Below are 64,214 nucleotides of genomic sequence, written 5' to 3'. Positions count from 1 at the left end.
CATCCTCATATCTTGGACAAATTTTAAAATCTGTTTTTGTGTCCTCAGGAAATTGGCTACCATTAATTCATTCAGTCGTCTACATTGGACACACATTCTCTACATTTATTGCATCCTCAAATCCTGAGTTAGCTCTCTTTTCTGAAAAAGCAGTTTTCCCAGGATGTGTCTTTAAGTTCTTTGAGGAAACTGTCAAAGAAAAATTGCACCAGATGGAGTCAAACAGACAAGGAAGACTTTAAGACTATTGCAGTCAGGAAGATTAAACTCCATTCAGAATACAACAGAGGCAGCTGAGGATTTATAGCCAAAGGGGCAGAGTAAGGAGTCATTGGGTGGAAAATTACTGAAAGAAACTTGACTAAATATCAAGAGTGAAGGAAGGGGAACTTGATTGGCTATCAAGGGTGTTGGTGGGATTCTAGATAAACTGGCTTAGCGGGATTCTTGCCCAAACTGGAATCAACAGGATTCTTTACTAAAACTGGGCTGGGCAGGCCAAAGATGGTTTGTAAGAGGGCTCAGAGGAGCTTGACACAAGTTTGGTCAAGGAGGGAGTCCTTGTTAATATCCACGGGGATTCCTTCAGCTTCCTTAAAGAATGGGAGATCCACAGACCAGGTAAGGTTCCCACAGAAGAGTCCACATGCTCTCCCAGCCTCTCATGTGTCTGTTACTGGTTCTGCCTCCCTATATCAGCTGTTCCTTGGCCTTCTCTCCAGCCCTGGGTCACTTGAGTGCAGGTACCTCCTCCAGCCAGGTATGTTTCATTACTGTAATTTAGAGGCTTGGAATAATGTCTGAGTTACTGAATTTGAGCTAGGACAAATGGGTCCTTGATGCTAAATATGACCATAATGATTATGTCATTAATTCTCCTTCAGTATTTGAGATGAAGTGGTTCTCCCTTTTGTTACGTCATTTCCTAAAGTTCCAGGAGGGTGGTTGGAACTCTGGAGTCTATTTGAGGTTTTGACTTTGGGTTAGGATGTTAGTGCTGCAGATGTCTGAGAACCACAGGCTGGAGGTGGCATTGGTTGGAGGGAATGCTGTTAGAAACTCCCCACACCGGTAAGGCTATCAGGCCAGTTCAGAAGAGAGAGGATACTTTGGAGGATACTTTTGCTCATACTAGCATCAACAAGGTTGAAAGAAGACAGGACCACACCTGCTAAGGCAACACTCCAAGCAGAAAATGTTATTTCCCCCTGCAATTAGCATCATCACAGACCATCTAAGTAGAGATACAATCAAGTGCTCATAGTGGGAAACAAAAGAATCTGTTTTCATAAACTTAGTAACCTTACTTTGTTACAAAGTCTCTGTGTAACCAATGGTAATTCATACTATGAGTCAATGAAATATTTATAGGTTAATGAGTTACTGGAATTGGTGAGAGCAGGACTTGATTTACTTTTTGGTTACATATGAGAACATTAAAATGTTGAAGCAAGAAGGAACCTGAAGATAGATCACTGGATTTAAGGGTTGCCTATTATGACATACAAGAGATTAATTTGTACAGAACATAGATACCTGTCTCCTCCTAATTTAGTTCCTGTCCAGCTGAAGGAAATCTTTCCTCCCACTCGCCTACGCTTCTCATTCTAATGGCAAATGAGTAGCTATCTAGAACTAACCGGACTTTCTACGTTTGATCAGCTTTGTCTCCAACTTGATCTCTGTCTACACACAGAGTACTTTTTCAGGGGGACATTTCTTGTCCCTGAGCCTCAGCTCCAGAGAACCGTTTCCCGGGTGCTTCGGGTGCAGGTGTTTGGCACTTTCTGAGTAGATTGCTTTCAGAGGTTCGCTCCATTTCCCGCGGGCCCGAGCGGCGGGAGAGGGGAGACGCGGGGAGAGCCGTGAGTTTTTCTGCTTGGACGGCAGCAACTGCGCGCTCCGCGGCTGCAGGCTTTCGAGGAGTTTTCAAGCCGGCTTCGCATTTGGGGTGGGTGATGAGAATGAGAAGAAGGAATGAGAGAAGACAGAGGAGAGTGAACTGTCTCGGTGAAATGGGAATGGGAAGAGGAGGTGAGAAGTGACCCCGGACGGAGAAAGCGCGCTCCCGGCCGAGGCTCGGTGACTCGGCACGTGGGGTTTTAGGCTTAGGAGGGGGCACGGCGAGGAGGCCTTGGTACCTTGGAGGTTTTGAGATGCGGTCTCCATCAAGCAATTGCGCTGCTGGAGCTGTTCCGCCCGAGCCCTGAAAAGTTCATGAGGTTGCTGGGAGGCTGACCATTTCTAGTCAGCCTCCTTGCTATTGAACTTCGTGCGATTGGAAAGCTTAATTTTAAAGAATCCGTTACTTCCCAGGAGAAGTATTCTGTCCTTTTGTTTAAACAGAGTCGTAGAATCCAATACTACTGCACACGACCACAAATGTGTAAAGCAGAGGAACACTTTCTTTCCGGTTCAGATGTGATCCCAAGTACTATAAAATGTTCCTCTGAGAGAGGTCCCACCGAGATTCGAACTCGGATTGCTGGATTCAAAGTCCAGAGTGCTGACCATTACACCATGGGACCAACCGAGAAGACAAATCTCCGTCTGTAATCATAGTTAAATATTTCCTTCATAAGTTTTCAATAGCTCTAACCCAGAAGAGTTTGGTCAAGCTTCAGTGAGACCACGCTGATAATGAAATCTGACGCTTTATTGTCGCTGGGGAAGAGGCATTGGGCAAAATAGAATTCAGGGCAATCCGGGCACTCTCTCTTCTGCTTCTGTTGGGAGCATAAATTAATTTTCGGAAGACCAGCAGAGGCGGATCCAGATTTTGTGAAGTCTGAAACTTACACAAGTTTCTTAAAAAGGACACAAGGGAGTCCTTTTCAAGAAAAAGAATAGACATTCTCAACAGATACAGCTACTCTAAAGCATATGTAACGTATCTGAGGAAAAATTGGAATAAAAAGAGGCCGCAGTCTTAACTAATTTCCATTATAATATACTTTTGCAAGTTTTGCAAAAACATATGTTCATACAGGGCGACCCCTTCCAGGGCCTTGGAGAGCAGTCTTGACACACTTAGTGAAACTCATGATATATACCCCTCCGCAGAGCAGTTTGGCAATATCTATCAAAATAATCTCTACTCAGCAATTTTTCTTTAAAAAAGCCATCCTACAGAAATACAAAAAATTTAAAAATTAAAATATATGTCTAAGGATGTTCACTGTAATATTTTGCAATATCAGAAACTTGAAAATATGCCCATCCATTCAATGGAAATAATATACTAAAAAGAATGGGATAGATGTAGGTACCCACATGTTGGTTTGGCAGTTTCTGGAGAGGATTTAATCTAAGGTTAAAACAAATAAACAAAACCCAGAAAATTTGCTGAATTGTAATCTATAGCATGAACTAATTCTTGTAAGTCATAGTTTGTGAGTTTATATATACATTTTTAAATAGGTTAAGAAGCGGAATTGGGAATCAAGGAGCTTCTCACTTTTTGTCGTGTTCACTTTTGTGAGATATAGTCACTTTAGAAATTAAAAGTGAAAAATCTACAAAAAAAAAAATTAACGCCCTTCAGTAGAGGACTTAGAAGTCATGTTTACTCCATGCTGACTGCCTACTGTGCTCAGTATGGCGGTGATCACAGCATGCAGAAAATGAAAGATGTAGAAGATAGAATCCCTGACTGCAAAGGATTAACAGTTGGTTAGGGGGAAACCACAAAAGATAAGTGCAACACGTTAATAGTGGCTAGGAAAATGAATGGGGGGCTCCATCTCAGTCCCTTTGATGATCTGATGACTCGGGCACATAGACAAAAATTTTATATACAATTTCACTGGGTTTAGCGACTCACTCAAGACCATTTACAGACCTCAAGGGTAAGAATTTTTGATTTAGAGATCTCTAAAAGAGACCTTCTGATCCTTCAAAGTCTCTTGAATCAGAAATGCCAAAATGTGAGTAATTAACAGGGACCAAAGTAGAAGCAGAGAGAGAATGGGGAAAGGGAGCCATTCAGCAATTCAACAAATATTCCTCAGACATCTATTATTTATTGAGCACTCTTAACAAGGCCGTGGGGGCAGGCTGGGTGGGGAGGAGGAAGAGGAATTAAGGCTGGCACTTGCAATGATTCCTGGGCTTCTAGACCTCCAGCAGAATCCACCGGTGCCACAGCCTTTTCCTCTTGAAACAGCGTTTTCTCTTTGCTTACATGCATCCACTCTAGCACTGCCTGCTTCGTGCATCTTCGAATACCTTGCCTGGCAGAGCACACTGCCTTGAAGGAGCATGAGCCAGGTGGGAATTTCCTGGTTGTCCAACTGTAATGACTTGTTAGACTCTGAAAATACGTTCAGATTTTCCTTGTTAGGTTTCTGGGGCCAGTTTCACAGGATTGTTTACAGCATGGCTCACAGGAATAGCTACTCCTGTCGTTAGGGGGGGAAGCTCACTATATGGATCTTGATTTTTCCCATCTATAAAATGGAAAGAAGGAACTAGATCTTACATTTCTTTTTTCGAGTCTGATTTACGGTGACTGGGAAAGGAGACAGTGGCCCAGATCTAACGAGAAAAGGCCGGGTGGAGCCTACAAATTCGCTGACTTGGCATTCGCTCAGGGATGCTCTTCTATGTCTGTTTTAGGACTTGGCGGTGAGTACTGCGGGTCTGAGTTCAGCGACGGCTTATCACCGTGACAAAAAAACAAACAAACCCAGAGTAGCCTCTACACTAGTGCTACTCACACCGTGAAACTCTTTTCACCCGGGAACTGGGTAACTCGGGAGTTAAGTCTCTGTACAGTTTACAGAGCACTTGCCTCCGGGTGTTCACCAACGTTACCACGACCACCGAGATGACTGCACCACCTGGAATCCTAGAGCGGACCGGAAGTGAGCGCAGCTCTCCCGGCCTGGCGGGAACGTGGGAGCAGCTGCGTCGGCCGGGAGTGTCGCCCGCGGCCCATTTCTCTGGCGTGGCGCGAGAGAGTCCGTGCTTCTCTGAGGGGAAGCGCGGGTGGAGGGAAGGTTGTGTCTGCGCGGCGACAATCGGGCCTCCTCCGCAGACGGCTAGCCGTGTGGCAGGAGGCCTTCGCCCTCTCCACCCGGGCCTGAGCCACAGGGAGCGCCGGTTTCGGAGAGACCTGTCTGGTTTCTTTGGTGGAGCTCGTATATCTAGGCTTTATTTAGGGCCAAAGTCTCCTCAGTTTTCTGTCTCGCAAGTAACCTGCCGCTCAATCTGTGGTCCTGGAGCGTTAGTGAGTAGTTCAGTGCTCACAATTTCCCGACTTGTCAGAGAATGGCTTCACTTTCAATGGAATTGCTCGAGTAACTGCCCTGTTGTCACCTAAACAAAATTTTTTTAGCTGCTTCTGTAATTTTTCTGTGTCAGCAGGGTTTTCTTATATCGAAAACTTTCCTGACCAAGAATTGAGTGGGGCCTTCAAGGAAAATCTGCCTAGACCCTTGTTGGAGCGAGCCTTTCTCCAAGCTAAGCTAAGGATGGCGGCAGCCCCGGGGGCCCTCCCAGCCTTGGTTGGCCAGGCTTCAGAGGAACAAGGGGAGATTATCAAAGTAAAGGTTAAAGAAGAAGACCCTATTTGGGATCAGGAATCCTGCCAGCAGAAGGATTTGTCTCATACCAGGGAACTCTCTCGGCAACGCTTCCGGCAGTTCTGCTATCAGGAGACTCCCGGACCCAGGGAAGCTCTGAGCCAACTCAGGGAACTTTGCCGTCAGTGGTTGAGCCCAGAGATACACACCAAGGAGCAGATCCTGGAATTGTTGGTGCTGGAGCAGCTCCTGACCATCCTGCCTGAGGAGCTCCAGGCTTGGGTGCGGGAGCATCATCCTGAGAGTGGAGAGGAGGTGGTGACTGTGCTGGAAGATTTGGAGAGGGAGCTTGATGAACCTAGACAGCAGGTGAGAAATTGGAGGGGCCATCTTCTGTGAAGAGTTTGAATGCGTGGGTCCAAGGTGGAGTAAGTGGGGTTAACTTCACACTGACGGCTGCAGATTCTGGTTCTGGGCATTATTATTTGATCACTGGTGTAGACGAATAGATTCATGATCTGGGATAACAATTTTCATGTCAGTGATAGCTGATTCTAATAAGGAGATGGTTTAACCAAATGGGAAACCTTGGTCCATTGCTTGCAAATGGAAAATATCTCTTATTTAGTGACTGTGAGATTAAAGTAGCTATCTCTTCTTACGATCCCCGCTACTTTTACCATATATGAAAGCAAATCAGTACAGGAATATAAGGAATACCTTCTAGGAGAGACAAATAGAAAAGTAGTCTAATTTAATAGAAATATCAGGAAATGGTGAATCATAAGATCTGGGTTCTATGATAGGCTCTGTCACTAATTAGCTGTATAATCTTGGGTACACACCTTCTCTGGACTTTGATGACTTCATCTATACAGTGAAGAGATTAATTGCATCATTTTCTAGATACTTTTCAGTACTTGCAGTTGTTGGTATGTGAGCCAGTATTCTGTCTTTTCCCATCACACTAGAGGTTATTTTTAAGAGAATATACTTGCTTTCTATGACTGTAATTTTAGAACATTATGGATATTGCCAAACACTGTTACATTTCTATAATGTTACTATCTATACATTTATCTGAACTCTTTTTGAATATGAACGTTGTATGTATACAGTCTGATCTGTTAAAATATGTTTTTCTGGAATGCAAAATCTTTCATATGAGATTGGTAAATAGGGAAATAAGTCAATATAATGCTGAAATTGTGCCGGCCCATATATGAGTTTTCCCAGAAAGTTGATGTTTTGGGCCACCAAGTAAGAGCAGCTGAATGCAAAGTATATGACTATAGCTGAGTGCAGCAAGTTGTGCAGACATACAGTGCATAATGTCCATTCACCTCCACATCCTTCCTCTTGGCTCTCTTGGCCCCAGTCTCTGTTTTGGAAGCCCTTATGTGCATAGTTCCCTCCCATTTTGGTGTATTTTTTGCTAAACTTTTTTGTATTCCAGAAAATGAGCAAGGAAGGGGGTTTGCAAGTGCCATAGAAGCATGCTGGTGATAAAATTTCTGCTAGTGAGCACAAAAGAAGAAAAGATTTAACAATTGAAGAAAAGCTGGAAATTATAAAATGTTTTGAAATAAATGAAAGAACATGTGACACTGGGTGTGCAACTGGAATAAAAGAGTCAACTTTACGAACAATTAGAGAAAATGCTGGGAAAATAAAGTTAACTAGCTGGAACAACTTCCATTGCTACAAAATTTATTGGAACAAGGCATAAGGAAATGGTAGAAATGGAACATTTGTTTGTATTTTATACCAAAGAAAGAAGCAATCAGAGGTAACCTTTCTCAAAATTAAAGAGAAGACGTTAGCAATACATGAAGACCTTAAGAAGAAAGTGGAAGATCCTGCAGAAGTGCCTTCATTTAGTGCAAATAGTGGCTGGTTTAGTGGCTTCAAGAACTGCTATGATTTCCACAATATTAGGATCTCTGGTGAAGCTGTGAGTGCAGAGAAGCTGCAAAGACATTTCCCCAAGTGTTAAGAAATTTGATAAAGAAGGCTATAACCTGGAGCAGATTTTTAATTTTGATGAAACTAGTCTCTGTTGGAATGGCCTCAAGGGCCTGTATCTTGAAGGAGGAATCATAAGATCTGGTGTTTAAGGCTACAAAAGGTCAACTGACTGTGATGCTGGGTGGGAATGCCAGTGGGAATTTAAAACTAAAGCTTGTGTGATTTATGCTTTAAAAGGAATTGTAAAGACTAGCCTGGGTGACTACTATAAGTCTAGCAAGAGAGGCTGGATGACAGGGCAGGTATTTACTTATCGTCTAGGTGATGTTTTGTAGATGATTTTTTAAAATATTGCAAGAAGAACAATTTGTCTTTCAAAATTCTTATAATTCTCAGTAACACACCAAGCCATCCTCCAACAGTTGCTGAACTTTCTTCAGGTATTAAAGTTCTCTATTTATCTCCTCATACAACTACTTTACTCCCTGATCAGTGTGTGATCACAGTCTTTAAAGCTTATTATTTAAGGATAACATTCAAGGTGTTTATTGGATCAACAGGGGGTGACAATGCACACACAGTTTTTGAATTCTGGAATTGATAGAGCATTAAACCTGCAATTGATATTCTTGTAGAGGCCTGGAATGATGTCACAAAAGCCTGTTTGGATGGGGTGTGGTGTAAGATTCTCCCTGATTTAATTTATGATTCTAAAGGCTTTGAACCTTCAGAAGAGCTCCCTCAAATCAAAGCAAGCTGTATTGCTCTTGCAAAGGAGGTTGGATTTGAAGGAGTTGAGAGTGAAGATATTGAGGAACTGCTGCAATCTCATGCAGAGGCTCTCTCTACACAAGAGCTACAACAGTTAGATGCTGTGGCTCAAATGGAAGCATATAAGCGGATGATGCAGTTCAACAAGCTACTCCACAAGAGCATTTCACTTCTCAGTTATCTTCTGCTCTAAGTATGATAGAGAAGCAGTTGCAGTGGTTAGAAGATGATGCAGAACACAGCAGGATTTTACTTCATGGCATGAGGTCCTATTTGGAGCCATGTAAGCAGCTTCTTTATGAAAGAAAGAAAATATTTAAGCAGCAAAAACTACATATCTTTTTATAAGCCAATATCAAAGAAATAAAAACAAGATGATCAGCCAGAACCGTCATTGTATTTTTTGTAATATCACTACATTTCTTTGAAAGTGTGCAAATGCTTGTCCATCTGAACTTCTGATGATGATATCCTCTACCCTTGCCTCACCCTTTCCTTACACCTCTTTCTAACAAGATACCATCACCTTTCAAATTAAAATCCTATACTTAATGTAACATTTCTTTAATGTCTTTTTGACTATACTTGTATTTTTACTGGAATTTCTGTAGTTTTATTAATGCTCTCCTGACAAAGTTGTGTAGGATTTAAATAGTCTACCCTACAACTTTATTTTCTCCATAAATCCTGTTATTTTTTGTGCAGTTTTACAGAAAGCATGTTTTTTCATAAGTTCATATGTTACTGCATAGATGCCTGTACAGGCAGTCTCTTATCTGTAGCCAGCACACCTTTTCTCTTTGTTTAAAATAAACAATATTAGTTTTTTCCCTTAGGATGTACCTGTTACTTTAAAATTTTCCTCTTCTAGCTTTGTTGAAAAATGCAACCATTGGTAGGACTTGGTGTTTTGTCAATCCATGGGTAATGGGTATGCTCTGCTCATACTTGATAGTTTTTCATGTGACTCAGGGTTATAGAAATCTCCTAGTCTTATTGAATGTCAAGTTTGCATAAATGTTTCTCATTTTTCTTGTTTCTGTGTGATTTCTGAAGGGAGGGGGAAATGCCATTGTTGCAGACACTTTTAGCTGCCAACCCAGTATCTATTGTACACCCCTTCTTTCTTCCTTAAAAAATGTTGATTTTGTTCATGTTGGCTATGTACCTAACTAAATACTTTTCAGCTTTCCTTGTGCTAGAGTTAGCCATGCATCATAGTCTGGCCAGAGAGAAATAAGCATATTTTCTGGGAATTTCTGGAGAAGCTTTAATTTTCCTTATAAAATGGCACAGATGTGTTTAGTTCTGCCTTTTCCCACTTCCTGTCTTGAACGTGGATGTGATATCTGGAGCTGTGGTAGCCATCTTGTGACCATTACATGATGATAAGCATGGGGATGAATACCAATATGTTATGAATGGCAGAGTAGAAATATAAAGACAACTCAGGTCCCTTACAGAACTGTTAGGTATGTGAATCAATGCCAGCAACTGCCCTCCTCTGGATTTCTTAGCATATGACAAAAATAAACCCCTATTTGTTTAAGCCACTATAAGTTAGGTGTTATAATTAATTGGGAAATACATGCATTTCTAATGAATACATTCATATTTACTCCACTATTTTATGACCAAAATTTCTTATTAGAAATCTTAAAAAATCAAATCTGGGAATCATATAGTGAAAGACAAATGACTTTCATAACCAGTTTGAAGTAATTTCAGCTTTGTAATTTGTTTTTGCCATCCAGAGGCACCCTTTACACTTTTGTGGTAAAGGCAGAGTGGAATTCCTCCTATTCCTTCCAAGACCAGGCCCACCTACCTTGGACTAGTCCCTCTAATGGAAATGTAGAGGAATCAAGAGGCTAGACTGTGTGTGTGTGTGTGTGTGTGTGTGTGTGTGTGTGTGTGTGTGTGTGCATGCTTGTGGGGGAGGAGTCAGTGGCAAATGCATCACAATGAGCCATATCTGTATTTTGTTTCATATCTTAGTTGCTCTGGTTGTGCTTATACCAACTTTACAGAATTGATGTGATTGTTTAATTATAAACAGGTTACCCTGTCTCCCAGATGACTTATATCTTTCACTCCAGGACCTTCTTTCCCCCAGTTATGGAAAGATTTGGGCAACCTGAAATGCATGCTATTATATCATACAAAGCATCCTACATAAGATATCTTACTCTTAAGATCAGAGAAGGGAAAAACTGACCAAAGGGAAATGGCTCAACCATTTTATGAATTTTGTTTTAAAAGAAAACTGGTTTCTTATATACTTTGAGCAGTCTGAGAAGAGGGAGTAAATTTATAACATGGTGTCCAGCCTGGGCAAAAGAGCATAACACATAAATTCCTTAAATCCCACCATGACGTTATAATACCTCTTGGCTTTCATTCATATATCATTGACTATTTCCTTTTGGAATATTCTGGTTTATGTACACTTTGGGTTCAATATCCATGGACATTTTCAAGCCATCCAGCAGAATACTGACATCCACTGACACCTTTTACTTTACTTTATTTGAGTATCTTGTTCTGCTTGGTGAATATGAATTATTAGAGTTCATAGTTCTGACAGTATTTGTTCTCTATTACTGTAGAATTGATCTGTAGAATTGGGGGTAAGAAAAAGATCAACATTGTTGTCATTAAATCTAAACTAGTCATGGCTTAATGTTAAGTGGCTCAGGAAAGTTTTCTCCACATGTTTTTTATGTTTTTAATCCTGATCACTGTGCACACCAAAATCATTTCAGAAACTTCATTATTCAGCTGAGGATAATTCTGAGAGACTGGGATGACAATTCTAGAAACAAAATAATTTCCATGGATATTGCTGGTGAATATAAAATTATCTGTAATCTACTGTACATTTTAAAGCATAATATTTTCACTAGCAGACACCTGAATACTGGCATGGCCTCTGTTTTTCTTTTCTTTTTAATTTTTGAAGAGAAAAAAATCATAACAGCATTTAGCATAGGAAATGATGGGATGTCACTAATACACAAGTTAATACCTATATTAACTTTCCTAATCCAGCAAAAATTAGTTAATTCTATGTGTTATTGTCAATTATAGGTTAACCCTTGATTATTTAACCTAGTATTTCTTTTCAGTGTATGCAAATGGCGAATTAGCCAATCAGCTTAAATAAATCAGGACATGGAGATGAACAGTATATTATGGCAATTTGGGTTGTGTCACATCTTCATTCAGGACTTTTGTGATTTAGATTGATCAATGAATAACATTTCTAAGGCAGTATTTAGAATTTATATGTGCATTATAATTGACTTTTATACTCATTTCATGGCAGTGTCCTTTTTTATAGTATCATTATGGATAAAAAGCTTTTAAAAAAAACATGCTTGGTTTGGTTTAATTTGTCATAATAATTGTTTTCCATTGCTTAATTTATCACTGCTTGGCATTGAAAATAACACTAGCTCAGACATCAGTGAAAGCATCACTTTCCTAAAATCTTCCAGACTTATTTATTTTCCCCATGCTAGATCCAGACAAACTACATACAAAAAGCTCATATCCGAATGTATAAAGTACTACAAATCAATAAGAAAAAAACGAGATACCCCAACAGAAAAATTAAGAAAAGACTTGAACATGCACTTTGCAAAAAAAGGATAATCAATTAGCCAATAAAAATCAAAACAATTACTCAATCTTAGTGATCAGAAAAATGCAGATTAAAACAACACGTGGTAACTGCTTTATTAAATTAAAAGTGCTGACATGACCAAATTTGGGTAAGGATGTTGAGCTACTAGAATGCCTATGTACTACTGATAGGAGTAAATTGTTATGACCACTTTGGAAATATCTACCATGTATAACCATGCTCCATGATCCAGCAAACCTACTACAAGGTACATATCTAACAGAAACACATTCAAAGACATGTAAAATAATATTCATAGCAGCATTATTATAATTGCCAAGAACTCTAAACAAAAATGCCCATTAAAAGTGTAATGGATGAATATATATGGTATATTTGTACAATTGAATACTATACAACAATGAAAATGAATGAACAAGTACTACATTCGACAGTGTGAATGAATTTCACAAACTTAATGTTGAACAAAATAAACCAGACACAAATAAATACATATTATATGATTCTGTTTATATAAAGTTCAAAACGCAAAATGAATCTGTGGTAATAGATGTCAGAGTAGTAGTTTGGGAGAAGAGGGTGGGGCAAAAGTAGCTTTCTGAGATGCTGTTAATGTTCTGTTTTTTGACATGAGTAGTTCACTTTGGGATGTCATCGAGCTCTACACTTATCAGTTATGCACTTTTTTCTAAGTTTATAATACTTCAATAAAAATTGTTTTAAGAAAAAAATTTCTTTCTAATTTGATGTCTCTTGAATGATAGGCTAGGGTGCTTGATTACATGCACATCTTTAGATTCATATGTCATGTGAGTGAGAAATTATTTTTGTAAAGCCAAGGCCCAATGCGAGAAATTTTTCAAATTAACCAAGTTCATAAATGCCCACCAGAGGATAAGCTAAGTTTTTACTTGGATTTTGCAAGTTAGATGAAGAGATGGGCAGTTAATGCTAAGTGTATTGCCAAGCATGGGTTGATTAGGTTTCCATGCTAGGGTCTTATATATTGATCGACCAAATTGTTTTCTTTGAAACAAGAAAACAAGAATATCAGGCAAGGCAAACTACTGAAATGTTCTGTTTGAGTGCAGTATGACTTCTACCAGTCTATTTGCAAGAGAGCAGTCTTGGCAGGGATGTGAAGTGGCCAGGCCACTTCCACTGTAAGTGGCACACTTAAAGAATTGGAATCAGGTGCCATACTCAAAGCCTCCAATTGAAGAGTTATTTGTGTTCTGTTCACTTTAAGGTATACTACTGATAAGTATAAATCAGAATTCTGGTTCTCAGGAGGTAACAGCCTTTTTTTTGGTAACTTTCGTTCTTGCTCAGTTTTAGAATTAACCATGGAGATGTGATTAATCCCAGAGGCTGTTGTTCTCTTAAGACAGCTTTGGGAGGTTATTGGCTGTTGAATACTTATTTTCATTAATGAATCTATTTTCATTAGATTTCACAATGGTGGAGATGTGGAATAGAATCTACCTAACGTGTCTTATTCCCAGTTTACCTGTTGCTTAAATGACTAACAAAGATCCATGTGTAGAAGTGAGTAGAAGGTCTACAAGTCAATGAAAGCTCTCCTAAACTAGAGTAGTATAACACACTGTAACACAACTTTTATTACTTTCTTTTTTTCTTTTGGTGAATGGCACTGATGCTTTAGACTTAATCTGGAAAGTTACAGGCAGAGACACTGTTTCAGTGTAAAGGCTATAGTAAGTTGATAACACAAATACAGTGTTACAATGATTGAAATGCCAGACAGGAGCAATCTAGATTACTGCTAAGAAACTGTGCCAAGCAGTTAGCCATTAGCCACCTTCCTGGATTATTACAAGATTCCCCTATTGTTCACTGACTATCATTTATAGCCTTAGCACCATCAGATATTAGACTGTAACACAGTCCAGGAAAACATACCTATTGAATGGTGTGACAACTGAATTTACAGATTCATATTTTACAAAGATTTAGTAAATTAACTTACACAAAGACTGAAGGAAGGATAACATTAGAGCTTTAAATAGGTCCTTACTTCTGGTTTCCCAAGAAAATGAAACCTAATCAAATACCAGCATAATAAACAGTGTCACATGGATAACTTGGAGGTAAACATGCTTTTTTTCTTTTTTTCTTTTTTTTTTTGCCGTGCCGTGCAGCTTGCGGGATCTTAGTTCCCTGGCCAGGGATTGAACCCAGGCCACCGCAGTGAAAGCGCCAAGTTCTAACCACTGGACCACCAGGGATCTCCCAAACATGCTTTTATATTAAAGACAGTGTTTATTCAAAGTCAGTGGCAAAAACTTCTGAATATTCCTGCCAGATAACCTATTTGTGGTCACTGATGTCCTCTTCTATTCAGCATTTTCCTTATTTAACCATACCATTAGTAAAATATGATTCTGTCTTAGTTTGTTCAGGCTGCTATAACAAAATACCACAGACTGGATGGCTTATAAACAAGTAAAAGCAATGGTTCTGGAGGCTGGAAGTCCGAGATCAGGGAGCCAGTATGGTTGGATGAGGGCCCTCTTCTGGGTTGCACATTGGCAACCTCACATGGCAGAAGGTGGTTAAGGAGCTCTGTGCTATCTTTTTAATAAAGGACTAATCCCATTCATGGGGGCTCTACCTTCATGCTCTAATCACATCCCAAAGGCCTTACCTCTTAAAACCATTACATTGGGTATTAGTGTGCCAACGTGTGAATTTGCGGGGGGCGGGGCACAAACTTTCAGACCATAGCAGAGTCCAAGAGCCCTCACCCGCTAATGATAAGTAACATAAAGAAGTAAGCACGCAGAACCCAGGGAAGCTGAGGAACACAGCCAACCAGCCAATGTCCATAGAAGCGAATTCTAAGGGGATTACCTTAATAGGTAATAACAATGAGATATTACTATATTATAGGTTCATCTATAGCCAGGGAAGATATCTGTGTTGCTTAGAACCCAAAACTTGAAAACAATAGAAAATGAATTTCTATCTACTGTGTTAGGAGAAAACAAAACTAATTGCTTACTTTTGAAAAGGATTAAAACACTGAACTGTATTCATATGTGTAAATAAGCGTGAAAGAATCGGTAAGAAGAACTTGAAGAGTAAAGAAGAGAGGAATAGTCTCATTAGATACTAACATACCATAAAGCCTCTTTAGGTAAAATTGTGGTACTGGCACATGAATAGCTGGATCAATGAAACAACAGAAAGTATGAAAGTGGACTGGAGCACATATGAAAACTGAGTACACAATATATGTGCCATCTCAAATCACAGTGGGGAAAATGGTGTTTTAAGTAAATGGTGTTGGGACAAAAAGATAGCCATTTCAAAAAGAAACACATGAAACCCATACCTCATACCATATTCCAGAACCAGAATAAACTTTAAATGTGTCAGAGATCAATATATAAAATTTTAAACATCCAGGAACTAGGAGCAAACAAGAATGACTTCTTAAGATAATCTGAATGTATAGAATTACTCAAAATCTAGAAGTAATATCAAAAACCTTTTTTTTCTACATGAAACATTTTTTTAAATGCAGGACAAAAAAACCCCACAAGCAAATCAATATAATAAATTAGTGAAAATATTTGCAAAATATGTCATAGGTGTAAGTGAATCTCAACAGAAATGCAATAAAAATGATCATGAGAATGAGCAGTTTTTTTTTTTTACAAACAAACAAATGGCTATGAGAAGATGCTCGACTTCAATCATAAAAAGAGCAAATCAAAACTATACTGAGGTGCCATTTGTCACCTATCAGACTGGCAAAAATTCAAAAGCTTGGCAACACAATCTGTTGGCCTGACTGGGGAAACAGTTCCTCTCAAATGTTGCTGGTAGAAGTGCAAAATGGTACCATCCCTATGGAGGGGATTTTGGCACCATCTAACACATATTTACGCATTTACCATTTGACCCAGCAATACTGCTTCTGGGAATTTACTTGGAAAATACAAGTAAGAAACAACATAGACACAGTTTTCCATTGCAGCATTATTTGTAAAAGCAAAATATTGTAAACAACCTAAATGCCCATCCATATAAGGGTGATTGAATAAACTATGGTGCATCAATATAATGGTACTATGTACACAAAAAAAGCATAAGCAAGATATCTATGAACTGGTATGAAATGATTTCCAGATATTTTTATATTAAGTGAAAAAAAGGAGGTGTAAACTACTATACAGTATGAAAAAATAAGTATACACACGTTTGCATTTAATTTGTATATATATTATATATACACAAATATATACATGCAGACATGTGTGTATATACGTATGTATAATGTTTTTACTTATTTTTGCAAAAAAAAAAAAAAACAGGGTAAAGCATCAACGACAAAAAATGGTTTCTTATGGGAGTGGGGGAGAGTAGAATGCAGGCTATGTGAATATGAGCAAGACTTCTCTGAATACATATTTCGTTTTTCTTATATCACGTAAGTGTTTTCAGTATTTAAAAAACAATACTAAATTCAAAATGATGAAAACAGAAACAAATGAACTCAACAATATATCAAATTAACATAGTAATACAGAGGAAAATAATAATTCAGGTGGCTTGACCACAGTACTCTGACCATATACTTTTAGCGGGATACTGTCTATGGGCCTGTAAAGCTGCAAAGATATATTGAACTTTACTTAGTAGGTATGTTGTTGGAAGTGTTCTACAACACAAAGCATGGTGATTCTGAAACTCTTTTGTATTATTGTAGTTTAGAGCCAATGAGTAAATATATATACATTGTTATGAACTGCTTTTTTTTTAAGTGTGGGAGAAGGAAGATATTAATATGGAAGATGGAAAGGTGAGGAAAATTCTATAGGTATTGAAGTTGAGTTGAATTCATGTTATTTTATGAAATATATTTACCAGCTTTATCCTTGAAAGGGCTTAGAGGAGATGACACCTATTAAAAATGAGCCTACTACTACTCAATCTTTGCTACTAAACATTGTTGTCCTCTAAAATGAATCAAAATTTCTTGGGAAAAAAACAGTTGAACTAGATCTGGGACAGAGAGAATACAATGTGGTCCTTGTATTGTTTATTCTAGAAAGCTTGGATGTGCCAAAACCCAAACCAAAACAAAACAAAAACTAGTGGGGTCATGTCAAAAGGTTGCAGGAGCCAGATAAGGGGGGCTCCCACTGGCCAAATTTGAGACAGTTGGAGCATCAAAGTGAGTGAGGATGGAGTAGATTATAAAATAAGTCTATAGTGTTACTCAGAAAGAGAGACAGACCCCAAAGTAGGATGGACAGAAAGCTCTTTACAGAAAATTGCTAGCTATTAAATGTAGAAGGAATTATAAAAGTAGGAAGTCACCATTTTACAACCCCCAGTATAAAAATTGATTCAAGCAGAAATCAATGAATGTTAAAACCATTGGGGAATAAGATATTTGCATAGTTCCAAATTATTACCAATTATTATTTATTACAGTTGGAAAAAGTGTATTTTTGAATGGATAGATCTGGTGGTTACCACCTTAACTAAGTAATCAAATTTAGCATTATCTACAATAAAATAACTTGACAACTTAATGTAACGTGTGGTGTGACACAGTAAGTACACATTACTTACGTAGTATTCTTCCAAAAATGTTCTTTCCCTGCTGCCGCGCAGTCGCGCGGAGGCTGAGGCTCGGGTGCTTTCAAGATTCGGCTCCATCCGTAACTCACCTCCTTGGCCGAGGAAGGCATTGCTGCTGGAGGTGTAATGGACGTTAATACTGCTCTGCAAGAAAAAATGATCAAATTAAAAATACTGGGCTCTTGTTCCTCAAAAAACAAAGAAAGGAAAAAAAAAAGTTCAACTAGAATCTACTTGTGAAGAAACAATCAGGCAAGTCCCTAATGTGCGATATTCTATAAAACAAGTAGCCTTGACTTTTCCAAATTTAATGTCATAAAAAAGTCAGGAAATGATTTTAGATTAAAAGAAGCAAAATAGATATAATAACCAAAAACAATGTATAAATATTGAATGGATCATGGACTTAAAAAAAGCAAACATAAAATGCAGGTGACCCTTGAACACCTATGGGGGTGAGGGGTTAGGGGCATCGACTTTCTGCACAGTTGAAAATAGTCCTCCCTATACATGGTTCTTCCATATCCGTTTCTGCATATGCGGATTCAACCAACCAGGGATCGTGTAGTATTTACTGTAGTAGTTACTATTTAAAAAAATCCGCCTATAGATAGTCGCCCAAGGGTCAAACCAATGTTGTTCAAGGGTTAACTGTATGTATGGGGACAATTGGGTAAATTTAATTATAAACCGAGTACTAAATCATTGGTGTAAGGAAAAGATAAATGTTTTCTTTTCAGCCAACAGTTATCCACTTTGATTGGCTTTTTTTTTTTTCTCCCATCCATAACACACTGGGCTAATGTTTTCCACATTTGGTCTACAACAACTGTCAGATTTCTTCCTGGGTTTAACAGTTCAGTTAGTTCCTATTAGATAATTTGCATACCCCCCAAATATTTACTTTTAATTGCTCACACTGAAACTCATTTACAATTTTCTTCTGGTTAGGAGGAAAATTAGGAAAGGTTCCTTTAATGTGCTTCCATTGTTATTCACCAAAGCAGAAACCACAAGGATGCATATCAACTCCTGTTCAATGCAGACAGTTTCTGTTGTATGGCTCTGGCTTTATTCGTCCCAGCATTTTTTATTTCTCTCCTTATTCTATCTTGCACTCCTCTTAAGAATTCAATGAAGACTTTTTTTCCTTCTTATATCCATTCTATTTCAATAGAAGAATGTTTTGAGGTTTAGCTATGGTTTGTGCAGTGATGTGATTAATATTATATTAGTTTCCAAATGTACCTGTTTATCCCCAGGTCCCACAGGGCACATATGGGCAGGAAGTTCCTATGGAAGAAATGACTCTTCTAGATACTGCAAAGACGTCCTTAGGTACCCATCTCCAGACTATAGAGGACGGAATGGAATGTGAATCTCCAGAGCCACATGCACTTCAAGATAATGGTGAGGATAATTTAACCTTTGGAAAGAGAATGAGATTTGGGAGGAGGGAAGGGTGCATTCATGGAAAGCTTATCAAATTTTATTCCATTGCAGCTTCTACTGAATATGGCTGAAGGAAAGGTCAACGAGTGTAGTGGAATGCTATTAAAGAAGTTGAATTAAGCAGTCATGTAATAATGTAAAAAATAGTTGAACACAAGATTTTTCATTGATATTTTGCAATGGAATTAAGTACCTGTGGGTAGATAAATCAGAGATACCTCTATATAAATGCTGATCACTTGTCAATGTAGCCATGGGTCCCATTTCTATAGCCTCTGCCCCCAATTCTTGTTACATATGACTGTTTCAGACTTGGAAATACTACTTCGAAATTCTACTGAAGAAAATGGAATTTCTGAAGTCTATGTCCACTAGAGATCTAAGGACTATTAACAGTGTAATGTGTGGTGGAGGCAGCAGCACAGGCTGGCCTAGTTGTGGAGCAGCTGTCTTTTCCCAAAGGCTTAAGTATAATGGATATAATTTTCTTCTTTTCTTTTCTTATAACCCTAGCAACTCCTTATTCTCTGCTTATCCTAGACCTACTAACATTGATTGTACTAATTTCTGAAGCTCATATTCTCAGATTGTACATATTCTGAAGCTCTGGTTCTCATTTACATTGCCCTGTATTTCTTTCCTCCCCCCAGTTTATCCTTGTTTACCTTCCATTATGTTCATGGCTCCATAGCATGATGCAAAATGTATCAGTGTGGAAAGAAATACTATCTATATAATGGTCTTTTCAGTCACATTTTGAAATACCACTTATCATGAGTGTTGTCATCCTCATTATAAAGTTAACAAATTTTTATCCAACACTTTTTTTTTTTGTGGCCACACCCGAGGCTTGGCTTTGCAGTTCCCCAACCAGGGGTTGAACCTGGACCACACAGCAATGAAACCACCTGAGTTCTAATCACTGGACCACCAGGGAATTCCCTATCTGACACTTTTCTATGTAGTAATGTGTTAGATAATGGAAAAGATACTGGAGGAAAAAGTGATCCCTACTTCTTTAGAAACTTACCATGTTGTTCTACATATGAAACAGTTAAAGAAGAAAGTGCTACAGTGCTAGTTTGTGTTATGAATAAATTATGTCCTCAAGAAAGGAGAACTCACTGTAAGCTTAAATTAAATGATCAAGGAAGTCTTGTTGGAACCATTGAGACTTAAGTGAGGCCAAAACACACAGTAACATATTAATTTGAAGTTTTGGAAGTTATGAACATTTGAGAATGATTTAAATTTACCAACTCAATATTTGTTATGCAAATTGGTAGTATAAACAATGTTGACTTGAGAGAAAGTATTTTTTTCCAAGCAGCTGTAAGACTTTAGAGGTGATATGCTAATTCCAAATTATTTTTTTGATTTTTTCAAAATAGTTTCCTTAAGACTAGCCAAATTTGATTTATTCTAAGTGTTTCTGTTATTATGACTATTCTAAACATTTATTTTAATATGCTATATTAAGTCAGAGCTTTTTCACTACTTCAGGTTCATCTGCTACTCTTTCTTTATTAAAATCAGTAATAAGATTATTGGTATTGGGTTTATAGTTTTACAAGCACCGAAAGGGAGCTCATGCAAATATATGATGTTGAAACTTCAGCCCCAAATGTTGCTATAACAGCTAACCTGACTGAATAAAACAAAGTGTGGTATAGTCTGGGGCTTTAAAAATATCTATGACTGTATTTCTGAGACTTCTCTAGCCAAAAAAAAATGTTCTTGTGTAATTAATAAATAAATGAAAAAATAATAACATCAATTTGCTCCCTGTTTTACATAAAACAGTGCTTTACTTTAAGGCTAACCCTGGATACTGCTCTGGAAAGTCACATCCTGGCTTACTACTCTTTACTATATCAGAACTCTTTGTTCCTGGGTAGAGTTCTTCATTTACCCTCTCTATTCCTCCAAAGGGAGATTCCCTAACCAAAATTGTATTCCTCCTCTTGTGTGTCCATAGCATCTACTTGTACTTCCAGCTCTCTCTAGTGGCTACTTGAGCAATATACATATTTTAAATTATATTCCCAAATCGTCTAACTGATTTTTTTCTTTATATTTTAGGGTCATTTTTGTGGCTTTCCATGATGTCTCAAACCATGGGTGATGATAACTGTAGTAGCTTAGATACTAATGAAGCAGAAATTGAACCAGAAAACATGAGAGAAAAGTTCTTCAGAAGCTTAGCAGTGTTACTGGAAAACAAGAGTAATAATACCAAGATATTTTCTAAAGCAAAGTACTGTCAATTAATAAGGGAAGTGAAAGAGGCTAAGGCCAAGGCAAAAAAAGAATCAGTTGACTACCGTCGCTTGGCTAGATTTGATGTGATCCTGGTACAAGGACATGAGAAGCTGATTGAGGCTGTAAATGGGGAAACAGATAAAGTACGGTATTATTTACACAGTGAGGATTTATTTGACATACTGCATGACACACATCTCAGCATTGGACATGGTGGACGTACCCGCATGGAAAAAGAGTTACAAGCAAAATACAAGAACATCACAAAAGAAGTTATAATGCTATACTTGACACTCTGCAAACCATGCCAACAGAAAAATTCAAAACTCAGGAAAGTTCTAACATCGAAGCCAATTAAGGAAGTTAACTCGAGATGCCAAGTAGATCTTATAGACATGCAGTTGAATCCTGATGGGGAGTATAAATTTATTATGCATTATCAAGACCTTCGTACAAAGTTGAGTTTTTTGCGGTCATTAAAATCTAAAAAGCCTAAAGAGGTTGCACATGCTCTTTTAGATATTTTTACAATTATTGGAGCACCCAGTGTTCTACAGTCTGACAATGGGAGGGAATTTTCAAGCCAGATTGTCAGTGAACTTAGTTATATTTGGCCAGAACTGAAAATTGTCCATGGGAAACCTCAGCCCTGCCAAAGTCTAAATTCCATAAATCAAACTAATGAGGATATCCAAAATCGGATTATCTCCTGGATGCAAACTAACAATTCATCACACTGGGCTGAATTTTTGTGGTTTATTCAGATGACCCAAAATCAACCCTATCACAGAGGCATGCGACAGACTCCATGTGAGGGTACATTTAGCTCTGCAGCTAAGCTGGGCTTGTCTCATTCTCAGCTAACTGAAGAACTTGTTGCCAGCCTGAACACAGAAAATGAATTGGAACAGGCCGACAAGGAATTAGAAAATACTCTAGGAGCCCAGTATGAAGACAATATTGAGACTGGAACAGATAGTAGTGATATTGAAGAAAATCTTTCTGTTACTCCTAAGATAGCCCAAAAAACTCCTCCTGAAAGCGGACTGAATTTTTTATCTTGTGTAGTTTGTGAAAAAGAATGCACAGGTGTTAGTAGTTGTGTATCATGTGATAGAAACGTCCATGCAATCTGTGGAGTGCCCTCTCAACATGAGACTGATGGTTATCACCATAGAATAACTTGTAGTCTTTGCTATGAGACCGCTACAATGAAAAGGAAACATGATGAGATTCCAAGAAATTTGACTGTTCAACCCTCCAAAATGTTAAAGCCATCAGAGACACCATTTTCATCAGACAAAGTAGGAGACTGGGTAAGAGTTTGAGTGTCTGCTGTAGATCAAAGCAGGGGAGAGCCTCATACTTTACTGTGACCATGATGAGTGAGAAATTTTTGACATGGCATACTAAAGCACAATTATGGCCATCTTGGATATATTTTCTCCAAAGAAAGGCCAATTACATTTAATGTCCTCCCTCCACTCCTTTTTTCAAGTTGGAAGTTATAACCTTGGATGCTGCTTTGTTTATTGTTCTGGGGTGAAGAACAGTAGTATCTCTTACTTATTTCTGATGTCAGGCATTTCTTAGCGGAATGAGAAAGCTAGGATCCAGGGGATAAATGGTATGCATGATGGTATGTTTCTATAGAAGGATAAATTTGGGGACAGATGAATTTAATGTTACTTTGTTTTAATTATATGTGAGTTTGTGTTGAGAGGTAAGCTAAGAAAGGGCATCTCAGGTCAAGTGAAGAAATATTTAGGAAGGGCAGGGGATGATAAATTTGGTTGGGAGATATGGATTTGTGTTGGGAAAGAGTTTGGTTTTCTGATTTAAATGCAGAGTGTGAAATAAGACCAATGAGATTTTCAATCAGTAGGTGTTATAAAGTAGAGCTAATATGTGTTCAGGTAAGTGTTTTGAAATGTAAAGGTTACACATGATTTGGGCCAGTGGTACTCAGAGTTTGTTCTTCAGACCAGTGCTGGTCTGCAAACTGTTTATACTAGTCCATAATTAGGTAAGTACACAAATTGAGAGTATTTGGAAAGTTACAACAATTTGACATTGCTGCAATACCCAAGCACGTGATTAATGAACTCATCTTTTCAAATAGAATATTCAATTTGGGTGTTAAACTCTCAAGATGAGTCACATGTGGTAGCAGCTTTACATTAGTCAAGCACAATAGGTTCACATTAAAATGTGTGATATGCTATGATTAGCTTGTCAGCTGTAACCCAAAAGTGTATAAAACTCTGAGAAAATGTAAGCATTTATTTATCTTTATAACTTAATTTAAAAATCATTTTATATTTTTAATCAAGCCTAGTTTTGGGGTTATTAAAATTTTTTTAAAGTATAGTTGATTTACAATATCATGTTAGTTTCAGGTATACAGAACAGTGATTCAGTTTTATATATATATTCTTTTTTCAGATTCTTTTCCCTTATAGGTTATTACAAAATATTGAGTATAGTTCCCTGTGCTATACAGTAGGACCTTGTTGGTTATCTGTTTTATATATAGTAGTGTATATATATTAATCCCAACCTCCTAATTTATCCCTCCCCTCCTCTTTCCCCTTTGATAACCATAAGTTTGTTTTCTATGTCTGTGAGTCTCTTTCTGTTTTGGATATAAGTTCATTTGTATCTTTTTTTTTTTTTTTCAGATTCCACATATAAACGATATCATGTATTTGTCTTTCTCTGGCTTACTTCACTTAGTATGATAATCTCTCGGTCCATCCATGTTACTGCAAATGGCATTATTTTTTATGGCTGAGTAATATTCCATTGTATGTATATATATATATATATATATATATATATATATATATATATATATATATATATACACCCCACATCTTCTTTATCCATTCGTCTTTTGATGGACGTTTAGGTTGCTTCCATATCTTGGCTATTGTAAATAGTGCTGCAATGAACAGTGGAGTGCATATATCTTTTTGAATTAGAGTTTTCTCTGGATATATGCCCAGAAGTGGGATTGCAGAATCATATGTTATTTTTAGTTTTTTGAGGAACCTCTATACTGTTCTCCATAGTGGCTGTACCAATTTACATTCCTACCAACAGTGTAGGAGAATTCCTTTTTCTCCACACCTCTCCAGCATTTATTATTTGTAGGCTTTTTGATGATGCGAGCCTAGTTTTTGATTTCTAGTTTAACATTATTAAAGACAAAAGTAAAATCTGTATTACTTATTTTTAATTCTAATTTGCAGATGGAAAAACAAGCTTCACTGGACTTTTTTGTGAAGAAAAGACATACCTTTTCTGAATATGGCAGTAGTAGTAAAAGAATTGGTAACAATGGAAGTCATCCTGAGGAAGTGAAAACCAAAAGAGTTCATACTAGCTTTACTCGGAAGTATGATCCCTCATATATTGAATTTGGTTTTGTCGCTGTAATTGATGGTGAAGTGCTGAAACCACAGTGTATTATTTGTGGAGATGTACTGGCTAATGAAGCAATGAAACCATCAAAACTTAAGCGGCATCTATATTCAAAACATAAAGAAATAAGTTCACAGCCAAAAGAATTCTTTGAAAGAAAGAGTAATGAATTGAAAAGCCAACCAAAGCAGGTGTTCAGTGTTTCTCACATAAACATTAGTGCTTTGCGGGCTTCTTATAAAGTAGCACTTCCGGTTGCTAAGTCTAAAACACCATACACAATTGCCGAGACACTAGTGAAGGACTGCATCAAAGAAGTTTGCTTAGAAATGTTGGGTGAGTCTGCAGCAAAGAAGGTAGCTCAAGTACCACTTTCCAATGACACCATAGCGCGACGTATTCAGGAACTGGCGAATGATATGGAAGACCAACTCATAGAACAAATAAAACTAGCCAAGTATTTTTCACTGCAACTTGATGAATGCAGAGATATTGCTAACATGATAATTCTTTTAGTATATGTGAGGTTTGAACATGATGATGATATAAAGGAAGAATTCTTTTTTTCAGCCTCTTTACCAACAAACACAACTAGCTCAGAACTGTATGAAGCTGTGAAGAATTATGTTGTCAACAAATGTGGTTTAGAATTTAAGTTTTGTGTAGGAGTGTGTTCTGATGGTGCAGCTTCAATGACAGGAAAACATTCTGAAGTGGTTACCCAGATTAAAGAACTTGCACCAGAATGTAAAATAACACATTGCATCATTCATCGAGAAAGTCTTGCTATGAAAAAAATATCACCTGAACTAAATAGTGTGCTTACTGACATAGTAAAAATTGTGAATTATGTAAAATCTAATGCGTTAAATTCAAGATTATTCTCTTTATTATGTGATAATATGGAAGCTGATCATAAGCAACTGTTATTGCATGCTGAGATACGGTGGTTATCACGGGGAAAAGTTCTATCAAGAATGTTTGAAATACGAAATGAACTCTTAGTATTTCTGCAAAGCAAGAAACCAGTTTGGTCCCAACTTTTCAAAGATGTGAATTGGACAGCCAAACTTGCTTATTTATCTGATATCTTCAGTATTTTTAATGATCTTAATGTTTGCATGCAAGGAAAGAATGCAACATGTTTTTCAATGGCAGATAAGATTGAAGGACAAAAACAAAAGTTAGAAGCTTGGAAAAAAAGAGTTTCTACAGATTGTTATGACATGTTCCATAACTTAACAACAGTTATCAGTGAAGTAGGTAATGATCTTGATATTGCATATCTGCGAAAAGTTGTCAATGAACATCTTACAAATTTGTTAGATTGTTTTGAATTGTATTTTCCATCAAAAGAAGATCCACGCATAGGAAATTCATGGATACAAAATCCATTTCTTGCATCAAAAGATAATTTAAATTTAACTATAACCCTACAGGATAAGTTGTTGAAGCTGGCTACTGATGAAGGATTGAAAATGAATTTTGAAAATACAGCATCACTTGCTTCATTTTGGATAAAAGTTAAAAATGAATATCCTGAGCTTGCTGAGATTGCTTTAAAATCTCTTCTTCTGTTCCCCTCAACATACCTCTGTGAGACTGGGTTCTCTACATTAAGTGTTATTAAAACAAAACATAGAAACAGTTTAAATATACATTATCCCCTGAGAGTAGCATTGTCATCAATCCAACCTAGATTAGACAAATTAACAAGCAAGAAGCAAGCTCACTTATCACATTAAATTTTTTAAATACTGATTTATAAGGTTTTAATTCAAAGTATACATATAGGCATTATGGAAGTGTGAAAAGTTACGATTAAATTGGCAATTCTCTATATAAATTGCCTATATGTAAACAAAAGTGTACAGTTTTTATAATTCTCTTATTTTTCCCCATTATATTTGTTATATTTATTAAGATGTAATTTTAAATCTGTTCATTCTAATATTAAAAAATTTTGTCTTGTATTTTGTATGTCTTTTCATTATTGCATTTTATTAGGATATTAAGATGGTAGGATGACTTCAGGAGGGGAATAATTTCTTTGAAATGACAGACTTGATCAGTGAAGGGAAGTGAATTCAAGGGGTGGAATTAGAATTTGAATGCAAGGGAAGGGGTCAGTAAGATGTTAAGTTTGTTAAACTGATCCTGGGTGGTTTGGTTGGAAGTTGATAATAAGTTTGTTTTGTTGGTGCATGTTCAGATGCAGTGTTTAAGTGGGTAAGGTGGGGGAAAACCATCAATGCTTATAAAAGCTCAAATGGGAAACAACCCAAATGTCCGTTCACAGAATAAAATGTACTGTGTTTATTCAACAACTAGAATACAGTAGTAAAAATGAGTTATTGTGGAGGGAATTCTGGGGTGTGATGAAATGTTCCATCTTGATTGTGGTGGTGTTTACTATTAGCCATATGCAAAGTTGTCAATCAAAGTCCCAGATGAGTGTTATCTGGGTATACAGGAGACTGCTGTCAAGAACTACCTTGTTCTTACTCATCTTAATTAACTGCAATTTCATCTTTCATCCTTTCTCCTACTCCTCATCCCAAATACGTAGCAACAATAGATTATATTGACTGAATTTCCACAGTGCCCACACTAGCCCAGCTTATCTTTACCAAAATTGATACTCATGTTTCCCAAACTATGAGCTTAAAAGCCACAAAATTGAACATTTTCAACACAGACAAGGAGGAAATGAACAAAAAAAGAAATTTTTTAAAAGAAAAAAGAAAAATCCCAAGTTTGGCAAATGAGAAACAATATTGGATGGTAGTTGTGATAAATTATTATTATTCAAAAGTATTTACTGCCTCTTCCTGGGGTAAGATTATACTGCCCCACTCCACAGATATCAGATTTGACTCATTTACTTCACTCTGGATAATGAAATGTGAGCAGACTTGACATGTTACTTTTGGGCACAAAACAAGAAACAGTCCTTGATTTGCCATTTCTTTTTTCTTCCTCTGTCAAGAGGCCATCAGTGTTTCAGGTTGAGGTGGCTCCGTTATCCTGGGTGGAGTCATGATGGACAAATAGCAGGAACAGTGTATCTGTTACGGTAAGCCACTTTTATTCTTGGGGTCGTTTGTTTCTGCAGCACTGCGAAAATGCTGTACTGACAATGTGATTGAATTAGCATCAGAAAATGACTTCGTCTTAACTCCAGTGGTTCGCTATCTGAACAAACTTGAACAAGTCCTTAAACATTTTTGGAGTTGAATATGAAAGATGATAATATGCTCAGCATTTGGGGTTGTCACTGATGTTCAAAGAGGAAATAAATTCAGAAGCTTTTGGCACATTCTAAAGTACTACAGAAATGTAAGATATTACAATATTTTCACTCAAAGTCTGGACTCAGACCTGGTGTTTGTGGCATCATTTTAGCTTCTGTGTTGCTGTGAGGCATAGTAATCATCACATTGTCAAGCCCTTTGTTCAGTCACTGAAATGCGCACAAACTGCATATGAATAAGACAGAAAAAGAAGATATGAGGATATTTCTCAAAAGAACAAAGAAAAATGACGAATTCAATAAAGTTACTTTTGAAACCCACTCATTGCTAGGCTCTGTGGGTTAGTTGGTTAAAGTGCCTGCCTTGTAAATAGGATAGTTCCTGAGTTCGAATCCCAGTAGGGCCTCCTTTGCACATTTCTGTGTCCCTGGGAAGAAATGAAGAAATTGTCCGATAACAGTACTACAGTACCCCCTGCCTCCTCCCAACCCCGGAAAAGTCAGAACCCTAAAAATTAGTTTAAGCTTCCGCAACCCTCTTCTTCCCATCACAAAAAGGCAAGTGAACTTGCGAGGGTCGTTTTCTGGGGAAATACGGGATGGTTGTCCCGGGAGGGGTTCAGAGAGGTGTCGAATACGCACATTCTTGCCATTTGCGAGAACATGGATTGACCATGGCTGTCAGAGGGGAGGGTAGTGGAAGGATGAGTGAAATAGGGAGATTAAGAGGTACAAAATTCCAGTTACAAAATGAATGGGTCATGGAGGTGAAATGTACAGCATGGGGAATATAGTCAATAATATTGCAATATCTTTGTATGTTGACAGATGGTAACTCGAGTTATCACGGTAATCATTTCGTAATGAAAATATCAAATCACTACATTGTGCAACTGAAACTAATATAGTGTTGTAGGTCAAATATACTTCAATTAAAAAAAAAACTTTCCATAAATAAAAGAAAACCTGAATTCAACATAAAAAATATTTCATTAGCCCCACTGGCACTAGCATTTCTATAGTGTTGAAATAGAGTCTTGGATTCAACAGCTGAGTTTTTTGGGTTATAGATAATTGTTTTTCATCTATCTTTTTATCTAGTTTGTTGTATATTTTTTCCCATTTTCAGTTTGTCCATTTCTTTTACATGTAATTCCAGATATATGGAAATCACATATGCTGCTTGCAAAAGTGTTTGTAATAAAGTCACTTGCTGTGACTCAGTTAAGTCCACTCCTAAGTACACATCTGTCTTGCAGTCATTCAACTGAAATGAAATGGTCACTGTACCCAAATGATTCAAATGGCAAGACTGATAATGCTACACATGCACCAAGAGGATATGAAAATGTTTATCACTCACATAATGACGCTTTCTGGGGAGAGCAGGGGAGGCTCACAGGTAAGTCCAAAAACAGCTTGGAAGAGCAAGGAAGGGTGATGGACTTTGGCTTTTATTGGGTTAGAGGGTGGGCTGGGGGGTGAAGATTCCTGAGAACCAGGGCTGGTGTGGTTTGATCTTTCCTCTGAGAGAGCTTAAACACTTTCTTATGGGCTGGCTTAGATGTGAGTGAGAGTGATGGGTCTTGAAAGCTGTCAGTAAATATCAAAAATGGAGTCAACCTCTTAATTACAATACTCAATAGGAATTTGTGCACAAGTCCACAAAAAAGCATATACAACAGTGTTCCTAACAGCCCTATTCATGATATCCCCAAACTGGAAACAACCCATACATCCACCACTAGAATGGATAAATTGTGGCATATTCATACAATATGACTATATATATGGCAACAAAAAATATTGTTAAATGCAGAAACATGGATGAATCTCATAGTGCTGCACAAAAGTAGCCAGGCATAAAAGAGTACTTATTGTGTAATTCTATTTTTATGTTATTAAAATGTGCAAACCTAATAGATGATATCAGAGTCAAAAGACTGGTTACCCTTATGAGGAAAGTCATTAGGAGGCATGTGAGAGGGGCTTCTGGTGTGCTGGTAATGTTCTATTTCTTGACACAGACAGCCTAAGTGACAAAACTTAATTCTGGATCCCATTTGATGGAAATAGTGGCAATAAGTTGGAACAAAAGATCTGAGTGAGAGTTCATAGATATGTTCTCTTTGTAAATATTCACTGATACATTAATACACATATATTCAGATATATACCTACATAAATATAAGTATTCTATATATGCTCATGTTTGGGCACTTTCCTGAATGTTTGTTACACTTCAATTAAAAAAAGTAGTTTGCTTTAAAAAGAAAAACAGTCACCAATTAGGAAAGAGAACATTGCCATTATTTTAGAAGTTCCATTTGCCCCACTCCACTTTACACCTGTCTCTCATCTAAGATAACCACAGTATTAATGCTTGTGATAATCATTGCCTTGATTTTACTTAATAGATTTACTACTTATATATGTATCCATAAAACAGTAGATTATTTAGTATGCTTAGTTTGTGGTTTCTATAGATGATACCATGTTGTATTTGTTTTGGAATGTTTTCTTGTTATTGAAATATTATGTTAACATCTCATTCTGTGTGATTTCTAGGTTTTTCTTTATTGCATATAATTGTTTTTGTAAATTTTTATAGCTGTCATGAAAATGTGTTAAAAATGACACTATAATACGTTTTTTTGGTTGATCTTTATACACAAGCATACGATCTGTTTAAAAAAAAAAGACATTTCTGTTTCTTCCTTTCTTTCTTCCTTACACCTTTTTTTACTCCTTTTGTCTAGAAGGGAATAGAAGTGGCAATTCCTGGTTTACTCCACGTGTTCCCAATTTCAAACAGACTGTTTTGAATTTTTTGCCCTTAAGTATTATGTTTTCTGCAGATTATTTTTGCATTTTAAAAATCAGGTTAAAGAAGTTTCCTTCTATTTCCAAATTGTTGTACCATTAGTGGACACTGAAATTTATTAAATGCTTTTTTCTGCCTGTACAGAGGTGAACAAAACATTTTTCCTTTAATTTCTTGATATGCTGGTTTTGGTATTAGGATGAAAGTAGGCTTATAAAATGAGATGGAGAGGCTTCCCTCTGTTACTATATTTGGAAGTATTTGTGTCCAGTTGAAATTATTGTCTCTGGAATGTTTTATAGAAGTTCCAGATTAAAATATCTGGGTTTGGAGTTTCTCTGTGGAAAAAATTTTGACTGTTTATTCAATACATTTAATGGTTTAGGACTATTCATATTTGCTATTTCTTCTTTAGAAAATTTTGATTTTTTTTTTTTTTTGCAGAATTGCTGTTTCATTTAAAATTTCAAATTAATTGGGCAAAATTCTTTACACCATTGCACATTCTGATCCACCTTCTGGAATACTCTTCTGCGTTTTTTGTTTTTTGGGGGGTTTTTTGGGTTAACCTTTCGCATCTTTTAGATTTCAGCTCCTGGAATGCTTACTGAAAGCTGGGTTAAGGATAGACCCCAGACAGTCTGTCACTTTGACCTGATGTGGCCCAGAGAACCGGGGTGGTGCTTTCCTGGAAAGCAAGAGAAAGAGCTCAGCCTCCTCAGGGTTCAGTCGCTGCTCAGAAGCCCTTTTGAGAAAACACTGTTTCTCCAGCACCTCTAAATTGTGCAAAACCTATGTAACCGACTTTGGGGGGCCGGGAGCCAGAATGTGCTGAGAAGGCAGGTTGGATAAAGACCAAAATCCGACCCTCCCAGTTCCTAATAATGGGGGATGAAGTCCCCCAGATGCCTCGGGTTCCAACCGGGTTGCTTTCACCACGCCCACAGCACCCCCAGGAAGAGTGTCCAAAGCAGGCGGTGCTGAGTAACCCGGCCAGCCTCGAGCGCACCTTCCCACCACCCGTGTGCTCTCCTCGCCCGCGCCATCACTAGTGGGGGATCGGGATCCACTGAGATGAGGGCGGCTGGGGAAAATGAGGTGCCGGAAAGAAAATACACGAGCACCACAAATTGACTCAAAACCCCGCCTTTCTAACCTGAAGTCTGGCTCCTTACCTCTGAGCCACACAACACCGCAACCCAGTGGCTGCACAAGAGGAGGGCCATTTTCTAATTGCTCGCTAAGTGCAACTGTTGGGCTTTTTAACAAAGGTCTCCCTGGAGGGTACTCAGCGGGTCTATTCATCGTGGTTTCCAAGAGGGGCCAGGCCTAGGAAGACGCTTCTCGATTCAATCCTAATTGAAGCAGTCTTGGCAGGATTGGGCGCCCAGCTGAGAGGGTGGCAGGAGGGGTCTTTCCTGTGATTTTCATTTATTCCCGGAGGGTCTTAATTCTGACTCTGTATCCATTCTGAAGGTAAACCGAGCGTTTGTAGCCGTGATTACAGAGGGACATTCAGTCCTTTTCTCCTTCTATTTCTTTACAGGTTAATGCAACCGGCTGAGAGAGGCATCACAATGCAAGTGTAAAATTTTGTTCAAAGAAATTTGGTGTCAAACTAAGGGCAGGAGTTTGGAGAAAAGCGGAATTTCCATTTTGCCTTAGCCTCTTACCGTAATTTCTTGGAGAAGTTACTTGGCTTTTGTATCAATGACACCATCTTTTAAATAAGATTAATAAGAAAGACGTCTCTTCGTAAGAATTATATCAATACTAAATAATACAGAAATAGTCCAGATTCTCAACACTTGTATCATTTTTCACAGCTGGAACCTTGTAGGACCACGTGGCCTAATGGATAAGGCGTCTGACTTCGGATCAGAAGATTGAGGGTTCGAATCCCTTCGTGGTTGTAAGTCGCTTTTTCACGTTCCGGTTCGCTTTTCCCAGGCATCACTGTCCCAGCTCTCAGATTCCAAATTATAGCATCTGAGCACTCCAGAGATCTCCACTCTGGTATGATTGATTCAGTAAGTGGGGTCGGCGCCAGCTCCCTGCATCCAGCCGCTCGTACTTTAGAAGTTCTTGTCCAGACAGGCACACAGGTGTGGGAACAGGGAAAAGCGCCAGCCCTGGTCTTTCTGACCCTCTTTTAGTGGGTTGGGTGAGCACAGTGAACGAGGTGGGTGCGACAGGGCACAAATGTCAAGGAATTTTGCTCGCTGGTCAGGCAGTGCCGGGACGTCTCTGTTATTTTAGCGTGAGACGACCCTCACTCTTCCATTGGTTTTCAGTTGGTTCTCGGCAATTTGACGCTGAAAACGCGTCTTTATGTTGAGAGATTTTTTTTGAAGTCAGTTTAAATGTCGCCCCCTTGCGAAAGGAAAACTTGCCACATTTTAGAGGCGCTAGAGACACGCTGTTCTAAAACCCGCCCCTGATTCAGTGGCTGCCTCCCGAGAGGCGCGCGGTCCTTCTCTGGCCTCTGCAGAGACCTCCTGTGTGTTCTCCCGCACGGTGTGGGATGAAGTAGTTGGACTTTCAGCAATATCTGAGGAACCAGGATTGAAACAGAGACCTGAAACTATGAGAAGAGGCCAGTCACGCAGATTAGGACGAAGAGGGAGCAGCCTCTACACAAGTGGAAAGAATGTGGCAAAATACATTTAAATATTTAGATGTAATGGACAAATTAATAGAACAATATGACGTATCAAAGTAGATTCAAGAAGGAATCGCAATTTTAAATAGTCTTAAACTATGAAATATTTTGAATTAGTTGTCAAGTCTTCCTACTGAGAAAATTCCACATCCTTTCGTTTACCAGGGACTTCTTTAAAATATTCAAAGCAGAAATAAATCTAATCAGACACAACTCTTCCACAGTATAGGACAAAAAAAAAAGAGAAAGAAAAAAAAAAAATCCACAACTACTCTTGCCGAATGCCGTAATGAGTTTTTTCCCATGAATGTACCTCTTAAACAGCTTTACTGAGGCACTATTTTCTTAAAATAAACTACATATATTTAAACTTATAGTTTGACATATTTATAACTCATGAAACCATCACTACAATAAAGATAATGAACATAGACATCACCCCCAAACGTTTCCTCATGCCCTTTTGTAATCCCTGTTCATATGTTGCCGGACTTTGTTTGCTAGTATTTTGTTGAGTACTTTTGTGTCCATGTTTATAAGAGATATTGATCTATAGTTTTCTTATCTCATTATCTCTTTGACTGGTTTTAGCATCAGGGTAATATGGCCTTCTTTCCCAATTTTTAAAGAGTTTGTGAAGAATTAATATCAACTAAAAAATGTTTGGAAAACACTCCCATTTACCATTGCAACAAAAAGAATAAAATATCTAGGAATAAACCTACCTAAGGAGACAAAAGACCTGTATGCAGAAAATTATAAGACACTGATGAAAGAAATTAAAGATGATACAAATAGATGGAGAGATATACCATGTTCTTGGATTGGAAGAATCAACATTGTGAAAATGACTCTACTACCCAAAGCAATCTACAGATTCAATGCAATCCCTATCAAACTACCACTGGCATTTTTCACAGAACTAGAACAAAAAATTTCACAATTTGTATGGAAACACAAAAGACCCTGAATAGCCAAAGCAATCTTGAGAACAAAAAATGGAGCTGGAGGAATCAGGCTCCCTGACTTCAGACTATACTACAAAGCTACAGTAATCAAGACAGTTTGGTACTGGCACAAAAACAGAAATATAGATCAATGGAACAGGATAGAAAGCCCAGAGATAAGCCCACCCACATATGGTCACCTTATCTTTGATAAAGGAGGCAAGCATATACAGTGGAGAAAAGACAGCCTCTTCAATAAGTGGTGCTGGGAAAACTGGACAGGTACATGTAAAAGTATGAAATTAGAACACTCCCTAACACCATACACAAAAATAAACTCAAAGTGGATTAAAGACCTAAATGTAAGGCCAGACACTATCAAACTCTTAGAGGAAAACATAGGCAGAACACTCTATGACATAAATCACAGCAAAATCCTTTCTGACCCAGCTCCTAGAGAAATGGAAATAAAAACACAAATAAACAAATGGGACCTAATGAAACTTCAAAGCTTTTGCACAGCAAAGGAAACCATAAACAAGACGAAAAGACAACCCTCAGAATGGGAGAAAATATTTGCAAATGAAGCAACTGACAAAGGATTAATCTCCAAGATTTACAAGCAGCTCATGCAGCTCAACAACAAAAAAAACAAACAACCCAATCCAAAAATGGGCAGAAGACCTAAATAGACATTTCTCCAAAGAAGATATACAGATTGCCAACAGACACATGAAAGACTGCTCAACATCATTAATCATTAGAGAAATGCAAATCAAAACTACAATGAGATATCATCTCACACCAGTCAGAATGGCCATCATCAAAAGATCTACAAACAATAAATGCTGGAGAGGGTGTGGAGAAAAGGGAACCCTCTTGCACTGTTGGTGGGAATGTAAATTGATACAGCCACTATGGAGAACAGTATGGAGGTTCCTTAAAAAACTAAAAATAGAACTACCATATGACCCAGCAATCCCACTACTGGGCATATACCCTGAGAAAACCATAATTCAAAAAGAGTCATGTACCAAAATGTTCATTGCAGCTCTATTTACAATAGCCAGGACATGGAAGCAACCTAAGTGTCCATCATCGGATGAATGGATAAAGAAGATGTGGCACATATATACAATGGAATATTACTCAGCCATAAAAAGAAATGAAATGGAGTTATTTGTAGTGAGGTGGATGGAGCTAGAGTCTGTCATACAGAGTGAAGTAAGTCAGAAAGAGAAAAACAAATACAGTATGCTAACACATATATATGGAATCTAAGGAAAAAAAAAAAAAGGTCATGAAGAACCTAGTGGCAAGACGGGAATAAAGACACAGACCTACTAGAGAATGGACTTGAGGATATGGGGAGGGGCAAGGGTAAGATGTGACAAAGAGAGCGAGTGGCATGGACATATATACACTACCAAACGTAAAATAGATAGCTAGTGGGAAGCAACAACATAGCACAGGGAGATCAGCTCTGTGCTTTGTGACCACCTAGAGGTGTGGGGTAGGGAGGGCGGGAGGGAGGGAGATGCAAGAGGGAAGAGATATGGGAACATATGTATATGTATAACTGATTTACTTTGTTATAAAGCAGAAACTAACACACCATTGTAAAGCAATTATACTCCAATAAAGATGTTAAAAAAAATGTTTGGGAGAATTCAGCAGTGAAGATGTCTGGGCTTTTCTTTGTGGGTAATTTTTACTTAATCAATCTGTTTGCTTGTTATAGACTCTTATTCCATGCTAAATGCCGTTATCAGTCAACTACATCTTTGTAACAAACCTCACCTAAATTTAGTGGCTTAAAACAATAATTATTTATTTTGTTTGCAATTTTGAAGTTCAACAACTTGGGTTGTGCTTAACCAGGCAATTCTTTTGCTGGTTTTGCTTGTGGTCACTCATTGATTGCAGTCACCTGGCAGCTTGACTGGGACCAGATGGTCCAAAATGTTCCCACTCACAGTCTGGGGAGTGTGACTGGGATGGCTGGTATGGCAGGGACTCACTCTCCACATGATTTTCCATCCTCTAGGAAGTTAGGTGGGATTTCTTCACATGGTGTCTCAGGGTCCCAAGACAACAAGAGGAGAAGTTGTAAGACTCTTGAGGCCATCTTGGAACTCTCACAATCTCACTTCCACAACGCCATTACCACAGCATTCTATTGGCCAGAGCACAAGTTCAGCTCACATACAAGAGGGAGGGAAATAGACTCCGCCTCTTAATGGTAGCTGCTGCACAACCACATCGCAAAGGGACATGTATAATGGGAGGAATTTGTGGCCATTAATCAATCAATAATTTATTATCTCATTTAACACTAAAAACAACACTGAATAGCCCCTATTGATATGTCTATTGTATATCTTGGTAAGTAAGTTATCCATGATCACTTCTTTACCAGTGGTAATCTAAATTGGTCTGTGAGTCTTGTTTCAAACACACATGTACCTGGTGGGCAGCTCAGGGTGGGGCCGGGGAGAACGTAAGCACTCCAAAACGTAGCAGCAGCTGAAAAAGAACTGATAGTGCTGAGCACTTGCGCACTGGCAATTATAAATCTTTTGTAAAGCCGGAGAGCTCCATGTCCGTGTCTCAGGATGACTCTGATAATGTTTAAGATCCAGGTGAGATTAAGTGACCCACACATAGGCTCCTGACTCAACTCATTATCTGAGACTGAATACCTGTGTCTCCAATATATCTACAGGCAGCATGGACTTATAAAGAGTAATAAGCATCCTAGAGGAAGCCAGAGGAGTGGAGAAATGGAGGAAAGCAAGTTCGAGGACAGGAAATTTTCCACTGAAAGACTTGTAAGAAAAACCAAGATCGTCCGCATTTCACATAATTGACAAATCAGACGTAGTTGAATACTGTGAACAGTCGTCTTGGCAAGTGTCAAATGATAAATTGCCACAGTGTTGGAAGAAGGCAGGCACCACACTCAGCAGGATGGTACTTGTTATGCATGACTTTAAGAGAGAATTTTAAGACAAATCACAAGCAAGATGTAGGACAGAAATCACAACAGTTGATCTCTTCGTGGGGTGACCTCAAATTTGGCCTGTCTCGTTGTATGGGCTGGAGAGTAGTAAAAGTTGCTCCAGGTGAGGCTCGAACTCACAACCTCGGCATCGCTCACAAGTGTACCGTCTTATAAGTACCGCGCGCTAACCGATTGCGCCACTGGAGCTACATTAGGGAGGTATAAGTGAATATACTTTCACAGATGAAGACGGTATTTTTGTTAAAGGTATTAAATGTTATGAACAAAATGGCACCTTCTGATATGGGGCTTCCACAAATGGGATTAAAAGCAGCAATCAAGGCATCCCTGGTATTTGCCAATCTGCAGCCGTTTCCCCCACAGTACAGAGATGCTGCCGGGGCTGAGCGTCGCAGTTATCTCTATCTTGATTTTCCGCTCAGATTCCCACGGCTTCTCTAAATTCAGACTATTTGAAAGCATTTGAACGAAAAAAAAATTACATTGGTTCCACAAAGGCAGGAAGCTTTCCACTTAGGAGTGTGTATTCCATCTGTAAGAAACCAGTGCATTTTCATTGCTTCCGGATTCCCGCAGACTTTGCATCTCAGCGGTTCTACTTTCTTGAGTTTCCCGTCTCCACTCTGAGCTCCGCTCGACTGACCTTTCTTCTGCTTCAGATGCCACCTATCCCACCCCGACCCGATCACTCGCTGTTTTTTAACCTAAGAATGTTAAAATACGTTGTTATCCTGAAACATTCAGAGCTAATATTTCCTTTTGAAAAACCACTGTTATAAATGTACAGATGCAATACATACTAAGGAAATGCAGAAAAACAAAAAGATAACTTGAACATTTTCTGAAGTCTCATACTCAGAGAAATCTAGTGTTTTTATTTGTTGTAGTTCATTTCAAGCTTTTAGTGGACGCACTGTGAACCAGACCTGAGCCACAACTCCATTTGTTACCTGGTCCCTATTACCTCCATTTTAACAGGGGGGCCATGATGACACTTTGGGTCTTTCCGTATCGATATCAACTTGGACCTTGTTTCCAACAGTCCTTGAAATGTGAGGGTATTTCTCTTTCTTGAGTTTATGGTTATTGAGTAAATGGTCATAAGTCCCTTTAGGAAAGGAATGGGGGAATTATATTCTACATATTTGCAGTGGCACTGCAGGGTCCTCAGGACTTGACTTCTCCTTTAGTCAAAAGTTTCAGGTCTGAAAACTGGTTTAAGATCAGAAATTGAGCAAGGTATTGTGATTTTATTTTTAACTGGGGCAGCTGCCCTCAGTCTCCTGATTATCTATCCTCAATTTCTTCTAATTGTGTAGACAGTGATATGCTTGTTGACTGCCCATCTATCTTGCTTCTAGAGATGCTGTATTTTATTAATTAGTCTCAAACACTCTGCAAAGTTGGCTACCACTCTGAAATTGTCTCTCATTACAGTAATTTCACCCACCCACTCCTGGAGCATGCACATGCACACGCACACACACACACACACACACTCACGGATTCTGATGGTTGAGTGCTGCTATCTCTGGCCTGAATTATTTCAGGATCCTATAATCCCCATTGCTGTCAGTGAAGTTACTTCTGTAGCAGAATCTCATACCATCAGCCCAGCGCCAGTAGAGGACACTCATCATAGAACTTCTCAGTGAGGCTGGTGCCCCTCTCCCCAGCATATTACTTTTTTTTTTTTCAAACAGAATGTCCTTTGGCCCTCTTGTGACACATTCATCTAGTGGGTTTTCCAGCGTTACATGGTAAATCCAATAAATCCACTCTAGCATGCCCACTTTTCTGAGCTTTTGATCCCTCCTTTCTGCCATCAATCACTAGAGTCCTGGCATTCTTACCACATTTAGTGAGAGCCATTTCTTTTTCAAGCAGGAGAATCCTAATAGTATGTTGAGTTCTTGCCAGTGTGTAAAAATTCTGTACTTTTGGAGAATGCTCCAGTATCAGTAAACTCTCCTTCAGCTAACTTTGAGTTCTCGTCTTGATCCAGAACCCTTAGAATTTAGTTCTATATGGGAAAGACGCTGAGTGAGTGGCAGAGGCACGTGTTTGGCAGAGGAGAGGTCTCTGCATTGTCTTCAAGGAAGAACCCTTAATAAGGAGGACTGGGCTACTTTTAAAAGGCTCAAAGGATCTTGGGAAATCTGGAGATTTAGATGTTCTAATGCATCCTACCAGATGTCTCCATTCAATGTCTCAAGGTTCTATTCTTTTCCAATCAAGGTCATGACCTAGGCATAGAAGATAATCTAGTTTGAGAATTTAACCCACTTTGGAGTTCTACTGTTCTTATGATTAAATCTTGGATCTGAACCTTAGCTTTTTCGGCTCTTGAGTTGCAAGATATGAGAGGTTCTTTATATCCTATTATGGAGACACTCTGGCTTTCACAGTTAGCCTTTATTTGATGAGATATCATCCTCAGCCTTTAATCATCTTTTTCCAAGGCATCAATTTCTTCTAATAACAACTATACAATTCTATTACATTATTATTACCAGCTCTCCCATATTTATCAAGCACCTGATACATCACATCTTCTTGTGCATATCCACCAGTATAGCATCTCAGTTCAGGTTTGGTGAAAGTTTTAAAAACTGCTACTTTGTGCCAGTGGCTGTTTGTGCTCCACCAATCCCCTCACTACCAACCAGATGGTGGGTAATTCAGCTTCAAAAATCTCATCTTATCATCCTCTTTCTCAGATCCCTTTTGGTACTAACTATTGTACGTTGGGTTCCCCAGAAAGACTCCAAGATGGGGATTTGCATTCAGAAAGTTTACTGGGGCACTGCTTCAGGGTCAACACCTGAGAAGCAATGAAGAGAATCAGAATTTGTCAGAGGGAAAAATTGGGCTGCAGTACAAGTGCAAAAGGGCAATTGCCTACCCCTTGGGGGTCTCCACCACTGGAATGGGTCCTTCAGAGTTGTCCTAAATTGAGAAGCCAGATCGTGGCTGTTATACCTCTCATTGACCAATAATTGCATACAGGCTGCCCCTGGAAATGAAATGTGACCTTGACCTGAGACAATTCCTAAAGAGGGATGAGAATTGAGAGCCATCAGGTAACAACCTTTCAAGGACCTGGGATGGTAAATCCTTCTGTCCAGGGGGTTCAGGTAATTTGGTCAATCCACCATCTGTGACAGTCACAGTGAGGAAGAAGAGAAAGGTATGACGAGTTTGAGCACAGGATGGGATTTAAAAACCACCACACTGATCCCAGTTGCTGCAGAAAACATTTTATTGGAGATAGGGTCAGGGCTGGTTCTGAAGCTGAGGAATCTAAGGTTGAGAGAGGAAAGCCTGTCCTTCAAAGGGTGCTCTGCCCAAGTGTCACAGTCTGAATACAGTAAAGATCAGACATACGAAAGTTTTTGTAGGGTCCAAATTAGAAAGAGGATCCAGGTCCCACTATCGTGAAGATGCCCTTCCCTTCATGTGAGGCAATTTCCTGCTCCAACTCGACCTAGGGCTCCTACAGAAGAGTGACAGATCAGTGGGGGCAGGGGTGGGCGGGGTGTCACAGATAAAGACTGATCCGAAAATGTTTGGAAATTGACATTACATGTTTCTCCTGGGGAAGGAAATATGTTATGAAGTGGAACCTAGATTGTATGGCTATACACCCCATTGCTATTTCTACACCTTTAGGGTAGAGAGAGAAGGAGAAATCAGAATACGTAGCAACGTTCTTTTTCAGGATATTGTGACAAACTGAACCTTCCCCATGGAAGGATGATTTTCCTTTGATGGATATGCATTATTAAATTTGTAACAGATGTCTGAGGATTTAGGGTTTCCATTCTGTTTTTTCTTCACCCACTTACTCTTGCAAGGGGAAATAGCAGTAGCCTTCTGAATATAAATCTACTTGGTAGAGAGTGGGAATTTTGGCACGATAGAGGTGATTTAGTCAAGTGGAGGACGTTTAGGAAGAGAATGTAGTGAAAAGATGGATTTTTTTTTTTTTTTTTGAACAGGTCTTCAGGTAAGAAGCAGGATGGCTGCTGCTGCCCCCAACTTGGTCTTCCTATTTGGTTTTGCACTGTTTCAGGTATGCCAGAATATCTGACTTGACTGTACTGACTGGAGCCTGATGGAACCAGCGCATGACAGGGACTCCATCAGGTCCCACTAGGAACTTTTCAAAATTCCAGCAGATGTCATGGACCATGATGGGTTCCCAGGATATATGTTTGCTTGAGCCCATAAGTTCAGAAGGGTGAGGACAGGATTGCTGCAGCAGAGAGATGGAAAAGAGAAATGACAGTATCATTTCTGCTCTTGGATGATTCAGGCTATTTTCACCCACAGGTAATCTACTCCCTCTTATATCAAGATATTTTCATTTCCTCTGATTACTAATATATTCTCTGAATCACAAAGATACCAACTACCAAGAATGTTGTAGATATTATAGTAAAAGTCTATTCCCTCTTTCTGTTTCTCCCTATGACCACATCACAAAATCCTGTTGCTATGAATAAGATATGTCACCTCTCTAGCTTTCAGTTTCCTTTTCTGCAAAGTGAATGGTTTAGATTAGAATGTGGTTTCCCAGGTCTTGATGCTCCATGGGCCAGTAACATTTCAAAAATATCTTTTGGGACCAATAGGAGTTCCAACATTTTGTTTTGTCAAATAAGAGAAAATTTTAAAAACATCATTGCTTCACCATTTAGTTTTAAAAAGATAATTATAAGAATAAATTACATATAGGTACTAATCTTAGAATAAAGGGTAGCCCTATAAATCAGTTGAGTTTATGAAATCCTCCTTATATTGTCCTATTTTTTCAATTTACTGAGAATATATAAAAATCTTAACATAGGCCAGCTTTGGCCCACAGTTCAGCATCTAAGAACACTGAACTCTGATGATCTTTAGGGGCCCGTTCAGCTCTCACGTTCTCTATATCTAAGAGTCAGTGTTTCATAAAAGGCACTTACTACATTGTATTATACCTGATTTCTATGTCATCCTCTCCAGTATGAAATCATCAAGGAATAGGGACTGTTTCTATTCATCTTTATACCCGTATTATTTAGAAAACTGCCTTATAGATAGCAGGTACTCAACAAGTATACCTTGAATGTATGAATGAATGAATGTCAATGAACAAAAGAGAGTGGTCCCAGTGAAAGGTGCCACTCTACACAACTCTCTCCACCACACAAAGCCAGAGCATCATAGATACTAACAAATTAAACCCCAATCCCTATGCTAATCTGGAGATCTCTTCCAAAGAGTCCAATCCCACCTCCAGGCAGGTGCCCTTGGATCCATTTCTACCACACCAACTCTATGCTAGGAATATTTGGGAAGAAGAGGCTTAGGTCAGTGATTAACTCACCTTCAAGAAGGTGAAGACTTTCTGCTCTTTTTCGCCATTCACATCCCCTTTCTCAAAAAGCTGGAAATTAGGTACATATCCTCCTCCTGGACAGACATACCTGCAATGAACCATAATGTTCCCAGGAAGCTCCAGAATATATGAGAGAAAGTTATGATGGGGTACCAGAATTTGAGGTCATGAGAAAGGGGAGAGAGAGGTGGAGATATAGAAAACAGGGCTGGGAAGGGAAAGTAAGGCCATTTTTTTTTTTTCCAAGTAACAATTTTATTTTAGTCTACAGCACAATTTTTTACATACATTTTAGTGGTTTTGACAGTGGTACTTTTGAGCAGACTTAAATGAATCCACAAAAGTTAATACATTTAAAATAAAATATACACAATAAAACAAGAGGCATCCAGATGTTCAGAATCATGCAGAAGGGGTGGTCTGGCTGGTGCTATCATTGGATACCTTGCCTATTTAAGAACTCACCAGCAAGAGGCCGTTCTTCTGTTCTTCATTCCCACATAATTTACCAAAGTCGGAGAGTTCATTGATGTCATCACCAAGGCTGGAGAAAACCCCATTGTGAGATAGAAAAAGAGCTCAACCACCTTATACTTTTCATGGTAGAGAAGTACATAAATGGTTCCTCCAGCTGCCATGAGCCAGATAAACCAACGCATATGAGATGCCAGGGGTCCAAGTTCACGGAGATTTAACCATGGGGCGTAAGATGCAGCAATGAAGAAATAGATAACCATTCTATCACACATGTGAAAGCAATGCTCCACTGTCCTTAAGTGGCTCTTTTTCCATGATACGATGTGAAATACTGTGGAAACAATGAAGAGGGCACAGAGGCCCATTCCATAAATCAATGCTGTTATCTTTTCCCAGCAGTCATCAGACAGCCGGTGGAGGAGGGCACTGCCCACAATGGCTGGAACAATGAGGAATGCATGTGTGTAACAGTTAGCAGCATGTTCATAACAAGTTGGTTTGTAGCGGCCATTGGTTGGGGCCCGGTGGTTCATGAACCGCTGGAATCGATTCTGGAACCGCATTGATCCTCTGCTCCTCCTCGTGGGCCAGGAGCTCGGTCTCGTCAGCGCCGGCGGCCGGGCGCGCGGCCCTCATGGGCTTGGGCTGCTCCGGAGGCCACCGCGTGCCCGGCGGACCACTCGGCCAGGCAGGGTCGGAGTGGGCCAGGCCGGGGGTCGGGACAGGGCCGGAGCCAGACCAGGCGGCTGGGGGCGGGAGGGAAGCCGCTTAAACGGCCCCGGCGCCTCCCGCCTCCAGCCTCCCGGCTCCTCCACCCACGGTCGCCCGCGCCCCCAATAACGCCATTTTTAAACTTTGGGCTCCCTGATTCACTTTATTTTTCTCTATTCCACATCCTATCACTGTCTCCCCCTGCACTGTTTCTGTACCAGCAATACCAGGAGCTATTTCTGTGCTCCTGCTCCTCCGTGGTCCATCCAGTTCTCACTTCCCAGAGAGGGGGAGAGAGTGTCTGACACTGCCAGACTCATATCAGCAGAGGCCAAAGTTAAAATCAGTTTGCAGATGCCCTTAAGCCTATTAACCCACTACCCATCCCATTAGTCCCCAATATGGAAGTGCCTCTGGAAACAGAGGAAAGGTAGACAGAGACCCCTATAGGGTTTCAAGCAGGCACTTACTTCAGTCCCGGAAGGATCTCTGAGTTCTGTCCTCGTTCTTGCTTTCCAAATTGGTTGCAAGGAAAGCCCAACACAACTAGGTCAAAGGGCTTCAGCTCCTCCTGAAGTGCACTCAGTTCTATGGGTAGAGAAGGGACAATATGGCGGCCTGGCTAGAGAGCCTCCTTGTGTACAGAAAGATCCTTAGAGATACCCATTCTACAGAGGAAAAAAACAGAGGCCCAGGGAAGGAAAAAAAAAAAATCTAGGTCAGAAAGACTGTTGGTGGCAGGGTTGAAATTAGATACTGGATCTCCAAACATGTATTCAAAATGTTATAGTGCAGTATTTCCCAAATCTGCAGCACATCAGAATCAGGTGGGGGCCTTCCCTTAAAAATAGGGATACCCAGGTTCCATTCCAGAAAAATTTCTGATTACATTCTTCTGAGATGGCTCCCCAGTCACCTTTATTATTCTAAAGCTCACCAGATCACTGCTGGTGGGTGGGATTGTAAAGTGGTTTAAGTGCTATGGAAAATAGTATGGAGGTTTCCCAAAAAATTAAAAATAGAACTACAATAGATCAGCATTCCCACTTCTGGGTATATATGCAAAGAATTGAAAATAGGGCCTCAAAGAGATATTTGCACATCCATGTTCATAGGAGCACTATTCATAAAAATCAAGAAGTGAAAGCAACACAAATGTCCATCAATGGGTGAATGGATAAACAAATGTGGTATATCCGTACAATGGAATATTATTCAGCCTTAAAATGGAAGGAAATTCTGTCACATGCTACAACATGGATGAACCTTGATGACATTATGCTAAGTGAAATAGACTAGTCATGAAAAAGACAAATACTGCAGGTAAGACAAATACATTTGGTATCTAAAGTAGTCAAATTTATAGAAACAGAAGGTAGAATGGTGGTTACGAGGGGCTGGGGGGAAGGGGAAAAGGAGAGCTGTTATTTAATGGGTACAGAATTTCAGTTTTGCAAGATGGAAAAGTTCTGGAGATTTGTTTCACAAGAATGAATATTTTTAACACTACTGAACAGTATTCTTAAAAATGGTTAAAATGGTAAATTTTATGTCATGTCTTTTTGTACCACAATTAAAAAATGAAAAGCTCATCAGGTGATTTTTAAACAAAACTACGTTTAAACATCACTGCTCATCAGTTTGCCTTCCCTGGTTGGTTAATTGGTAGATTGAATCTTTCTTTTTAAAAGGAAAAGACACACACAATGAGAATGTGCTTCTCTCCTCTGCACAAGCTGGTTCACCCTGGGTGGAGTGTGGGTAAATCTGACAGGGGCAAAGAGAACCAGAGAAATTCCAAGCTGAGCTTCCTGGTGTTCTTCAACAGTCTTCAGGATGTTAAAGATGCATTCTACCTAAAAACCCTCATTGATATGCCAAAACACAAGCTTCCAACTGCATTCTTCCCCAAGTTTTCCAATTTGTCTCCTCAGTCTTTTATAATTGTCTTCTTTGTTCACCCTTTCTGAGCTAGATACTTTCAGTCCCCTAGCAAACACTAACCAGTCCCACCCAGATTCTGCTCAGCCAACGGGGGGAACTGATATCTCCTCTTAGTCCTTTTATTTTTATTTATTTTTGCAATATGAGATTGCTTTCCTGTTTCCAAATGGTTCCTTAGTACCTTTCCCCACATCCTCCACTCTTGTCTTTAGTCACTGTAGGTAATCACTTCCTCTAGGAAAGAGACAATAAATTAGGAAACATGTCTACCAGTCCTTGAGTAGCTATTTCTTAGTTTCCTCATCTGTTATGTACAGAGTGGGAACTGAATAAATTGATTTTTAAAGTCCCTATAAACTGGTAAAATGAAGTATGGTCCAGTAGAATATTCTTTAGTGTTAAAAAAGAGGGAGGCAATGGTCTGAACTCCAAGGTAACTTATTAATTTTAAAAAGCAAATTGGCAAATAGTATTTATAATGTTATCAACTGGGGGAAAAGAAAAAAAAAGAATACCTATGTATTTTGTAAACATGATAATATTGGTCATCTGAAGGGAGGGGAAAGAGATGAAAAAACTTTTCACTCTAAACTTCTTTATTCCTTTAATTTTGAGCCTTGTGAATATATTACCTTGTAAAAATATAACATAATCAAAATTTAAAATCGAAGTTCTTATTAGTTCAAATATAAGAAGTGCATCTGTTTCTGAAAGAAAATAATCCTGTTCATTATTTATTGGCTTTCAAACAACATGGCCTAAGATATGAGAAAGATAAAATTCTGCCCTGAGTAATGTACAGAGAGGGAAAAACTACACTTAAAGGAGGCGTTGAGGTTGGAGAGGGAGTGTTTGCCTCTATTATGGCCTCCTCTACCAGCCCTTGCTCCAGTCAAATGTGCTCCAGGTATAAAGCCCCTTTCCCCTTTTCCCTGTCTTCGTAAGTTACATGTAAAACCCTGGAAAAGTCTCAAAAACATCAATCCTACCTCCTGTATTTACCAAGGAGACTTGAATCTTCAGAGAGGCTCCTAGCTGTCAGATACATTATTGATTCTCCTGGAAATCTCAGGAGCAAAGCAGAGGCAGGACATAGGAAGGGGTCAACAAACATTTTCTGTGAAGGTCCAGATAGTAATTTCAGATGGTCTCTGACACCATCACTCATACAATCACTCAACTCTGCCTTGTAGCTTAACATCCATCACAGACAATCTGTAAATGAGTGAGCATGGCTATGTTCAATAAAACTTTGTTTACAAAAGTAGGCTGGCCAGATTTGCCCTGTGGACCATAGTTTACTGACTGCTGACATCAGGGAATAAAGTCACTTGATCATGAGTATTTATTTTGATACATATAATTAGAATTAGAATATAATTCCAACATGACTTAGAATATAATGAGCTGGAAAATTTAGTCCCAAGGAGATTTGGTTATGAACTCTTACCAGGATATTGAGCTGTCAGACCACAATAGGTGGCCACATTGACAAAAAGGACATGCTTGCCCACATACTGCTTGAACTGAATGTGTTCCTTTCCATTAAGAGTGAAAGCATCATAATCATAGATGGTACCTTTCACATATTGGTAGCAATCCATCTGGAAGATTTTAAAAAATCGTAATATTAGTAACAATAATTCCTAACATCGGTATAACCTTTCAAAGCACTCAAAGAATAATGCATATATTAACTGAGACCCAGAAAACAAATAAGAGTTGTCTAAGGTGTCAATGACAAGACTGAAACTAGGTCTTGTGACTTGAAAGGCAATGGTTTTTTGAGCAACAAGCAGTCAAGTCTCTCTATTATCCTGGCAGAGGTGAGATACCAGGAACTGCTTGGATGAATGGAAAAGAGCAGAGATTCATGAGCTGGAATGGGGTGGCCTGGAAGTAAGTGGAGCCAAACAGAAAAGCGCACTGCCTTTCATGCTTCTATGAAAATGAGGCTACTCCTTGTCTCTGTGTTGAAGGCATCTTGCCTGACTCCTTCAGTGAAGGGAAGGTTTTAAATTGCCAAAGTATTTTAGGATGGCCTTGTTACTTCTTTAACTTTCCCTAGGTCTTCTGACTTCTTACCCCACTCATCAGCATGGTGGAGTGGAAAGAGCTCTACTGAGGAATTAGAAGCCAGCTCTATTGGTAAATTTCTTTATGGACCTGGACAATTCTCATCCTTGGCCCTCAGTTTCCCCACTGGTAAAATGAAGACATTTGTCTAGATTCCTATCAGATCCTCAAGGGACCTTCCAGGTTTAACATTCTAGAATCTAATATTACCCCCATCTTGAGTAGTTTTCTCTCTCAATGCACTAGCCAATACTGTGAAATTCTAACTTTTTGTAGCTCCCAAGAAAGGAGATGGAGAGCTCAAAAATGCATCTGTGAACAGGTCACTAAAATCTGCCTAGCAGCATCCAACTTAGCACATACCCAGCTCCTCACCCATTGTGCTCAAGGTATCTAATACCGGCCTTCATCATCAGCTCCATCTAGCCTATACCTTATCAAATCTCCTGAACATATCTGAGCATATTTCCACATAACAGAAATAAGCTCCACGTGAAATCACCACTGCCTGTTCTTAGGTTAAATTCTTCTACAGGCAGATCTCATCCTCTCCCTCCACTGTCTCTATCCATGCAGGGTGCATGCAGTACCCAAAGTGTGCCGACTCCACGGTGCTCACCAGCACATCCTGATCTCTTTCCCTATATTGGGAAGCCACTACAAATGGCCTCTGGAATATAGGGAATGTAAAATCCGGAATTATGAAAAGAAAGCTAATGTCCAAACCACCCAGTGAGAAAAAGGCAGAGAGGTACTGACCAGAGAAAGGAGGGAAGGACATAATCTGATAAGAAAGGTCCAGACTTAAACTGGGATTAAACTAGACCCCCTGGAAATGCAATGGACTATAAAGGATTTTAGTCAAACACCATCTGCCCCCACCTAAAGAAGTGATCCAACACAAAACCAAACCAAACTCTACCACTGATTCTATCCCTAGCATACCAGGTTGTAGCTACTTAGGCTCTGCTCCTGGGGAGAGAGGCATTTTCTCTACACAGGCTTTCGCACCTTTCCCTAAATGCATACACATATACACACACCAGCAAAACTGAGACATGTATAAAGAGAACATTGTATCATAACATCCATTCCTATCTCCCTGATGCCTGGTTCCAAGCTAAACATTTTTAAGAATTTGCCTTTTTTCCCCCCTGTGCTACTGTAATGAAAATTACTGAAAATCATGTTGGGTACCAGAATGTGGGGACTTAGACTCTTAACTTGAAGACTCCTCTTAGTCCAGTCCAGCTTACTCCTGGTATTCATTGCTGTTTCACATTTATTTAAGTCTGTATGATATGTCTCAAATACTTCCAGACTCAGCTTTTATCAAACAAATTCTACAGCCCAGGATCTCCACACCCAAGTAGGCAGCACTGGATAACATAAAAACCATATCAACTCTCAAAAATAGGGAAATCACTCAGGAGGCTATCTAGTCAAGAGGGAGGAAAATCTTACTAGAGTTGCCTTTTATAGAACACATTATATGCATAATAATTATTGCTCACCCACCCAGTAATTGGGTGAGCAGGTGGGTAGATACTGTTACATACACATTTATGATGAGAAAGCAGAGACTAACAGAGGTGAGTTGACTTGTCTAAGGCCAAAAGTGATAACCCACTATGTGAATGAGAGTTCGCTTGCCCCTAACTTCATGATTCCTTTTTGCTTCCGAGTCACCTAGTTCATTGCTATTCTTCCCTGAACTGCTCCTGCCACTGCCATACAAACATTTTCATCAATAAGGCAACTGAGCCATGAATTGGAAATAGAACTGAGGCCAGAATCCAAGACTCCTGATTTCAGATTCAGCTGTTTTAGGCCTCCAATTATGTTTTTTCCATATGCTTTATGTTTCTCTGATAACTCTCTGATTTTATCCATCCCTAAAACTTCCACATTAGTTTTTTTCCACCTCTTCGTGGGTTTCCTGCTTAGCTGCATCTGAGATGACTCAACTCAGCCTCTCCTCCAAACCCTGGTCCCCAGCCACTCTGATGCCCACCACTGCCCCATGCCTCAGGCCCAGCTCTGATGCACATACTGATGTGGCTGGAGGGGTATCCAGGCGACCTCTACCTGGAAAAGGAGGGGAGAAAGGACCACAGTAAAAAGACACTCTCGTCCCTACCCATATTCAACTCAAGGAACACCCATTCATAGGAGTGAAGAAAATTCAAGGAGAAGAGAAGAAAGGATTAGGGGAACCGCAAAGAGGGAGAAAGCAGAGGTCAGAGTCTTACAAGAAGGACTGAGGGCAAGATTTGGGAGCAGGACAGAAGGCTCCACCTTTGAGCCCTGTCCCACCCTCTCTGGTGGTCACTCACCTTCTCCAGCTTAGAATTTGACTGCACGAAGCCAGCTAAGAAAAGGGGGAAAAGATAGGAGGCCCTTAACTGTACAGTCATGACTAGTATCTGTAGATCACTAGTCTGAGAGTCTGAGGTTGTCGGGTACCTGGCAGCCTTTTGATACCCTGGCAGGGACTAGCCCAAGCCTATGCAGGCCAGTTTCAGGGTGGCAAGGATTTCTGGGGCGTGAGTAGGGCAAGAGGACGTAGAATTCAAACCACATCCTCACCTACATACACCCCCGTGAGCACTCAGGGCTCACTAGTGCGATGAGGACCCGCGACTCACATAAATTCTGGCAGAATTATGAAAAGGTGAGGGCAAGCACTCCACAGTCCTTGAAGACTATTGTCTATTTTTTCTGAGTGGATAGCCGTATCTAGGTGCAGACATCTCAGTAAAGTCACTGCAAAAAGGCATGACATAGACATTCCAAATACTAATCCTAATATTATTATGTAAGTTAAAAAAAAATCAAAGAATGGACCACATGTGATCCATTAGAAGGAAACTGGGCCTGAGGAAGGGAAAAATATTTGCACGTTAATATGTTCACTGTACAAATGTTTACAAATGTTTTCATGTGCTTACTAGTCAGTAAGAAAAACCAAGCAGCCCAAGAGAAACATGGGCACCAGACAGTAAACCAAGTGGCATCTGTAGTAGGATACAATGTTCTCCCTTACCAATAATCAAAGAGGTATAAACAAGAATAGTTGCATTTTGCATTTATCAGATTGACCAAAGTTCAAAGAAATGGAGGTGCCCAGTCTCGGTGTCAGTCTGGTATAGGAGGCTCTTACACACGAGGTGGGGGCAGGGAGGACTACTAATAGCCGACAACTTTCTGGAGGATAATCTGCCATTTTGAATGCGATGCTTTTTTTTAAGTAAATAACTTAAAAAAATTTTTTTTTATTTTGAAATAATTATAAATGTATAGGAAGTTGCAAACACTCCTCTTAATCTCCTGGAAGCCCAAAGGCCCAAGAAGGATAATGGAAGTGAGACTCAAGTTCCTCTAAGGATAAAAATGCTTTGCCTCTCAACCATCATAAGAACCCCCATCCATTCAGCAACAGTTTCCAACCACTGCTCAATAGTCTCAGCCAAAAGTTTAGAATAGATGAGTTGATGACGCAGACCTGGAGCCCTAGGAATTGCTGAGCTTCTCGCATAAATGACATATTAAATCCCACCAACTTCGTGGGGGTGCTGACCAGTAACTTTCTCTTGTCTACAATACAGTTTTACTTTCTGGACCTCAAGTGCTAAGGTTTGAGTTAATCATACTCCTAAATTCATGATTATTTGTCCTTGTAAGTTTCCTCTCTTGTTTTACTTATTATTCATACCCAAACTTCATTGATTTTTGATTCCTCTCTCCCTATAGGTAAAATATGTTTAATATGCATAGTGTTCTTATTCTTGAAACAGTTGTATATTCCTCATCAGATTATTAGCTCCTTGAAGTTTAAAAAATTATTTGGGTTTTTTTTTCCATTTAAATCTCAGATTTAAAGGGTTGAATTAATCAAACTTTTAAATTTATGGCATTTTATCATCATTAGGCTGTGCAATGATTCTCTTTTTATATTAATTAAAAAAATTTTTTGTCCCCAATCCACTCCCATTTTCCTACCTCTCAGAGAGGAGGAGTGGCAAGGAAACAGTTACTACAGACTGGAAAGTTGGCAACATTTGTTCTGTTGCAACAAAACATTTGGTAAAACTGTTGCCTGATGACTTAGAAGGCAAAATGACTAAAACAAGGATGAATGCGGTTCCTAGGGCTTTGGAATTACAAGGGGTGAATTCAGCAACTAACTGTGCTGTAACGAGATAACTAACAAAGAGATGTTGAAAAATATTTGGATTAGTTGAAGAGGATCGGGTTTGTTTGCCTTTACCACTCTTCCCACACTCTTCTTCCTCCTCCCCCAGGATTTGGGCTGACAGCTCAGCTTTACTCCCACGTTTATTGAAACGATAAATTCTTCCCCTCCAATTCTCAGTTCATTTCCAACCAGCCCCCTCCCTCTTCCAGGTTCACGTAAAAAGCTGCCTCCCCTTCCTTAAAACTGAGGTCTGAGTAGGGTTTAATTCTTGCTTCTGGTGGAATCTGGGTATTCTTGAATTCTCTTGGAAAACAGAAGATTTTTGTTATCCCAGATTTCTGATCTCTTCTCAGAGGCCTCTAATCTAGAGGGAGGAGCCCAAAACAATGACTGCTGGTCCAGCCACAAAGCTCCCAAAGCCCTTTAGGGCAGCTATACAGATTTTCTGCTTTGTGGCCCCTTCCCACCCACAGATACTTTGCCCAGCTACAGTTCAAGAACTATGGAGATTAAAATATCAAGCTTCAAAAATAGTGTACTTCAATTCCTTCATCTTTCCCAGGATATGTGACTTTGGGCAAGTTACCCTCTGTGCCTCTGGTCCCATTTGTGAAATTGGGAGAATAATATGAACTTCATCGGACTAATTTAAAAAATAAAGGAGATAATTCATTTAAACTCTTAGCACTGGACTTAGCCCAAGGTAAACACCCATCGTTAATTTAACAGATGAAGAAACTGATGCTCAAATAGAAAAACTGACTTATCCAAAGTTAGGTAGAATTACACACTGCTTCTCCCTTGCTGTTATAAATTCCTTACTTTCTTAGTCACTTTATCTTTGCTCATCACACAATAACTAACTCCTAGAGTAGAAGAGAAAATTTCATCAGGTCAAGTGGCCTAAAATCTCTGCCTTCCCGTCTCTGTGTCCCATTGTCTTAGTTTCCCTGGAAACAAGAGCTCTGACGCAGAGAAGAAAAGGTTTAAGAGCTCATGCTCAGCAGGGGGCTACATGGAGCCACTTCCTGTCATGGTCTACCTGACTGTATCATATAACTGCTGCCTTCTCTTCATACTTTCTACCAGAGCCACATGTCAAATTCCTGTCATTTCCCTTCTGGAATGCTGAAATAATTTCCTACTTGTCATGTGTTCTCTCTTCCAAGTTCTTCCCCTTCAATGCTTTTTTTCCTTCACCTGCTGCCACTGGAGCTGCTGAACACTTGTCTGATGATATCCCTCCACCGACAGTGAGCCAATAAGGCTAACTAATTTATTAGAGCATCAAATCCAGAATCTCCAGCATGGTATCCAAATTGCTCCTGATGCGATCTCAGCCTCCTTCTCAGTCTTAACTCTCAGTAGCTCCTCCTGTGAATCTCATTCTTCAGACAAGCTAAATACTCTCCATTCCTTGAAACACTTTGGATTTAGGTTCTTGATCTTGGAGGTCAATTACACTGATTACTTGGGGATTCCACCTTCCCTGCCCCAAATTATCTATATATTTATTTCCATTGAAAGGACAGGGAATGCAATTTTATCAATTTTTACCAAACAAGATTTTAGGTTTGAAATGTTTGTCACCTGAGCCATAGATTAAGTCTGAAAACCAGTCCAGATTTAAATTAAACAATAAGAACTGTCACTTCCTGACTTTAAAAATCCTGTAATTGCTAATAGTCCATAATCTTAAATAGAATGGCAAAAATCAACATGTCTCAAGCACTGCCTATTTTCCCCAGTCAGACTCCAGTTTTTCCTTGAGGTAGGTTTCTTATGAGGATAACTTTCTTGCCCACAGCTAACGGGTGGCAGTTTAAAGTCAAATAAAGCCTTTCAGACTCTCTGTCTTAGCCTCTGTTAATGACTTAATCTTACCTAAAAATCAGCACCAAGTTTCTTGTGTTAGTTCCTTTGATCATAGAGGAAACAGGTTCAGTTTTTTCTGAGATGTAGTCCACCTCTTCACCCCAGATTCAATCACAGCCTCTACAACCACCCAAATATGATTTAGAGATTTTTGTCCACCATTTAGTTTTACTTGGATATTTTCCCTGAATTAGACAATCTCCATTGGCATCTGGGATCCCCATCCAGGTCTCCAGGATTTTCCTGTGTTGCAAGTGTGGGTTACAAGTGTGAAATGTAGGATCTACTCCTAAGTCTGCCATTTTAAAGTTGTATTGCTTATGTTTACATAGAATTTGTAGTTGACAAATCTCCTTCACATCAAGGATTTCATTTAGCCTTCACAATCAGCCAGTTACAAAGGTCGAACAGGCATTATTTGCTCAGATTTTCAATGGAAAAGTGAGGTTCAGAGAGGAGAAGTGACAAGCAAAGTCTCATTAATAGTGTAGACCTAGACCATAAACCTGAGTTTTTATTTCTAATCCACTTGTCTCTCCACTCTAGGTTCAACTCCCAATAAAATATATGTTTGGAAATGAAGGGAAGTTCTAGAGAGACCACTTTCCTTTTGCATTTAATTTTCATCCTCATGTGTTCTTAACCTTCTGACCTCCTTCCCCAGACATGACAAGGAAGCTCACTTCTGGTCCAGGCTGATTCTGGCCCTGAGCCTTCACTGAAACAGCTGGTCCTGACACACAGATTTTCTGAAGTGTCTGTCACTCATGCCAAGCTTTCCTCCTCCAACCTGCTACAGGAAGAATTCTGCTTCTTGGAGGTTGGGGGAGGGGGATAGGGGGAGGCAGTGAGAGGAAGGATGTGTACTCCCTTAGGCAGTGTTCTTGTCTGTTCAGTCTTAATGGGCTTGGGGGAGGGAGTGGGAGAGAGAGCTCTGTGTCCATGCACAACCACAGGAATTTGAGTAACCCACACCATTCAAACCCAGATGCCCTCCCACCTGGAAATTCTCCAGTCTGTGTCTCAGGCCCTTGCTGCTCCCAGAGAAAGAATAAATATGCCCATTTCACCAATACACATTGCAAGCCATCACCAACTCAATACAACTGTGGGACATTGAGAAAATATCAAAATCACCAAAGTCCCTTCTAAGGCTGACATTCTTAGTTTATTTTCTCAGTTTTGAACGATTCTGGTCACCTTTAAAACTGATTTGATCAGTTATTACCCCTAGAAGATTGGGAAATGAGAGTAGGAAGCCAGAAATTTTACAAATTTTAAGCTCTAATGTGTCTTACGGTTCGTGTTTTCCAGGCCACAACTGTATATATGAGAAGATGCTCAGTAAAGTGGAGAGACTGCCTCGTCCAAGTCACAAGGCCAGGGCTAGACACATCCACAACTCTGCCCCTACAACAGTCTCTATCCCTGTTACAGTCAGATCAGATTTAGAACAACTAATTTATCCAATAGTTCCTAAACTGACTTTATAACTTCTCTTTCAAACCTGGATTCATTCAAGGTTCATGTTTTGATATTGATTATGTCTTTTTCGTATCTTTTATTTTAAATCTAGAACAATCCCATTAGGTTTCTCTTTTATGGCATTTTTGAAGTTATAAGTCCAGTTGTCCTGATAAATATCCCACATTTTTAGTTGTCTCATTTTTTCCTCACAGTGTCATTCTTCCCCTACATAGGCAGACCTTGTTTTATTGCACTTCACTTTACTGCACTTTTATAAATTGAAGGTTTGTGGCAACCCTGAGTTGAGCAAGTCTATTGGCACCATTTTTCCAACAGCATTATTTTTTTTAATTAATTAATTAATTTATTTATTTTTGGCTGTATTAGGTCTTTGTTGCTGTGGGCTTTCTCTACTTGCAGTGAGCGGGGGTTACTCTTCCTTGCGGTGCACTGGCTTCTCATTGAGGTGGCTTCTCTTGTTGCAGAGCATGGGCTCTAGGCGCGTGGGCTCAGTAGTTGTGACTCGTGGGCTCTAGAACGCAGGCTCAGTAGTTGTGGTGCATGGGCTTAGTTGCTCCGAGGCAAGTGGGATCTTTCTGGACCAGGGCTTGAACCCATGTTACCTGCATTGGCAGGCGGATTCTTAACCACTGCACCACCAGGGAAGTCCCAGCATTATTTTTTAATTTTATTTATTTATTTATTTTTGGCTGTGTTGGGTCTTCGTTTCTGTGCGAGGGCTTTCTCTAGTTCCGGCGAGCGGGGGCCACTCCTCATTGCGGTGCGCGTGCCTCTCACTGTCGCGGCCTCTCCTGTTGCGGAGCACGAGCTCCAGACGCGCAGGCTCAGTAGTTGTGGCTCACGGTCCCACTTGCTCCACGGCATGTGGGATCCTCCCAGACCAGGGCTCGAACCCGTGTCCCCTGCATTGGCAGGCGGATTCTCAACCACTGCGTCACCAGGGAAGCCCCCTCGCCCCCCCAGCATTATTTTTTAATTAAGGTATGTACATTGTTTTTTTAGACATAATGCTATATTAAACACTTAATAGTATAGTATAAACATAACTTTTATACCCACTGGGAAACAAAACAAAACAAAAAATTTGTGTGACTCACTTTATTGCAGTGGTCTGGAAGGAACCAAACCCACAGTATCTCCAAGGTGTGCCTATATTTCTTGTTTTGGAAGTGAGGCCAAAGACTTGGATGGACTAGAATTTTGAGAATGTTATAGTCATCCTGAGTATCTGCCAGGGATTGGTTCCGGGAGCCGCTATGGATACCCAAATCTACAGATGCTCAAGTCCCTTATATAAAATAGCACAATACAACGGATACAGTCAGCACTTTGTATCCACGTGTTTCATATCCATCGGTTTAACCAACTGCAGATGACTGACTGTATAAGGTAGGAGTAAGGTTTTAATTTCTTTTCCCATGGATATCCACTTGAATCATCACTATTTATTTAAAAGACCATCCTTTATTTTTCTATTACTTTGCATTGTACTTTGTCATAAATCAAGAGTCCTTATATACACAAGTCTATTTCTGAGCTCTCTATTTCTTTCCATTGTTCTATTTGTTTATTCTTAAAACAAACAACGTTTAATGTACCTTTTTTTTTCATTGAACAACCTTTTATTGAGCTTCTACTATGTGCCATACAAGGTTAAAAAACAAAGACTTTATAAATATGAAAGCTTAGTTTGTTCTTTTTCAATAAACTGAATCAATTGAAAGCAAGCTCTCTGTTCCCAAGAATGTGTTATAATTTAGCTGCTTCATTTTTGTCAGTAGAATGCCAACTGAAGTAAAAAATCCCAAAATAAAAGGAACCAATGATGAAATTATTTCTGTCACTGATGATAGTGAAAAAGAATTTGTAGATATTGATGAGGATCTTTTAGAAGTAGAAACATTTACACAGGAGGAAATGGATATATACCCATCAGACTATGAAGGTCAGTTCATTTAGCTAATCTTTTTGTTTGACCTTACTAATTTGATATTGGTGACTGATTATCTGAGATAACTTAGTCTTGAATCTGAATTGGCATGTTTATAATAGCCTAAAGCCAAATATTTAAAGAGAACTTAATATTTATGAAATGCTAAGCATGTTTAATGTAGATTTTAACATATAGTTTTAAAAATGAATTTTGATATTTCATGAAGCAAGTTCTCCCACCCTCTTCAAAAGTGTCTTGACTATTTTTGTCCATTTGCACTTACACTTAAGTTTCTTAAGCATCTTTTCCAAATTCCTCAGGAATGTCTGTTAAGATTTTGGTTGAGATTGTATTGAATCTATAGAATAGTTGAGGTAGAATTGACATTTTTACAGTGTTTACTCTTCTAATCCATTAAGATAATATACCTCAGAATTAATTTAGAGCTCTTCAAAACTGTGCCAGTTAAGACATATTTCTCATCATAAAGATCTAGTCATCTTTTGCTGAGTTTACTGCTAGGTATTTGATTATTTTATGTAATTTAAAAATTAAGTTTAATTTTTTAATGGTTTCTGAAAATATACAAATATAATAAAATTTGTATTGATTCTTTTATCTAGCAACTTTGCTAAATCCACATAATTATCATAATTTATTGCTAGTTTCTTTTTAAATTATATGTTCATAAGGTATGCTAATGGTAGTTTCAATTGTTTCTAATCTTTGTACATTAAATTTCCCTTTTTTGCCTTCAATTCACTGGCCAGGTTTGCCAATACAATACTGAATTGAACTGAAGTAGTAGTAGAGACATTCTTTCCTTGAATATTATTTCAAGGGGTAATGATTAAATATTTCACCATTAAGTATGATATTTGCTGTAGACTTGTGTTAGATACTCTTTATCAGGTTGAAAAGGTCTCTTGTATTCTTAGTTTGCTGTGAGTTTAAAATATGAGTTGTTGGTCTGAAACAAATAGGCTGCCAGATATTTCTCCAGCAAAGATGAGTTTATTCAGGATGAGCAGAGAATTGCATTTCAGGGTCTGCAACCGTTGTGAGCCACGTGCCAGTCCCCACAGGCAAGGAAAGAGACCGCTTTTACAGAGAGGAAAAGGAAGTTGGGAGGGCTACAGTAAACAAAGAATCCATGGCTTTTCATTGGCTGAGTTCAATTGCCAGGAAAGAAGTTTTTCTTCTTCCTGTTGGGCTCTGCTATGGTCACAGACTGTGAGAGCTCCCCCTTCTGGTCTCCTAACTCTATTCAACTGAGGTTTCTGTTTATTAATTTTTTACACATTATATAATTATATGTTATATCACTGGTATATTTAAACATAAATAGATATTACCTATCTAAATATATAAAGAGAAAGATGTTTACATGGTCAATCTTAGTAATGCATTTACTGTGATGGTTAATTTTATGTGTCAATTTGATTGGACCATGCGTTGCCCATATATTTGGTTAAAGTTATTTCTGAGTGTGTCTGTGAGGGTGTTTCTGAAAGACAGTAACATTTAAACTGAAGGACTGCATAATGCAGATTGCTCTCCACAATGAGGGTGGGCCTCATCCAATCCACTGAAGGTTTAATAGAATAAAAGGCTGAGCAAGCAAGAAATCTCTCTTTTTCTGCCTGTCTTTGAATTGGTCTTCTGTCTTTGGATTCAGACTCAGAGTGGAGCTTATAGCATCAGCTCTCCTGGTTCTCTCAAGCCTTCAGACTCAGCCTACCATTGACTATCCTGGGTCTCCAGCTTGTTGACTGCAGCTTCCTGACTTGGGGCTTCTCAGCCTATAACATGTGAGCCAGTTCCCTATAATAAATCTTTTTAGATAGAGAGATAGATAGATAGATAGATAGATAGATAGATAGATAGATAGATCGATCGATCTAGTAACTATTTATCTCTAGAAAAAAGAACCAATAGAGATAGCTCTATCTGCTTATCTATCTCTCTCTTATGGGTTCTGTTTTTCTGGAGAACCCTAATTTCCTTGCATACGCTTGTCGTTGGGTGGATTGGTGTTTTCTAGTTTGTCCTTACCAAGAGGTAAGGACAAGCTGTTTACGCTGTTCAGACCATAGCTTAAGGTAGGCAGACTCTTACTGAATGGAACCTAGGACTTGGTGTCTGACCCTTGTGGTAGAACAAAAACTAAATATTTTCTCTTTGTCCCCACTTCCTGGCACAGAGCTTCTTAAAGCTGTTGAAATCTCCTGAGTGGGATGCGTGCTAATGAGAAGACTGGTGGCTGGGGGCTCCTGCATAACTTCAGGATGCAAGCTGCTAGCCAGGAAGACCAAGTCATAATTAGATAATTGGAACTTCCAGCCCCGCCCTCTCTCCAGGGAATGGAGAAGGCCTGGAGATTGAATTCAATCACCAGTGGTCACCGATTTCATCAATCATGCCTTTGTAAGGAAACCTCCATAAAAAAACTCTAAATGACAGAGTTTGAGAGCTTCCTGGTTGATAAACACTGGAAGCATTGGGAGGGTGACATACCTGGAGAGGGCATGGAAACTCCATATCCACACACACCCCCATACCTTGCCTTGCATTTCTTCCATTGGCTGTCTCTGAGTTACATCCTTTATAATATACCAGAAAATGTAAGTAAAGTGATTTCCCAAATTCTGTGAGTCATTCTAGTAAATTATCAAAAGTGAAGAGAAGGTCGTGGGAACCCCCAATTTATAGTTAATCAATTAGTAGATGGGTGCCCCCATGCTGGGATTTACAACTGGTCCCTGAAGTGGGGGCAATCTTGTGAAACTGAGCCCTTAAACTGAGAAGAGTTGGGAGTTGGTGTCAGAATTGAATTGAAGTGTTGAACACCAAGTTGGTGTCTGGAGAATCACATACCCCCTACACGCAAGAGGCCTTCAAATCAGAAATTCAACTCTACCTGGAGAGATATTAGCCCTTCATGAGAAAAAAATGTTATTAGTGTTTACTTTCTTTTTCTGCACAATTGGCTTGGTAGTGCATTACCATCTTGTCAGTTCTTAAGTGCTCTATGAGAAAGATTAGACTACAGACAGAAAGAGAGATGGCAATGTGACCATGAAGGCAAAGGTTACAGTGATGCAGCCACAAACCAAGGAGAGCCAGAAGCACAAGAAACAGGATGAGGTAAGAAACAGATTCTCCCCTAGAGCCCCCACTTGATTTGGTCCAGTGAAACTGACTTTGGACTTCTGATCTCTAGAACTATGAGAGAATAAAGGTTTGTTCTTTTAAATCACCAGGTTTGTTTGTGGTAACTTGTTACAGCAGCCAAAGGAAACTAATATGGATTTTGGTACCTAAAAGCAGGGTGCTACTGTAACAAATACCTAAAAATATTGATGTGGCTTTGGAATTGGATAATGGGTTGAGGCTGGAATAATCTTGAAGTACATGATAGGAAAAGCCTAGAATGCCTTGAACTAACTGTTGGTAGAAATATGATATTAAAGGATGCTTCTGGTAAGGGATCAGAAGGAAATAAGGAACACGTTATGGAAAATAGAAAAAGAGGTTTGTGACTCCTTCCTGGCATCATTCCAACCTCTAGCTTCAATTGTTATATCTCCCCTGTCTTCTATAGTAAAATCTCCATCTGCTTTCCTCTTATAAGAATACACGTGATTGTATTTAGGGGCCACCCAGATAATCCAGGATAATCCCTTCATCTCAAAATCCTTTACTTAGTCACATAAGCAAAATCTTTGACATATAAGATAACATTTACAGGTACCAGGGATTAAAATATGATATCTTTGGATGTTATTATTTAGGCTACTACAGACTTTGGATTTTGGATCTGAACACACTTAAATGTGAGTCCCAGTTTGACACAGATCTGTAACTTAGGGAAATTATTTCTACTTTGTATTCATAACATTATTTATAAAATGGAGAAAATATTAACCTTATGGCTATTTTGGTAATGATTAAGAAAATCTATAAAAATATGCCTGATACAGAGTAAGAAGGGAGTCAATACGTGTTAGTTCTCCTCCTTCATACTTTGTTCTTTATCTCCCATCTCCCTTTATCACTACCTTATTTCTTCTCTATTTCCTCCCCCATTCTATCTCTGGGACCAAATTCCTCCTAGCATCACTTGTTTCTACTGACTTCTCCTCCTGAGGTCGTTGTCCAGGGAATACACAGAGTTGGCTCTGAGATCTGTTGAGAAGTGCAGGAACCTACCAGCTGGTGTTGAACCATTCGAAGTAAGGATCATCTAAACTGCTTCTGAGCTTCCACTGCAGGGAACACTGGTTCTAAGATCCCGCTTGACACGTGGCGTGGCCCAAAATAAATAAATAAATAAATAAATAAATAAATCAAGTGGGAGAAGTCAAACTTGACCCACTTCTGTCAGTTGCCCCTAACTTGATTTGCTTGGTCCAGTGACAGAGGCTATCCAAGGTCAGAAGTGTCGATTACTCCACTTTCTGGGCCTCTGCCTTTCCATACATGAATTAAGGAAGCTGCAGTACTTTAGCACTACAGTTTTAGAGTTTGCTGAGTCAATACTCTCACTTCTCAGTCTTCTCAAGGTGAAAATTGGTCAAATTAGATAACCAAGAGATCTGAACCTATTAAAAGATGAGGAAATATTAAAAGATTATTAAATGTGAAAGGACATAAAGGCAGTCATCTTTCAGTCCAAACTCTTACCCCCAGGTTAATTGTTGGATTGTGGTTTGCAGTATTTGATGAGATGGCATAGTCTTTCCTTCTGAGGGAGGAGCAAGGCCTGAGTCACAGAAACTTTGGGACTATGCCTTGTTGGGGGATGTCTGGTTCTGTGGCCAAATAAATTGCTTAGCTCTTGTGGGTGCTGTGGGTGTCTCAGATGCCTGTGGCTGTGCATGGACACAGTGGCACTTCCCTGGTACATTAAGGTGGAAATAATAGATAAGGGCCCTACCTGGGAAAGTACACATTCTTCTTTACACATTATCCCTTTTGTCTCACCAAACCCTAGAATAATTTCTTGGAGCAGATGAGGATGGAAACTTTGGCAATAGTGGCAGAGCCCACAGGAATACTTTGCTTCAGGGCAAGTTGCCTTAATGAAGACATTAAGGGCCCCAGCCAGCCTGGATCTGAGGTGTGCTCAAGGATGAGGCAATAGTAGACACAAACATGGATAAAAATGTTACAAAAAAGGAAACTACAGCATACATCATTCACCTTGTTACCAAGTCCAAGCTCATACTGCTTGTCACACAACAGGCCAGTAAGTCGAGAAATAAGGTGTTGGGGCAAGGAATAGAGACTTTATTCAGAAAGCTTGCAAACCAAGAAGATGGCAGACTAACGTCCTAAAGAACCATCTTGTTTGGGTTTGAATACAAGCTTCTGTTATGCTACAAAGAGAGGGAAATGGGAGGAAGTGAGGTCAAGAGGTGACGAGTTGTTGCAGACTTCTTGGTGCCAGCCAGATCTTGGAGGGGACGTGGTCATCGTTTGTTCTTGAGTTGTTCACTGTAGGGTTGGCCAAGATGCTCCTGTAAATCTTCAACAAGACAGATGTTATTTCCTGTTCTGCAACTCCTTATCTCTATGTGGATGAGTGGTCACCAAGCAAGGGAAAATTATCTTTCTAATGATTAGTATACCTACAAGCTAAGCAAAAGTAGTTTAGCTTTAAAGGTTAGGCATGGGAGGCAGAGTTTCTGGAAGGGGACTATTCTGTATACTTAAAGCTACAGGCCACATTCAATTTATGATTAACATGCCTATGTACAGAGTTAGCAAGGCTGGGCAGGAGGCAATTAGCTATAGAGCACAAAGGCTAGAACTTAAAGAAATAGATTCAATATGGAGTCAGGTTAGTTCTTCCCTGTTACAGACTCAAATTCCCACTATGTGTAGTTAATGGATTTAAGGAAGTCAAAGGCGATTTTAAAACAAAAAACAAAAAAAGTTAGATTTGAAGTCAAGTGACTCTCTGGCAGTCCAGTGGTTAAGACTCTGCACTCCCAATGCAGGGGACACAGGTCAGGGAACTAAGCTCTCACATGCTGCATGGTGTGGGGGAGGGGAAAAAAATCTTACTCTCCTGAGTTATTTCTACTCTGGTAGTGAGGGCGTAATGAAAAATATCATTTACAATATGGAACGGCGTTACAAAATTGTGGCAGATCTGCAATTATAGTCTATGTCTTTCCTTTGCAAAGCAGAGAAGAAAATCCCTGGAGTCCAGAGAAGAAAATTCTGGAGTCCTGAGAGGAGGGTCCATGTACCTAGGAGATAGATTAAATCAGAAAAATATTTCAGTTAGAATCAAGCAGAGGCTTGAATCTCTAAGTTGAGGTTCAGGTAAATAAAGAAATAGTTTCATTCTGGAACTAAGATGAAGGCCTGTATGGAAGCAATAAAGAATTTTGTTTCCTTTACAATCAAAGAAACTGAGAATGAAAGAACTTTATGGTGAATGTGGGGTAGATATAAGGCAATGGAAGAAACTTGTCGGAAATCAGAGAGAACTCAGTTCTTATCTCTGAACTGAGACTTACTTACAGGAATTAGTTTCCTAGGGCTGCCATGACAAAGTGCCACACACTAAGTGGCTTAGAACTATGGAACTGTATTGTTTCACAGTTTTGGGGACTAAAGTCTGAACTCAAGGAGTCACCATGGCCATGCTCCCTCTGAAACCTGTAGGGAAGGATCCTTCCTTGCCTCCTCCAGCTTCTGGTAAGCCCAAACATCCCCTGGCTTGTGGC

General features: G+C 39.2%; 3 protein-coding genes and 3 non-coding genes across 9 annotated transcripts; 2 read left to right on the top strand and 4 right to left on the bottom strand.

Moving 5' to 3' along the window:
* Positions 1-2,456: 2,456 nt before the first annotated feature.
* Positions 2,457-2,528, bottom strand: TRNAQ-UUG (transfer RNA glutamine (anticodon UUG)). The gene has a single exon. It is a non-coding gene; the product is annotated as a tRNA-Gln (tRNA).
* Positions 2,529-4,901: 2,373 nt separating this feature from the next.
* Positions 4,902-26,417, top strand: SCAND3 (SCAN domain containing 3). 2 transcript variants are annotated; one of them, XM_061195803.1, is made up of 4 exons: positions 4,902-5,894; positions 18,795-18,942; positions 21,067-22,562; positions 24,501-26,417. In XM_061195803.1, the coding sequence occupies exons 1-4, from the start codon at positions 5,475-5,477 to the stop codon at positions 26,415-26,417; spliced, it is 3,981 nt and encodes a 1,326-aa protein (XP_061051786.1). In that variant the 5' UTR covers positions 4,902-5,474. The 2 variants fall into 2 exon arrangements, with proteins under 2 accessions (XP_061051786.1, XP_061051787.1); XM_061195804.1 differs by lacking the exons at positions 18,795-18,942; positions 21,067-22,562; positions 24,501-26,417 and adding an exon at positions 6,982-7,151.
* Positions 26,418-32,589: 6,172 nt separating this feature from the next.
* TRNAR-UCG (transfer RNA arginine (anticodon UCG)) lies at positions 32,590-32,662 on the top strand. The gene has a single exon. It is a non-coding gene; the product is annotated as a tRNA-Arg (tRNA).
* Positions 32,663-37,475: 4,813 nt separating this feature from the next.
* On the bottom strand, positions 37,476-37,569 carry TRNAI-UAU (transfer RNA isoleucine (anticodon UAU)). The gene is made up of 2 exons: positions 37,532-37,569; positions 37,476-37,511 (listed from the first exon to the last, which is right to left on the bottom strand). It is a non-coding gene; the product is annotated as a tRNA-Ile (tRNA).
* Positions 37,570-41,434: 3,865 nt separating this feature from the next.
* Positions 41,435-50,394, bottom strand: GPX5 (glutathione peroxidase 5). 3 transcript variants are annotated; one of them, XM_061195859.1, is made up of 6 exons: positions 50,310-50,394; positions 50,060-50,061; positions 47,352-47,505; positions 44,428-44,545; positions 42,758-42,857; positions 41,435-41,641 (listed from the first exon to the last, which is right to left on the bottom strand). In XM_061195859.1, exons 1-6 carry the CDS (start codon positions 50,392-50,394, stop codon positions 41,435-41,437), a joined length of 666 nt encoding a protein of 221 aa, XP_061051842.1. The 3 variants fall into 3 exon arrangements, with proteins under 3 accessions (XP_061051842.1, XP_061051841.1, XP_061051843.1); XM_061195858.1 differs by lacking the exon at positions 50,060-50,061 and having other exon boundaries at positions 50,314-50,394; XM_061195860.1 differs by lacking the exons at positions 41,435-41,641; positions 44,428-44,545 and having other exon boundaries at positions 42,796-42,857.
* LOC133094883 (monocyte to macrophage differentiation factor-like) lies at positions 43,231-43,919 on the bottom strand. Its single transcript, XM_061195635.1, has one exon. It carries the CDS (start codon positions 43,807-43,809, stop codon positions 43,231-43,233), a length of 579 nt encoding a protein of 192 aa, XP_061051618.1. The 5' UTR covers positions 43,810-43,919.
* Positions 50,395-64,214: the final 13,820 nt, after the last annotated feature.

This window comes from Eubalaena glacialis, chromosome 7 (genome assembly GCF_028564815.1).
Source record: "Eubalaena glacialis isolate mEubGla1 chromosome 7, mEubGla1.1.hap2.+ XY, whole genome shotgun sequence".
Taxonomy (NCBI): domain Eukaryota; kingdom Metazoa; phylum Chordata; class Mammalia; order Artiodactyla; family Balaenidae; genus Eubalaena; species Eubalaena glacialis.
Note: the sequence above shows the minus strand (reverse complement) of the source record. Positions and strands in the feature narration are given on the sequence as shown.

Bases quoted from the DNA above. Each gene is read 5' to 3' on its own strand.
- SCAND3 (XM_061195803.1), top strand. From the start codon at position 5,475: ATGGCGGCAGCCCCGGGGGCCCTCCCAGCCTTGGTTGGCCAGGCTTCA. The intron at 5,895-18,794 runs GTGAGAAATTGG...GTTTATCCCCAG, and splicing joins TTGATGAACCTAGACAGCAG to GTCCCACAGGGCACATATGG. The intron at 18,943-21,066 runs GTGAGGATAATT...TTTATATTTTAG, and splicing joins ACATGCACTTCAAGATAATG to GGTCATTTTTGTGGCTTTCC.
- LOC133094883 (XM_061195635.1), bottom strand. From the start codon at position 43,809: ATGCGGTTCCAGAATCGATTCCAGCGGTTCATGAACCACCGGGCCCCA.
- GPX5 (XM_061195859.1), bottom strand. From the start codon at position 50,394: ATGACTGTACAGTTAAGGGCCTCCTATCTTTTCCCCCTTTTCTTAGCT. The intron at 42,858-44,427 runs GTAAGTGCCTGC...GGTTCATTGCAG, and splicing joins GAGATCCTTCCGGGACTGAA to GTATGTCTGTCCAGGAGGAG. The intron at 41,642-42,757 runs GTGAGTTAATCA...TCTCTGCTGCAG, and splicing joins AAGTCTTCACCTTCTTGAAG to CAATCCTGTCCTCACCCTTC.